Here is a 72,089-nt window from a genome sequence, read left to right as displayed (position 1 = left end):
AAGCCACATTTTCTACAAGATTTGTGGCAAATATGTAACAGTGGTTGCAACTGTTATCTATGTGGTCATATTTTAATCAGATAACATCACAAGTGCTAACACACAGGGCTTGTCTTCACTACCAGAGAGATCAATGCTGCTGCAATCGATACAGTGGATGTTGATTTAGTGGGTCGTCACTAGACTCACAGAATTGACAACAGAGCGCTCTCTGGTCAACCCCAGTACTCCAGCTCTCTGAGAAGAGTAAGAGAAGTCGACCGGAGAGTGTCTCCCATCAACTCAGTGCAGCGAAGACACTGGGGTAAGATGACCTAAGCTACATTGACTTCAGCTACGTTGTTCACATAGCTGGAGTAGCGTAACTTAGGTCTATTTACCCCCGTAGTGAAGACAAACTCTAAGACACACTGCTCTGGGGGGGGCTTCCTACAAACACCGCTCCAAGAGATGACTGTGTGTGGCAACTGGGGGAAAAGGACAGGGAGCCAGGCTTGGTCCACTCAAGGAAATACTGTGAGCTACCAGGGTGTAAGTACAGTTGGGCTCTCTGCTGACACCCCTGCCAGTCTGGGGGCTAGAAAGGAACCCTGATGGTTGGCCCTGTGGGATAGAGGGGCCTGCTGTCTTTTCTGAGAGGAGAGAAGGGAGTCCTTGGCTACTCTTCCTAGCTCTATGGCCCTGCTCTGTGTCACTACCATTCCAAGTGGGGGGAATGTCAGTGGGGGATTGCAGGGTGGAGCCATGGGAGGCCCCATGTCAGAGTGTGCCCAGGACCCTGGATTGCCTAAATCTGTCTGAGTACTGACTAACTTTTCTTTCCTTCAGAAGCAAAACGGTATTTTGGTCAGTGTCCTTTGCCTTGTGGTGTGAACATCCCATAGATGAGTGTCCCTGTCACACACCCCTCCCCTTTTCTGCTACTGACCCCACTCAGTTTGCTGTCTGAGGTCAGCAAAGTCCCAGAATTCAGGGGTGCAATCACATGTGTTCACCTCTAGCCCATGAAGGCAGAGGAGGGAGTTGAGCACTGGCTGTGCTGCTCACTGCTGCCATGGTCTCTGCCTCTAGCTGCAATGCCATGTTCTGAGGTTCCACCACTTGGCCCAGTTCTTAGAGATTTTAGCTCTTAGTGATGTCACAGGGCAGTAGGGAATCTCACTGTGGCAGCATATTTTGTGGTGTCTTTCAATGCATTGCTCTCTCCACAATAGGCCTAACATTCAGCCCCCTAAACCAGCTTATCAGTGATTTCAGCTCTAATGATCCCTGAGCAAAAACAAGGATTCTCCCTTGAAAGTCATCAGCTCTGTCTTCAAACACTAGAAGGGAAAGGTCAATAGTATCTAGAACTCTTTAAACAGATTACACACTAGCAGATATGAATAGCTGTCCCCACCACCTCTGATTTTTACTTGGTTTTGGCAACACTATCTCCTGCTAAGCGAGTGAGGTTCAAATCAGGGTGACATCACCACCCCACTCAATTAGGGCATATGTGCAGTTCTGCTGCTGCCCTTTAGTCACAATAGATAACATGTCATTACCCTTGCATCCAAAACTAAAGTGAATTTTGACCCAAATTAGCCAAAATTGATCACTTTGGCAAAACAGGTCTGTCTGTCTGCTGATCACCTACACACAGTAGGTGTGTCTATACAAATACCTTCTGCTCCTAAATTCTCCCAGTTGATCAATAGATGGCAAGGGGGAGCTTATTGAGACCCTGGCTTACACTTGAATCAGGCATCCTTTCATCCCTCTGCCAGACTACTTTGTCAGCTTCATCTTCCCTCTCCTCTGCCATCAGCTCACCAAATTCAGGTTCCTCCACATCCATAACTGTAATTGCATCTGTGGTCATCCTGGTTGTAAGAACCTGGTCCAGCTACTTGAATCAGTAAGCAGTGTGCCTCAAGTTCCCAGAGATCTGGGGCCTTAATTTTCATTGCCCTACATCAAATTTAGTCATTGAAGACCAAGTGCAAAGTGGGAATAAACAGTCAGAATGAAGGCATTTGAGACCCACTTTGCACAGATGGGGAAGACTACACAAGGTGTAGGGCAGTATGAAACCAGATCCATCATCTGGTCCTTCCATCAGTTATATTGAACCCTCATGGACTCTGTTTTCTCTGTACAGCATAGCAGTCGCCTGGCTCCCATTCTCTGCAAGGTGGCCTGAGATCCTGTGATGCTGGCAAACCAGGCTGGTGACCAGACATTCCAATTGGTGTATAAATTGTCTCGATTTTGAGGAGTTTGTCCTGCATCCCAACCAGATGCCATTTGTCCCAATATTTTGTTTCCTGGTCTTCGGCGACGATTCGGCAGAGAGTACTTCAGTCAGATGGTTTTTGGCGGTATTTCAGTGGCAGGTGCTTCTGTCTTTGCTGGCAAGGTTTATTACCCACTACTGAAGTACCACCAAAGACCGTCTGCAACTGAAGGCCTCTCCGCCGAATTGCACCCGAACTCCCAGACAGCTGAGTGTAAAAATATTGCTCAAGCATGCAGGGGTGTAATCAGGAAGGCCAAAGAACAATTGGAGTTGCAGCTAGCAAGGGATGTTAAGAGTAACAAGAAGAGTTTCTATAGGTATGTTAGCAACAAGGTCAGGGAAAGTGTGGGCCCCTTACTGAATGGGGGAGGCAACCTAGTGATAACTGATGTGGAAAAAGCTGAAGTACTCAATGATTTTTTTGCCTTGATCTTCACAGACAAGGTCAGGTCCCAGACTGCTGTACTGGGCAGTACTGTATGGGGAGGAGGTGAGCTGGCCTCAGTAGTGAAAGAACAGGTTAAGGACTATTTAGAAAAGCTGGAGATGCATGAGTCCATGGGGCTGGATGCAATGCATCAGAAGGTGTTGAGGAAGTTGGCTGATGTGATTGCAGAGCCATTGGCCATTATCTTTGAAAACTCGTGGCAATCGGAGGTCCCAGATGATTGGAAAAAGGCAAATATAGTGCCCATCTTTTAAAAAAAGGGATGGAAAAGAATCCAGGGACAGCCCTCACTGGAAGACATGGGAAGAACTACAGACCAGTCAGCCTCACCTCGGTTCCCAGAAAAATCATGGTGCATGTCCTCAAGGAAACCATTTTGAAGCACTTGGAGGAGACGAAGGTGATCAGGAAGAGTCAACATGGATTCACCAAGGGCAAATCATGCCTGACCAACTCATTGCCTTCTATAATGAACTAACTGGCTCTGTGGATATGGAGAGAGCAGTGGACATGATATACCTTGACTTTAGCAAACCTTTTGATATAGTCTCCCACAGTATTTTGCCAGCAAGTTAAAGTAGTATGGTTTGGATGAATGGACTACAAGGTGGATAGAAAGCTGTCTAGATAGTCAGGCTCAATGAGTAGTGATCAACAGCTGATGTCTGGTTGGCTGCCGGTATCAAGTGGAGTGCCCTGGAGTCGGTCCTATTAAAGATCTTCATTAATGATCTGAAAGACTGGATGGATTGCATCTACAGCAAGTTTGCAGATGACATTAAGTTGGGGGGAGTGGTAGATATGCTGGAGGGTTGGGATAGGGTCTAGGGTGACCTAGACAAATTGGAGGATTGGGCCAAAAGAAATCTGATGAGGCTGAACAAGTGGAAAGTCCTGCACTTAGGATGGAAGAATCCCATGCACTGCTACAGACTAGGCTATCCAACAGTTCTGCAGAAAAGGACCGAGGAATTTCAGTTGATGAGAAGCTAGATAGGAGTTAACAGCATTCTTAGAACACAAAGGCACACTAACGGCCGCAATAGTAGGAGCATTGCCAGCAGACTGAGGGAAGTGATTATTCCCCTCTATTTGGCACTGGTGCGGCCAGATCTGGAGTACTGCATCCAGTTTTGGGGCCCCCATTACAGAAAGGATGTGGACAAATTGGAAAAAGTCCAGCAGAGAGCAATAAAAATGATTAGGGGGCAGGGGCACATGATTAAGGAGAGGTTGAGGGAACTGGGCTTTTTTACTCTGCAGAAAAGAGTGAGAGCGGGGACTTTGATAGCAGCCTTCAACTGCCTGAAGGGGAGGGTTCCAAAGAGGATGGAGCTAGGCTGTTCTCAGTAGTGGTAGATGACAGAACAAGGAGCAATGGTCTCAAGTTGCAGTGGGGAAGGTCTAGGTTGGATATTACAAAAACTATTTTACTAGGACGTGGTGAAGAACTGAAATGGGTTACCTAGGGAGATGATAGAATCTCCATCCTTAGAGGTTTTTAAGATCTGGCTTGACAAAGCTCTGGCTGGGATGATTTAGTTGGGGTTGGTCCTGCTTTGAGCAGGGGGTTGGACTAGATGATCTCCTGAGGTCTCTTCCAACCCTAGTCTTCTATAATTCTATGATTCTGACTGAAGCCATGGGTGTGTATACAGGACAGCTAGCCTGTTTCCCACCCCTGCAGCTACACTGCTATTTTTAGCCTGCTGGCTCAGTTAACACCAGCACACTTAAGTCTATCTGAACAGGAAGTTATACCTCCAACTCAAGTATAGACATACCCATGGAGGACAGTCTTTGGTTTTTGAGAAGTTCTGTTCAGAAGTCGGGGTAATATTCTGAGAACATTAGAGCAGATAGATAGGGTAGTGTGAGAAAGAGGTTTATATACCACTGTTGTGGCCTAAAGATTCTAGACCATCTGGGGACTGGATTATTTCCTAGTAAAAAAATAGAGCAACAAAGAGTGCTCTAACTTATGCCTGGCTGCACTCCACAAGCCAGGAACAGCAGAGGCCATTATTCCTCTTTCTCCTGGGATTGCTTTTAATTCCACTGTTAAACAGGCTTTCTGGTGGTTTTGCAGAGACAGAGCAGCATAAAACAACTGGGAAGAGATGGGGTGGAGAAATCTGGCCAGGCATGTTTGCTGGAGATTTATCTTTAACTGCTAAATATTGGGACTTTTTTCCACCTCACTAATCATGAAAGAGATAGATCTTAGAAACGAGACAATTATGAAAATCAGGAAGCAATTTAATTGTCTGAAAACAGCTTAATTAGAATGAATATCATTTTCTTAAATTATAGTAATCATTCTACTGGGGGTTAAAGAATTGCAAACTTTGTCTTTAAGTAAAATGTCTTTTGCTATCAAAACCAAATGACTGAGACACTGGCTAATTATGGGAAAAAATTAGTTCTGTTTCACCAAGTTCTGTGGAACAATCACATGGAGGTTGAAAATCTAATTGCATATGTTCTCTGTGTATATTACTATTATTTGTTTGTATCACAGCAGCATCCAAAGTCCCCAGTTATGAGGTTGAGTAGTACTATCAGAATCTGACTGTGGCACCTTACCCATTTTAAGTAGTACCTTACTCATAAGAAGCCCTTTGTTTTAGGGGAACCACCCAGAGTAATATGCAACACTATACCATTTTATCTTATAAAAGATGTCTGGGTTACATTTAAAAGGATTCCACTCTATTTAAAGTGTCTTACCTTGCCATGAGCATGATATTGGATATTTTCATTTCTCTCCTTTGTTTTTTTTATCTTCCATGGGCCAGATTGTTGCCTAGGTAGCACAATGGCACAGGGATGTAACAGGCTCCCATGATAGATACCAACATCACGGGCAGCAGTGCAGGAGGCTCCTCAGAACCATCCTTTCCTACTCCCTGTACAGGTGGACAGGAAGGTGAGGAGCTCTGGCTCCATCTCCTGCTTCCTGTCTTGGGCTGCTTAGTGTATGTTATGCCTGGTATAGACCTGGCACATCTTACTCCCTCCTCAGGGGTCGGGAGAGCCATGAGGGAGACAATTTCCCTCCTGGACTGCTCCTAAGGCAAAGCAACAATGCACTGGGCCTTGCTCTGGGATCCTGGCAAAGCTGTGATTGAGCCCTATGTTTATTGATGAATCTTGTGATTATTCACATTGTCTATGGAAAATGCTGGTAAGTTTCATAATTTTTACATTCCAAAACTGTGTTTATTTTAATAAGTGTTTTGCCTGACCAAAAGCTACAGGACTGCGTCATTTTAAATTATACTACCAAAAATGCACATATCAGAAGCTCATTATAAATATGCAACATGAACCTGGGATATAAATGGAAGCTACAGAAAGTGCTTTTCAAATTTTTACCCAAAGTCATATTGGTGTTTAATATGACTCATCTCCTAAATTACTTTTGAAAATGAGGCTTAGAGCCTTAGTCACTTTTGACAATTTTACCCATCATGTATTTTGCATGTACCACAAAATATTTTAGGAATGTTTTACAGAATGGTTTATTTCTTTTTTAAATTAAAAAAGTTGATACAGAGAAAAATGAGAAGGGAATACAAAGAGGTCAGCCAGAAAAAAACAGTAAATGACACTGTCAGGTAATGAGTGATGTGACTTTCTCCTGTAGGAATGACAGTGGAAAGAAAGTCTGGAAGAGGAAAAGCAAGCACCAAAAGAGGAAAGGTCTTTGTTAGAGTGGCACAGAGGCAAGGGCAAAAAGGGTAAGGAACAGAGATAGCGATCAGAAAAATATATGTAGTAAGCACATCCCTCACTAGCCAACCTTTTGTTTTGTAAACATTCAAAAATTTTACATACAAGTTATGATTAGTCTGTAACTAAGACCTGAAGAGCTCCGTAGAGTTCAAAATCTTGTCTCTCTCTCCAGCCGAAATAAGTCCAATAAGATATTCTCACCCACCTTTTCTCCAAGAGAAATAAAGACCATTTGTCCTGACACTCTGATGCTTTAGAGAAATCAGTTATTGGGCTGATTATAGGGGAAACTAGGTGAATTTCTGTGGCCAGCGTTATACAGGAGGTCAGACTAGATAATCTAATGGTTCCTTCTGGCCTTCAAAATCTGAATTTCTCAGTTCTTGTTGCCATTCACACAAGTCTTTCAATGGCTGCTTTTTCAGATTTTATTGCCTGCTTGAATTAGCTGGGATACACGGAGATCAGAGACTGGTTATCTATCTCCTCTCCCTTGGCTTTCCCCCAGTAGTGCCCCTTGTGCTGCTTCTGTGATGGGGCTGGAGCTTGCAGAGGAGCTGAGTTACTCTTAAATTCTGGGGCTCACCTGATTCTGTGTCCCAAACAGGACTGACAAGTAGAATGGGGGTGCAGGATGCTGACTCCATTTTGTGGAGGGTTTCAATATCCTGACATTTGATTTCATTCCAGTTAGGAACAAAAGGCAACATGGACTGGTGGCTCCATTGCAGTCTGCCTGGTGGGCTACCCCAGAGCTGTGGGACCTGGAAGCCCTAACTCTGAGGCAGTCTGTATAGTGGGGCTGCCAAGGAGCCATGTAGGCTGGCAGGAAACCAGACAGGTTTTTAGTGGATTCCACTGGAACTCTGTGAAAATTGAACCATTTCCTCAGAAGGCTTCATTTTCAGTGAATCTGTAATGGCCAATAACAAAATGTTTAGTCAGCATTTATCTGGCTTTGCTGAAAAGGCAGCATCTGAGCATGCTCTGATCTCAGTGCTCTAAACTTACAGTGGAGGGAGGGACCTTCTTATATCTACACAGCCCATGGGAGATGGGTGGGCTCCAGCCTAGGCCACACATCTACACAGCTATTTTTAGCATGGCAGCACGAGTCCCCCAAGGCCAAGGCTATTGACCCAGGCTTGGAGGCTTGCTGCTGCTGGCTGAGCTGACTTATCTGGGGCTAGACTCTTTCTAGTTCTACTTGCCTCTCTCTCTCGCTCCTCACTGCACCGTATGGTGCTGGCATTTTGAGGGTGGTAGATGCTGCTAGTCCCTTTGTCTCCTGACTCTATTCTATGGCATTATTTAGACTAAGGCCTGGTCTACACTACACATTTATACCGATTTTAGCAGCGTTAAACCTATTTAACACTGCACCTGTCCACACAACGAGGCCCTTTATATCGATATAAAGGGCTCTTTAAATCAATTTCTGTACTCCTCCCGGATGAGAGGAGTAGCGCTGAAATCGGTATTACCATCTCGGATTAGAGTTAGTGTGGCTGCAAATCGACGGTATTGGCCTCCGGGCAGTATCCCACAGTGCACCACTGTGACCACTCTGGAAAGCAATCTGAACTCGGATGCACTGGCCAGATAGACGGGAAAAGCCTCACGAACGTTTGAATTGCATTTCCTGTTTACCCAGCATGGAGCTCTGATCAGCACGGGTGGCGATGGATTCCCAAATCCAAAAAGAGCTCCAGCATGGATCGTACGGGAGATAATGGATCTGATTGCTCTATCGGGAGACAAATCTGTTCTATCACAGCTCCGTTACAGAAGATGAAATGCCAGAGCATTTGAAAAAAAAATCTCCAGGCTATGATACAGAGTCCACAGCACAGTGCTGTGTGACAAGCGTAACAGAAAGCCAAAGAATCAAATGGATGCTCATGGAGGAAGGGAGGGGGGACTGAGGACTCCAGCTATCCCACAGTCCCCAAAAAAGCATTGCATTCTTGGCTGACTCCCAATGCTGTAGGGTCAAACACATTGTCGGTGTGGTTCAGGGTGTGTCGTCAATTTTACTCCTCTCACCGCCCACATGAAGAAAAGGGCAAAAACGTTCTCTGACTTTTTTCAGTGTCACGTATATGGTTCTACTGCATGCTGCTGGTAACACGTGCTGGGCAATGGAACAGAAACTATCTCTCTCCCTTCCTGCCCGGTTGCGCAGTGGTAAGGCAGTTGATAGGACTGAATAGCCGTCCTTGTTCATCAGCCGGTGATGCTCCTGGCTCCTCAGGTGAGGTTGCCAGGCGGCACCTAGGTAAAAAAGGAATGTATCGCCCTGTTATTCCTGCAGATAGTACCAGAAGAGCTGGTACTCGGTCCCTCATGAAGGCAACTTGGGCTGTGAACCCATAACGACCACGCCCGCCTTTCAGTGTAAGAAACAGATCTGTGACTGCCGTATCTACAGCAGCGGGATGCTGCGCTCCTGCTCGCCCTCCCCGTTTGAATGTGCATGCTGGACTATCATAGCACTAAGATGCCCGCCCCTACTCATTTACTCACTAAAAAGTCCGTTTCTATTCGCTGACTTCTTATTACTTCAGCACAACAATGGGGGACCCTGCAATGGATGAGCCCAGAAGGGTTGGGGAGAGGAAGCAACGGTCGGTTGGTGCGGAGCACCGCCTATAGAGCATAAGGTCATCAGTTCGTGGGCATGACATAGACGCGTTGCTCTCGCCTCGATCACTGGTTCTCTATACTACTTGCCATATTCTAGGCGGCGACGATCTATTTGAATACAACATAAAGGAGAGAATGAACCTGGGGAGTCATCCCATTTTTGTCTTTGCACCGTCCCAGGACCTACAAAGATAGCCAGAGACCATACAGCATAGATGTACAGAAACTGAATAGACCGGTACCGCATCACCATCACAGTGCACAGCGCAGACAGTACAATGCTGATATACCATGCTACTACCGGCAAGGCAAATGAATGCGCTTGTGTACACTGTGCATATCGTGCCTTCTTCAGTGGCATCTCATACACTACGTGACCGTGACTAAAAGGCAAAACGGGCTCCATGTGGTCATGCTATGCATCGCCAGCAATCCAGGTGAAAGGCGGATATGATTGCTCTGCATTGCTTTCACGGAGGAAGGAATGAGTGTACACATTTACCCAGAATCACGCGACACTGTTGCACACACGTGCTATTGGATCTGTCAACCCAGAATTCCAATGGGCGGGGGCGACTGTGGGAACTATGGGATAGCTATGGGATAGCTACCCACAGTGCAACGCTCCAGAAATAGACACTAGCCTCGGTACATGGATGCACACCACCGAATTATTGTGCTTTGTGTGGCTGCGTGCACTCGACTTTATACAATCTGTTTTACAAAACCAGTTTATGTAAAATCAGAATAATCCTGTAGTATAGACATACCCACAGATAATAGGTCTATTTCTGAAATGTGTTAGCAAAAATTTTGTAACTAACACATTTTACAATTCATAGCTAGATAGGACCAGTTATATTTTAATGTGTGATAGCTAATCATGGAGACCCCTAGGGGGCAGTAACCCTAATGTGTTAGCTAAAACTGATCTAGCGGCTACTCCCCAGCTGCACACTCTATCCCAATTTATTTGGAGCTGCTGTGGAAGCCTTCTAATGGATGTGGAGGCCACTCCACCACCCCTACATGGGGCATGCCGTAATCCCTCATCCCAAACCCACAGTAGATCCCTAAGGCACACATGGTATGAAGTGCCTTGCACAGGTCCTCTGCACTGAAGCTAATTTCCTCCAGGTAAATACTTTCAAAAAGTAGTGAGAGGTTCAAAACAAAACTTTAGTTAATTCAGGCATGTATGTCATATGCACTAGGACTGTGATGCTAAAGCACTATTAACGGAGAACTGCAATTCCAGGTAAAAATTCAAGATTGCCTAAGAGATTGAGGCTATGTCTACGCTGCCCCACAGTTTGGTTTATAGGGGTGTGAATAGCAGCATTGTAACTCCCCCTTGTGGATACTGTGGGCACAAACAAAAAGGTTCCTAGTTCGGTTCGTGCCCACAGCATCCACACAAGGGAGTTACAGTGCAGCACTTTGGCGTGCACTGATACTCACACCCTGCAGTCTGAACTGCTGGGCAATCCCTGAGAAGCCTAACAGCCATTGATTTTGCAATGGGACTTAAACACCAAAGTGCACGTCACTCATTGTTTAGTTGGTTTATTTTTATTTGGAACACAAGAAATGATTTGGAGCAGAGCGTGGTGGTAGTAGTGTCATTTTTTTCAAAGAGGTATCTAAGGGCCACATTTTTCAAAGGTATTTAGATGCATAAAGATGTAGGTAAGCGTCTAATAGGATTTTCAAAAGTGTCTAGGTGCCTAACTTTTATTGATTCCTATTGAAAATCTGGCCCTTAATTGCTTTTGAAAACAAGACTTGGGCTCCTAAGTCACTTAGGTGCCTTTGAAAATGTTAGCCTACCTCCTTAACAAAAGTTGTCTCCTATGAAAAAGCATTTCTATTTACCAGCCCATTTAGTGGTTACTAATCATTCCCCTTCCTTCTTCACTCTCTTTTCCTTTTCTTCTTCCTTTTCTTATTCTACCTTTTTATTCCATCTTTAAAAGTCCCCATGCTTGTTGATATTTTGAATAATCTGCATTTGATTCTATTTTAAACATTTTGGCATGATAAAAATATATATACTGTCGACTGGGATTCTCTGTACACCTGAAAAAGCAATAAATACACATTAAATATATTCTACCATAGTTTTATAAAACGTGATAAACACATTAGTATAGATGACTTGCGTTTGCTTCTGACTGCATGCATAGTATTTGTTATAGCCAGAAGATCCACTTTTTAAAAACTTAAACATCTAAATTCCACATATTGATGCTCAGACATTAAAGTATGTAAATGACCTTTACACCCATTGAAACCAATGGAAAAATTCCCATTTATTTCAGTAGGCTTTGGATTGGACTCTATACAAGCATTCTAATGTAGGATTGTGGACACATTTGAAATGTGGTCCCTGTATGTGTACTGTTGTGACTATGTGCTAATTATTAAGAATGTTTCTAGGGAAATAATACAAATAATACTTAAAATAACTATTTGTGAAATTCTATTAAATTAATGTTTGGTTCATATTTCTACTGCAGTACAAAGGAAGTATCTCCTTTTTTCTTGAAGAAAGAAAGTCTGAATTAGGAAAATTGTGTATGCAAAAAACACTTGATTATATGCTTAATCCCCTAGAGGGCAGCATGACCTAAAAATAAATTAAACTGAGCCCTGCAATTAGAATTTTTTCAATAGTTGTCTATGTTAAATAAGATTCTGTTTCTTACTTGCCCTTACAAATTCTCATGAAGATGCATATGATTTTAGGTACATTTTTAATCTCCAGTGATGGTAACAAAAATTGTAGTTTCATTTACAACAAGATGAACAGTATCAATCCATATAAAACTTACTTAAGCAACACCAAAGTATGCCCTATTTGCAACTAACACAGTTAAATTTACTATATGTAAGAACTTTATCAGCAAGCTTCTTAAACTAATACTGATGATTATGAATTACCATGGGATCATTTATGAACCTCCAGACTTCAACATTAATCTCTGGAATCTCCCACTGGATACACTCATAATTAATCCTTTTTCAGGTTCTTTGCCCTATCCAGAGTAGAATCAGAAGAGCAAAAAAAAATTTTGAGAACAAAAAAGAGGGATTGGTTCTAATGCTGAGAGATGGAATGGGATTTTCCAAAGTGGTATACCCATTCTTAATTTCAACTTCCTCAGCATACAATGTTTGCATGCAAGTTTTCTCTGTCTGTTAGAGAATTTGTGTGCAATGTACTGCATAATTAAACAGGAACTAGTGGCAGAGATACACTAGCTGTCAATCTCATGGAATATTATTTTCAGAAGAAAATATGTTTGAAGAATTATCTGGCAAGTGTATAAACAATTATATTGAAAGGTGTAACTGTCGGGTGTGATGTCGGGGTTTACATTAACTAGTTTAGATTTCTTTTTAAGTGAATTTCTTAACAACGTTTGTGTTACTCTCCTGCTTCATTAACGCCTGTTTAGAGTACATTGCTTAATGCAGTTTTTAACCTGGAGTAAAGCCACATACAGATAATTTTAAATGATCATATCAACTAACAAATGTAATCAAGAAGCTCTTAAAATGCATTAAAATTCAGGTCTCTCAGTGTTAGCAAAACCGCTTCATTAAGATATTAAGACAATGTTCCTTTTTATAATTAGCTTGTGTTTTCTTTGCATCCTTGCAGTTAAAATAATTCCAGTGAGGACTGATGGGAAAGTTTGTGTTTTTCTCTGCAGAGGACATGTGTGAGGGCTAGGTTCACAGCTCATCATTTATAATCAGCTTTCCTTTTCTTCCCTTGCTGTACTTGTTCTGCAATACAGCCTACTGTGCAGGCCCAGCCAAACTTTGTGGTGGAGATAGGACAGACTATGAACTTAAATGTTCAGCAAAAGAAGGACTATGGGCTGGATTCTGCTCCACTCCCCCTCGTAATGTAAAGCCCATGGAAAGCCAGTTTGGAAATGTTTTGCTCACACACTCTGTGACATCCTTGCTCGCAACCCTGAGCTCAGAATCTGGGATTATATGTGTGGCAGAGAAGGAAAACTGACTTGCCAAAAGCCATGGGGGCTGTGGAAGAGGAGGTGTCACTCAGAGCTGGGAATAGTGCCTTGTTCTCTGTCCTTTGCATAGTCAACTAGCTCATGCTGTTTCTCATATGCTGAGCTGCCTCTCCACGTGGCCATATTAGTCATGCTTGTTGCTCAGCATAAGACCTGCCTCAGCTGCATATAGCTGACTGGGAGGGAGCTTGTCCTCATACCATCATCATTAACCCCAGGACTGACCTCCACAACTGCAAGCTTGATTTTCTTCCAAAATATCAAGAGTCTGATATGCTGTTTTTTCTGGGCTCCAGATCCTGGCCCACTGTGTAGGTGAAGGGACTGAATAACCTGTGATCTTAAGAATAAAATCAGTGACAAGTTCTCAACTCTGGTAATGAGTTTGCCCCAGTTATATAGTCAAAGTTATCTTTGCAAGGAAAAGACAAGGAAGCTATTTAAAAAAAATGAAAACTGAGCTTCTCCTGTACTCCTCAGAAGGGGTGGCTTGTGGTTCTAGATGTTGCAGAACCTCAGAGGTCAGTTGTGTTCACTGAGGCATCACAGACCCATACATCTGTACTGTCCAACAAGCGGCACACATGTTTGCTGCCATGGCAGCCATAACAATGAGAATAGTTTATTTTTAGTGCAGCTATCTTGGGAGCTATAGGGATCAAACCTTCATAGACTCATAGACTCATAGGTCAGAAGGGACCAATATGATCATCTAGTCTGACCTCCTGCACAAGGCAGGCCACAAAACCCTACCCATACACATTTATAACAACCCCTAACCATGACTGAGTTATTGAAATCCTCAAAATTGTGTTTTGAAGACCTCAAGCTGCAGAGAATCCACCAGCAAGTGACCCATGCCCCACGCTGCAGAGGAAGGCGAAAAACCTCCAGGGCCTCTGCCAATCCGCCCTGGAGGAAAATTCCTTCCCGACCCCAAATAGGGCGATCAGCTAAACCCTGAGCATGTGGGCAAGACTCACCAGCCAGCACCCAAGAAAGAATTCTCTGCAGTAACTCATATTTGAAGCCTGACATTATATATGCAAATTAGGCCAACCCACTTAGATTACCTTATTATGACTTAATTTGCATATTTTAAAAGTTGAAGTTAAGTAGTAAGCAACTACAAGTTCCACTTGTTGAAACAACATATGCTGAAGGCTCCACATATAAATGCTGAAAGGTGCCGGATGGAATGCCAATGTTCCAAAGGTTCCTTAGAACTTTCACAAGTGCCAGGCACTTTCAGTAGGAAACTCAAAGGCTCTACAAGGTAAAGAAAAAATAAAGCGATGCTGATTCACCGTTTGGCTTCAGTGGGAGAGAATAAGTTAGCATGTTTGACTCATGATGTTCCCTAACAGCCTTACTCTTTTGCAACTGCATAAAAGGAGGGGATGACAGGACTGAGCCCTCTTGGATGTCACAAGCCCACTGGGAGGTATAGTTGCTTATTGCCACCCTCCGAGACCCATAAGGAAAGAGGATGTCAATGAAGTATAGCCAGCATGTGTAGAAAACAGCTCCCTGCAATAGAGTAAACATTCAATTATAGATGTTCTTACTGAGTTCAAGAGCCATTTTGTGTTGACTCCCTCTGTGTACGGTGTAACGATGATCATACTAGGTCTTTTAATATGAATAATTGGCTACTAATAGAGGTGATTTAAAAATATTTTATAACTTTAATGTTTTAAAGTAACAAATAGAATTGTATGAAACACATGTTCTATATGTCATTCCATTCATTAACAGTGACACACGCTTACTGTAATAGTAAGCAATACACTGTATTTTTACATATGTATACCAGATTCTAAGTCAGGTGTAAGAAAGAAACAGAAGTGTTAAATAGTCAATTCATAGTCCATGTATTTTGTGTCAGTGGTGTACTAATTCTTTGTTTAGATATCAGTATTATAACAGCTGTTGGCATGAATAGCCATTGCACTTATATATTTTGTTTAGAGACTTAATTATACTGCTGACAAAATGACAATGACCAAGAAAAAGACACAGAAGAGGATGAAAGAAAAAAGAATAAAAAAGAATAAGGAACATCACTACCCAAGATTACAGAAATAGAGGTTCCAAGAAGCTCGCTTACATTGGGTTTACATGACTTGAGTAGGCATGCTATTACATTGGAATGTAGCAATATCTTTCTGCTCATTCTTTGGATAAGTCTCAGAGGGTGACAGTAGGCAACTATACATCCTTGTAGGGTGTCTCCTGTGAAGTTCAAGGGGTCCAAACGTCCCTGTCTGTTATGACACTGCAAGAGAATAAGACTGTTAGAGGAGGTCATGCATCATCATGGATTACAGTGTCATCAATATGCTGATGACATCCAGCTCTACATCTTTTTCAGATCTAACGGAGACAATGGTATAGTCCAACTGCCTCAGTGTCTGAAGGAGACTGTGTCATAAACAGATAGCTAAGGGTTAATGTTTCTTTTACCTTTAAAGGGTTAACAAAGGGAACCACACACCTGACCAGAGGACCAATCAGGAAACCGGATTTTTCAAAGCTCAGGGATGGAATATTTGGGAGTGTGTCCTTTGTGTTCTGTCTGTTGCTCTCGGCTATGAGAGTGATGTCTATCTCCAGGCTTTTCTAATCTTCTGTTTCCAAGTGTAAGTACAAAAGGTAGCAGACAATAGGTTTTTATATTGTTTTTGTATTTACATGTGTGTAGTTCTGGAATGTTTTAAATTGTATATCTTTTTGAATAAGGCTGTTTATTCATTTTTTTTAAGCAATTGACCCTGTATATTGTCAACCTTGATACAGAGAACATTTTTATGTCTTTTTTTTCTTTTTATATAAAGCTTCTTTTTAAAACCTGTTTGAGTTTTTCTCTGGTTAAGGCTAAGGAACGAAGGGAGGGGGAAATCTCTTTGTGTTAGATTGACTAGTTTGAATCTGCATAGCCTCTGGGTGAGGGGGAGAGACACCTTAATCTCTTCTGGGTGTTGTGTTCAAGGATTGAAACAGGGAAATCTCCTAGTGTACCCAAAATCTGGGGGGAGGTAAAGAGGGGAAGGGAAGTGGGTTATTTCCCTTATTGTGAGACTCAGGGCATCTGAGTCTTGGGGTCCCCCAGGGAAGGTTTGGGGAGACCAGAGTGAGACAGGCACTGTAATTCCTGTCTGGTGGCAGCGCTATCAGATCTGAGCTGGTAATTAAGCTTAGAGGATTTTATGTTAGGCACCCACATTTTGGACGCTAAGGTTCAGAATTGGGATTTATGCTTATGACAGACTGGGACCTGGATGAAGCTGGCTCAAGCTAACCCCATGCAGTTGGAGGTAAAGTTATTAGGAAGAGGAAAGCACTTTGAGGAAATGACAAAAGCAATGATCACAATGTGTATTGAGGGCATCTGCCTTCCAATGGTCAAAACAGTACGCTGTTGCGGGCTTTTATGGAATACAGTGCTGCTCCAGCTCACCCAAATATTTATGGTTGGCTAGGAATTCCTTTTCTCATCTTTGGTTAGGCCCTAGAAAAAATTAAATTAGTTTCCAGTAGTATTCAGATAGCCACAGTATTTTATTACTATTTCAAGTTTTTGGAGTGACTTTTGACAATTTCAGCTGACATTCAGAATTCAATAGGAGAACAAACAGATCTTCCCATACCTAAAATGTAAAATACTTGACCTTGGTTTTAACACAGCTTCACCAGATGCAGTGCTACATTTAACCTTCACTTTCAGAGTTTAAAAGACATAAATCTGGAGGTGTTAAAAACTATTTCTTTATCTTTTAATGAAAAGTGAACACTAATAGACAGATCAGCCATAGATGAAGCACTGTCGAAAGCTGCAGCTGCATCAGTGCAAGGGAAAGGAACAAAAATGTTTTTAAAACAGAAACTGCTGATATGGCTTTTGGTGAAGCCTTGGCGACAGCTGTGATGCTTTTTAACTTTTATTTTTCATTTGGAAAAAATGTTATTTCTTGCACTATCATTTTTATTAATAACACTGAAAAGTTAGAAGTTGTTAGGCCAGGCTGAGGAGCAGGGATAGACAAAGTTAGATGTGATGTGGCTTAACAAAAATATCAGAGCCCAAAACAGTTATGCTGGGGAGACAATCCTCCAGCCAATGGCTGTGCTTAATAAATACAAGCCAAGTGTTGGACAGAAGAGATGGCTACCAGGAAGCCACCTTGATGGAGAGGAAATACATGGATACCTTCCTGAGGGACACAAAGAGAAGTCAAATGAAGGCTTTAAGAACTAAATTGAGGACCATGAGTGTGTCTAATGAATCTTAGGAAGATGAAGTAAAGGTGTGGCTGTGAGGAAATGCTTGATATGCCAGTAAAAGAGATCCAGTTCCTGCCTGTGGAGGAAAGTATGTTGATAATGCCACTAGACATTTTAGTTTGTGAAGCCCTTGATCAGACACTCTGGTAAGAATTCAAAAATCTGCAATATAGCAAGTGAAGGAAAGAAGCTACATTTCTTACACCACTGTTTGAATTTCCATCATGGTCTAGAATAGGAAAGATTTTTGGAAACTTATATACATGCCAATAGCAGAGATTATTCCTTCTGAATATTTTCTCTTCTTCATGCAAAATCGTTCAAAGACCAGGCAGTTCATCTTAGATACTCTGGCTTCTGGTTACAAATTGCTCCCTGAGAGAGCAGATCCTGTCTTAAAGGGAAGACACTGGGCTCAACTGAGCCATGCTGGGGAGCTAGAGAAACGGGACCTCCTTGGGCTATACAGAGCCACTAATATTACCACAGCCATCTTCCTACTAATCTTCTGGATAGTTCTGGGTAGCAGGAGGTAAGGAGGCAAGGTGTACATAAGGCCTATTGGCCATCTCCGGAAGGCAGCATCTGTGCCCAATGCCCTTGGATACATCTTTCAGGAGAAAAAGGAGAGTATCTTTCAGTTCTGGTGTGATCCATCAGTAGGACCATGAATTTCCTCACTAGAAACTGAAACACTTCAGGGTGAAGACCCTTTTCCACCGAATCTATATTTAGCTGTTCCTGGCATAGCCTGTTAGTTGTCATATTTTTCTTTCCTTGACTATGTAGAGCTTGATTTAATGGAATAGGGTCTCCACCCTTTTCTACTGAAAGATGGAACCAAGGGCATTAGACACAGATGCATCTTGTCTCCCAGAGGTGGCCACTAGGAAAGTAAATTGACAGCAATGGTTTGCAAAATTAACCTGTGAAATTAGACACTGATATTTTAGGATGATATTCACTCAAATCTTTTTCTTTGCAAAATATTCAGGCAGTAAAACTCTCACCATCGGTCCCTCTCTGCAAAGGTGCTAGTGTAACCATTTTTCAAACAATCCAGACTTTTAATGCTCAGAAGATTGAACTGGACTTCCTTGGGAGTTTTGGGGACTACTTTACAAGAGCTGAAGAAGGTTATGAGTTCATCAGGTTCATTGCTTTTGAATTCTGTCCTCCTCCACACCAAATTGTTGATGTTTGGACAAGGATTTGCACATCCATTTTCATATATTTTGTGTTATAAACAGGATGTTCCTCCTTGGTTTTACTCTTCATTCCACATCTTTAAGGCCTCATGTTGTGGTGAACTTCCTTGAGCAAGTAAAACTGGATAAAATTCTTGTCAGAGCCCATCAAACAACTCCGAGTTTGGTCACTATATTGTGAGACATTTGCCATGCACAAAGAGCAACTATATACATTCAATATTGCCAATCCCATGTGTTCAAAACTCGTGCGCCAGGCCCCTCAAGATCATGAGATTGGCTTAAAAGTCATGAGATTTTAAATAATATGTTTTGGGTTCTTTGGTTGACATCTAGTTTTTGAGCCTTAAGGAATTCACATTTCCAAGCTTTTCTTCAAAACCATAAGAGTGATAAATTTACTTTTAAAAAAAATTGAAAAAGGAAAGGAAAGGAAAAAAATATGAGATTGTCACCGAATCACATGATTCCAGCAGCTGGTGCCTTAAGAAAACCATGAGTTGACAATACTGTATTTTCAATCTCAATTATTTATTTTAGATTAAAAGGAACAACAAAAATAAGAAAGAATGAAAATAAAGTCTCCGTGAATGAGCACTGTGTTTTTCTCCTTTGTGATTCTCTGTATCTCAACTCAACAGAAAAGAGTAGCTGCCTCCAATAGGCTCTCGGAAATTTAAGGGGCAGCACATGGAAGACAAGAATCAAAGCAGGTTTGGGGTTTTTTTTGTGAGAGTAAGTGTGTTGTGTATCCCAATGTGTGTATGAAAAACATTATTGAAGGGAAGCTAAGTGGAAGAACTGAGATTTGCATTTAGTTCTGAAAATGATGCGGTCTGTGGTCATTTTTATCTCTAGTGACAGCAAGTTCCATAGCCTTGGTCCAGCTCTGGTGAAAGTGAAAGTTTTGTCTCCTACACTCATAAGCCTCCCCAAATCAGTCAATAGCTTGAGTTGTTTTGGTGGAATATAGCTGTGGTGACAGGTCAGGATCATGGAGGAAGAGGTGATAACTCTGGTAGCTGGGCCCCAAACCTCATAGAAGAATTTCAATATTAGGACAGAGACTTTGAACTGGCCCCTGTCTTCAATAAGGAGTGGGTGCAGAGAACAGATCCCTGGGATGCTGGGTTGTGGTAACCTGTGTTGCCAACAGGGGCAGCTCCAGGCACCAGCACAGCAAGTGCGTGTCTGGGGCGGCAAGCTGCAGGGTGTGGGCTGCTGGTGGTCATGCGAGCGGCAGTGAAGGAGCCTTCGGCAGCATTCATGTGGGAGGTCCGCCAGTCCCGCTGCTTCAGTGGCAATTTGGCGGCAGGTACACCGAAGGTGCGGGACCAGTAAATCACCCGCAGAACCGCCGCCGAATCCGCGTGACCAGCGGACCTCCCACAGAAACGCTGCCGAAGGCTCCCTGACTGCTGTGCTTGGGGCAGCAAAAAACATAGAGCCACCCCTCGTTGCCAAGCAGACAGGCTGAAGCATTTTGTATCAGGGTGTGTGGCTTCAATCCTAATTTCTCTTTTCCTTTTCATTTCCTTGATTCACCTCTTCTTTTCACTGTTTCTGTGCCCCCTTTCTCCCCTCCAAATTCACTCTGATACATACTCTTCCTCCTGTACCCTCTACACCTAGTCTCTCTCACACACATACTGAGGCTATTCAGTGAGCCAATTCAATGAGGTGGAGACGATGTACTGCTTGCTTGGGGCATCCCTGTGACAAGGGAAGATGAGGTACCACACTGTGAGGTTCACTTTGCTGATCCTCAGAAGGAGGAGTAAAGTCTTCACTCACATTCTGGAATAGAATTAACAAATGGGCACAGGATGTCACATATTCTGCCAATGCTCCCATCTCTCCTACATCCATGTCATCATCATGCTAGCAGATGCAACATCTATGTTTCCCGTTGGTTCAGTGTCCCTGGTCTAGGATGAGTCGATCTAAAGACCAAGGAAAAAATAAAATAAAATAACCTTAAAGACTGTAAACATAAAGAACTTAGGAGCTCTCAACATCAAAAATGTTCCATTCTTGCTGAGTAATAAAGGTTGGTGTGAATACTTTAATAAAGGCATGTTCTTCCTCCTCCAGCTACCCTTCCAGTTCTCTCTCTCTCACACACACACACCCACGCTCCCACCCACCCTTTCCTTTCTTTCTCTTTCAGTATGAGATTTTCAGGGAAAGAAGATACCATGAAAAAAATTATTTTAAAGGGCGGAAATCAGAAAACAGAGGGCAGAGACTCTATGAAGTCCAACAAGAGGCAAAGGATTTGCATGTAAAGAGATATAGATGGAAACAAGTTGGTATATTTTAGGGGCATATCTTCCCATCTATGAGTTATTTCCTTATAAGGAACTGAAAACTTCACAGGTTTTGCATCTGCAGTTTTCACTAGCTGGTTGTCTTGGGAAGGTGGATGAAGAAAAAGGGAGGGCAAGGAAATTGTTCCCATTTCCATTCCCTCCCTCCACCATAGAATGAGATAGGGATTCAATCCCCCTTAAACAGCTCCCCTGATGTGTGCAAGAGGAACTGTGCCACAACACCGCCTCTAGAAGCCTCCCACACCCGAGAGGAGTGCTGGAGGGGAAAAACATCAATTTGTTTGTACAGGAACTTGTAGCAAGTTACATGGCTAAGTGTGCGTCTCCCAGCAAGCCCAGGGGCATCCTACCTTAAGCTAGCAGAATGGCTCCTTCAACCACTTTGTGGGCACTATAACTGCTCATAACTGCCCTGGCCCATCTCTTTCACCTGAGGCTCACTGGCTCCCAGGGCCATAATTTAGCCCTCAATGAGAAAAATTAATTTAGTGTGTTTTAAAAAATAACTTTCCTTTTGTCATGATCTCACATGAACTTGCTGACTGCATGTGACAGCAGGAGTACAGAAGACGCATCACAAGGATAGATCAGTATCAGCCCAGTCCAATACATAGCATCTTGCCTTGTTTATGAATGCGCAAATATCCTGAAAGTAAAGGCACCAAGCAAAGCAGCAAACCAAAAAAACGGAAGAGAATAAAAGGGCATGCGAGGAGTGCTGTTTGTTTCGAAAATCCAACTCCAAGTGACCACAACTACACAAAGAACAAGCAAGAGGGCAGGTGGTTACCCCCAACACCTGTATTTACAAAACAAATCTAGCTTCCAACTGAGCTCAAAATAATTAAGTGATACTTTTTAAGTGTCTCAGTAATACACGACAAACAAAAATGCTCCAGATTTCAGTCAGAGGTAAATGTAAATGATTTCTGGGTACCGCTGTCTTTCAAGAAGTAATATTTAATTCAACATTTTCTTTCATAGGAGAGTTAATTGGTTGAGCAAAGTGAGGGCCTACCTTCAGCTTGATGGCTCTTCTCTGTTTGGGTGTTATGCAATATCTTTTGACTGATTAATTCCAAAATTTCAGGGAATATTCTAGGCATCAATGGGCAGAACCCTGTTGACTCTGGGGGAAATCAGAATGCTTTCAAGGGGAAATGGGGGGGCACTACTTCCCCTTGAATCAAGTTAGCAGACCCCTCAGCTTTATTCAAGGCTACAATTATCTATAGATTGGAGACCAACTTGATGGCAGCCATTCCTGTATAGCAACACTCTTCTCTGCCTGTCCTTTCAGCTGAGTTTAAAATGTTGGCCTCCTGAATGATTTATCTTCCAAACAGAAACAAAATAAATAATAATGTGCGAGGAAAGGGTGAAGTGGGTAGGCATGAGGTGAAAGAGGGAATGCGAATGCACAGAGCCATTGGCAGTGGGGGAAGAGGTAGGAGGACTCTGGTATGTGGGTTGGGGGAATAAGGAGTACATTGAGTTCCTGGCATGAGGATAGAATGGGACACAGTGGTATGGGGGAGGGGGAAAGGGGAAACATAAGTCCTTACGTGGGGTAGAGGGAGGTATGCAGGTCACAACACAGCATTTCGCATGGGGGGAAGGGAGAAATGGGGGGCACATAAAGCCCCTGGCATGGAGGAAGAGAATGGCAGACTCTGGTATGGGGAGTAATAATGGAGTACACGTAGAAATTTTGGCAGGGAGGTAGAATGGGATACATTAGTATGGGGGGAGTGGAGAACAGGGATCACACAGAATCCCTGGCATGAGTGGGAGAATGGGGGACCCTGATATGGGGGAAGGAGGGGTGGGGCCCACACAGAACCCTTGGCATGATGGGGGGAATTGCAGGGAGTCTCTGAAATAGAGGGGAGTGGGCACAAAGAGAGCTTGTGGGGGAAAGGGAGGGATGCAAGCAGCCCCTTGCGTGTATGATGAGTTTGGCTGACAGAAGCAATGAAATGTGCAACCTTCTGGTTACATATTTTTGGTTTCAGAGCTGCCTGCATGATGGTGAAATGCCAATAAAACACACTAAGCTGAAGAAAAAACATAAAATTTATAACTATTTATGTTTTCACCAAGGGACTCAGAAATAAATTGCTCTGGCCTTAAGCATCAGCCTTAAATTGCCTTTTGAGATTGTTTATAATAGTCCTACTGCTTGACTACCTAACCATATCAAATTATTTGTGCCTCTCTGTTCTCTCAGGAAATCTTGACCTTGAAATAGAATAACTACATATCATGCTCATTACTAACAGCACTAGTGCTAGTGGTGACCAGATGAGAGACATGAGATATCGGGAGGCTGGGGTAGGGAGTGCGGGCGGAGCAACAACAAAAAAAAACCCAAGAGGCAGCGGAGGAAAAGACAAATAACAAAAACAAAAAAAACCAAGAGCCGCCAGAGCATAGGAAAAATTGGTGGGGGCTGAGCACCCACCGGCAGCTCCACGCCCCGCCCCCCTGCACCAGCTTGCCTTCGCTCTGCCTCTACCTCCCCGGAGCTGGCTGCCCCCTCCCTCCAGCGATTGCTCCGCCATACAGCTGATTACCACAGGCCTGGGAGGGAGGAGTGAGGAGGAGGAATGCAGTGTGCTTAGGGAAGAGGTGGGGCCAGGGCGGGGATTTGGGGAGGGATCCAATAGGGCAGTGAGGGGGCGGGGATTTGGGGAGGGATCCAATGGGGGGAGGTAAAAGCAGCAGAGAATCCTGTGGCACCTTATAGACTAACGGATGTTCTGGAGCATGAGCTTTCGTGGGTGAATACCCACTTCGTCAATGGGGGGAGAGGTGGAGTTGGGGCGGGGCTGGGGTGGAGCTAGGGGGACGTGAGCCCCCTCAGCCATGCCAGAGGACAAAATGTCAGGACAGTTCCAGCCTGATTGAACATTGGTAGGGATGAGGGACAAACAAGTAAATATCGGGACAGTCTGGATAAAATTGGGAGGTCTGGTCACCCTAGGTGACCAGCTGTCCCAATTTTATATGGACAGTTTCAATATTTGGCGCTTTGTGTTATATAGATGCCTATTCCTCCCCTTGCCTGCCCCCTCCCCCCCTGCACCTCCTGTCCCGATTTTTTACACTTGCTAGCTGGTCACCCTGGTGCTAGGTTTCATGAATAACAAACAAAAACTTGCAAGAATAGGCTTATTCCATCCTATTTGAGTCATTATTACAAAAATGAGATATCAGAGCGTAAATACTTAGTACAGTCCACGAATGACGACACATTTGTAACTGACTCAACAGATGGTGATTTTACAATGGATGAGATATGTAAATTTTTATGGTCTGGTCTTGCTCTAGGGTCTTGCTTTTGTCACTCTACAGGGAACCAAGTGAACAGAGCTTGGGGATGGCTGGTTATTAAGGCTGAGATTTTCGAAGTTGCCTAGGGGAATCTGTTCTTATTTAACACAGTTAGTATGCTAATAACACATAAAATGAAATCTGTAATGATCTCATTAAAATTAATGGAAATTGGATATCTAAATTTTCTAGGCAGCTTTGAAAATCCCACCTAAATGTTTTTATTTATACACACGCACATATATATACACATACAGGGCAACTTCAATCACTGTGGTACCTATGTGCCAAGGAAAGGTGCTGAGGGTCTCAGCCAGTGGCACCATGACTTCAGCTGCACAGAGAGGCCAGTACAGCTGCATAGATGGCTATCTAGGCAGCCTCATGGCTCCTGCCCTCCTGAATCTCAGAGCCCGTCCCTGTAAACTCCAGGATCCACAAGATTGGGAAACCTCACCCACCCTCTGCTCTGCACCTTCCTACAAAAGAACTCCTCCCACTGGAAAGAATGATTTCCTGAAAGCTCAGTGAGAAGTTTTCAGTCCCCTGGGGGATGCAGGGGGATGGAGGCGGAGGAGCGATCTAGCCCTTGACTGATCTGAACAGTCACAGGGAACTGGTGACATATTAGATGACTGGGAAAAAACAACTGTGGAAACAATCTTCAAAACAGGAAAACTGAGGGTTTGATAAGTTAAACCTCAATCCCGAGTAATATCAAATATATAGAAAAATGATTTAGCATTATATGGGGCCAAATTGATCACTGATGCAAGTGGGTGAAACTCTATAGACTTAATAGAATTGCACCTACTTAAACACTGTTGGTTTTGGCCCATGGAGGATAACAGACCCTGAGTGAAAAATAGCATGGATTTGTAAAGAGCAATCATTCCATAATAAATTAATAGCTGAAAGGAATGCCATAGATTTAATATAGTTGGATTCCACTTAGAGCTTTGCCTACGCATGGAGTTATTCCTGACCGGATATTCCTGAATAACTTCATGTGTGGACATGCTTATGCTGTAATAAAAATGCCTTATTCCTGTTTAGTTTAATCCATTTAACAAGGCATTTTTATTCCAGAATAATAAATGGTATTATTCAGGAATAGCTATTGCACTTTAAATTCATACTCTTTGTTTATCCAAATTAACTTTCAAGTGTAGACAAGCCCAGAAACATTATATGCAGTATTACATGATGAAGCTTACTTGCAATACTAATTCAAATTAGCTTGGGTATGAGCGCTATAATATGGATTGTAAATTGGCTGATGGACTGCAAAGGCTAATGATAATCAGTCATGTAATAAATTGGATCAGTTTTGGCTCTGGTTTTATTTAATAGGAAAAAAGAGGTTAACAAGACATGAATGAAATTTGCAGAGGATACCAAACTGGGAGATCTTGCAAACCTCATTGAGGCCGCAGTTATAATGCAAAGAGAGCTGGGGGCAATAATACAAATTGTCTGAAACTATAGGTAGAAAATAACAAAATGAGATTCATCTGGAGAAAATGCAAGCTGGGAAATCTCATGTGGGGGAATTCAACCCTGAAATAATAAATTGGAAGGAAAACCCCATTAAGCAGTAATGCTAAAAGAGACTTAGGGGTAACAGTGAACAGCAAAATAGAGTTACATCTTCAGTGTGACACTGCAGCAAATGAGGCCAATCTTACTGAACATATATTGATGTCATGGCACAGGGCAGGGAAGTGACACATCCTCTCTAGAGAGCTAACCCTGCAACCATTAAAGCCAATAGGAGTCTGCTAATAATGTTAACTGGAACAGGATGCAGGTCTTTCTAAGCTTGGTGAGACCACACCCATAGGTGCTGGAACTATGGATGCAGGGGGGCTGCAGTACCCCCTGACTTGAAGTGGGTTCCATTATATACAAAGTTTACATTATGGGTCAGTGGCTCTCAGCTTCCTCACTATACAAATTGTTCCAGCACCCCTGACCACACCTGGAATAATGTGTTTACTTCTGGGCACCTCAATACCTGAAAGATGTAGACAGATTAAAGAGAGTTCAGAGAAGAGAAACACAAATTATCAGTGAGCTGGATGGATGGATTTATGATGAAAGATTAAAAGAAATAAATATGCATATCCTGGTTAAGCAAAAATGTTGCCATTTTTGAAGATCAGGATAAACTCTGATGTCATGCCACAGTGTTACAATGGGACAATGGAATGAAGTAGGCATCAAAATTATTTCTCAAAGGACTTTGCATTGAAAAAGATTATTGGGTCATCTATTTAATCACCCTGCCAGCACAGGATTATTCCCTATGATGTATTTTCTAATGCCTTGTCCAATCTTATTGGGCCTTTCATCTCTTCCCTTGGGAGATTATTCCACAACACTTCTGAACATTAAGACTGTTTTCTTTTTTGAAATTTCATCCTGTTATTCTTAATCTGACATTTTGTCATCTTGTTACTTTTAGTTACAGATGCTTTCTTTCCATCCTGTTTTTCAACCCTTCAGTATCTGTAGATGTTTATCACATCCCTTCAATATCCAAGCTGCACATGGTAGTGAGTGAAGAGTGGACTTCCAGCCAGGGCCGGCTCTAGGTTTTTTGCTGCCCCAAGCAAAAAAAAAAAAACTCTCTGAGAACACAAGTGCCGACCCTAGAATTGTGCCACCCCAAGCACGTGCTTGGTTTGCTGATGCCTAGAGCCAGTCCTGCTTCCAGCTTTAATTCTGAGTCTTCTTGTGGCTCCCTGTTTCATTCAGAATCCCTAGCTCACAACAGTAACTTGACTATTTGGACACTACAGAGTTTACATTTGGTTTCTCTTGGTCATGGACAGATCCATGTATTGATCTATAAGAACATAAACAAATTAGGCAGGGCCAGCAGAACCAGCAGAGCTACCAAATCCAGGGATTTGAAAGAATTGGACCCTGTTAAATGCAATGGAATCACAGAGAAACTTCTTAGCCAGAAATAATGGGGGAGACAGAAATTGCAAGGACCAGATGACTAGCTGAGGAAAAGGAGAAATCCAGAAAGTTAGTAGATCACCAACCTGGTAGTAGGCTGCAGTGAAAAGGAAAGAATCTAGTTAAAATTATTAATTTTCTATGCATTTTCCAACACGTGCCAAAAAGCTTTTAAACAATAGCAAAATTAAATTGTACTGTAATTAGAAATATTCTGGCCCTTGCTCTGCTCTCAGGCACACTAGTGAAAATCAGGAATAACTATTGAAGCCAGTGGAGTTACAGACCAGTAAAGTACTTGTGGGAGCTCAGAATCAAGCCCTCCAACCCTAATTTATGTTACTATTTCATCTAAGGAAAACATGCAGCTCAATGAAGAAAAATGTGAAGGGTGATAGTAAAAATAAAAGTGAGGAATCTTATATAACTAGAGGAAAAATAACTTTAAGAACACGTAACCATCAAAATGATTCTTGAATGAGACAAGCAATTGTAAATACATTTAAAGTATATCCAAATGTGTGTTCTATAAAGCCTCTATGTGCCTCTCTCACATAAAAATGAGTGGAAGAAAACAAATTAATCAATTCACATGGATTTTGGAGGACAGCTGTTGGGGCACAGTTTCCTTTTTGTTCCTTGGGATGCAGGCAAATCAGAAAGCAGGGTCAGGAAAAGCACTAAAGACATGAGGAGACATCCTAGCTCCATTAAAGTCAATGGCAAAACTCCCATTGCCTTTAATGGTTCCAGGATTTCACCCCATAGCTCTATTACAAAACCCTCTGGTAACAAATTCCTGGATCCCTGGCCAAGCATGAAGAGGGATATTACTTCCCCGTGTCTTCTAGACCTCTCCCATCTCCAGGTATAGCTGGTTCCTAGATCTGTCTATCAAGCTATGGGCTGTACTCCTTTCATGGGAATTGCAGAGTATAGAGAAGTAGATAATGTTGCTAGAATCTGCACTAACTGATCATTTTAACCTGCGTAGGATGGAGAACATCACATTTTGGGCTCAATTCTCCATTCTGTCCTAGCAGAGCTCAAATGGAGTGGAGATGTGAGGCCACAGATTGTAGCTCCCTCATCTGGATTCAACTGCCTCCAGGTCAAGATAGAGCTGTAAAGGAGCAGCTCAAATTTACGATACAGGGACCTTATACCAGCAGAGGATTAGAAGTGGAGTCTTGCTCTGCCATACCCATTCTCTTCTCCATCCTGCTTCCATCCTGCTCCTGCCTGTGGAATGCCCTCAAACCTCTCCTTACTCTGGGGGTGAAGAGTGGCTTGAGCGAGAGGCAACACTGCTTTCTCCAGCAGAGTTCTACTGAATGGGAGAAAGTCCCTTCTGGACACCTCCCATTGTTTTAAGGCCACTTTGCACTGCTTATGCAAAGCGACCTTAGCAGACTGGAGAATCTGACCTATTAAATAGTCTGTTCCCATCTTTGTCCTCTGCTCCCTGACTGTCTTTCCTATATGGGTGATCAGCTATGTGGCATGAGGAGCGGTAGATGGGTAGCACGGGAGGGAACAGGACATCTAGCTGTGTTTCCTCTCCTCACAGCCATCCTACTGCTTTTTATGGAATTCCTGGTATTTTGCTCCCCCCCCTGCAATATGACTTGGGGGCATATAGGCTTAGCCAACAATTAAATTGCTGCAGAAAATAATGAATACAACTAAAGGAGGAAATAGTGGATATTAAAATCCTAACATTTATGAGTCACATTCAAATTTAAAGAAAGAAGAAAGAAATTTTGTTGTGTGTTGCCAATTGCTAAGGTGACAATCACTAGGGCTCTAGTCTCCTCTTCTTATGTGTATGCAACTCTCAATGATATCAGTAGAAGTTATGCATGCACACAAAGAGAGTGGAATTTGCAAGTGAAGAGGTTTACCTTCTATTCAGTTGGAAGATTGTTCTAAAAAGAGGTTTAAAGCAGTTTTGGTGGACTAAGAAAGACTTTTATAGTAGACTAAAGGAATAAAATGCCTATTGTGAAACAGTAAAAAACATTTACTATGTTGGAAAACAAAGCTAAAACCCCCTCACCTATGCTCCACAGGACCTTTTGACCTGAAAACAAGAAACAAAGGAGCTTTATAATGTCATTGTAAAACTTACATTAATGTATGTTTTGTGGCAGTAAATTGTGAGTATATGGGGCTGTATCATGCAAGATACCAATGGAGTGTTCTGATTAAAAAGTAATGGTACAATGGGGCCCACAGTTTGTAAAATAAAAAGATACTGAATATGTCTCTTATGGATTTGCAGGATGTTGGTTTCCTATGAGAATCCATAACAATCAAAGCATCCACTTTCCCTACTGAAGGGCTGAGTGTGTTGAACAGCATATTTTAAAATGTAAATAAAATAAAACATGCAGAAAAAGTAAAAAAAAAAAAAATTAAAAGGATGGAAGAGAGGAATAACAACATGGAGCTGGCAGTGGTTAAAAAACCACTTTGAAGGGGAAACAAGTTTTATGGATTTGCTTATTTTTAAGCTGGAATGAGACATATGTCAAAGGAAAGCAAGTTCCATGCCACACATGCAACACTGCAAAGTCATGAGAACCTTCCAGCCTGGACCTGAAATGCCATGATCTAATCTCTAAATATCGTGCAGTGTGTGGCCACAGACTTCTACCAATGTAGAAGAAGCAGAATTTGTCCTTTTGACATAGCTTGTCAATAACGACACAACAGACACATTATTTGCTTTATGTAACCAAGATGGTGAGGGGACATGACCACAAGTAGTGGATCTCGGGGAACCCAGAAGACAGTGGACACCCTCCTCAGAAACCAAGACAACCCCATAAATGGGAACACCATTCCCCAGAAGCCCAGGTCTCTGAAAAACAGAAGGCATAGTGAGACCAACTCCGACCAGTTCTGCTATATCTATAAAGAGCATAACAAACTCACCGTAATGATCAGCTGAATGAACTGCTAATACGATGAAACAATTTGGATTAATCAGAATCTGCTACCCCCAAAAGTGTTCATCTGGTAGGGTGACCAGATGGCAAGTGTAAAAAATCAGGACGGGGTGTGGGGGGCAGATAATAGGTGCCTATATAAGAAAAAGCCCCCAAAATCAGGACTGTCCTGATAAAATCAGGACATCTGGTCACCCTATCATCTGGACAGCTGCTCATGGTGTCTATGTCAAAAGACTGGTAGCATCTCTTGGTCTCACTCATAGCTATTCTGTACATCCACATAAAATCTGTGTACAGATAATAATCTGATTCCAGGTGGCTCGTTTCCAAACTGTACACCGTCTGCCTCATCTCGTGGAAATGGGGAGTGAAACCACACTGGTCTCCGGGCACAAGAAGTTGCTAAGGTACAGTAAAGAGCCTCACAACTGAGGACCTCTCCTTAACCAACAGGCAATATTAGGTGTCGGTAGGGTGACCAGACAGCAAGTGTGAAATATCGGGATGGGGATGGGGAGTAATAGGAGCCTATATAAGACAAAGCCCCAAATATCAGGACCGTCCCTATAAAATCAGGACATCTGCTAGGTATTGGGGAGCTAATTGATTCCATAGTTGCAAAGGGATTTCAGATGTGTCAGGAGAACACAGAAATTCATGATGCAGGAGGAAACTGAGTTACACATTCAACATAGGCAATATGAATATTTTTCAGTGGTCACTCCACTGATCAAAAATAGAAAGCAAAATTTGTACAAATAGAAAATGTTTGTCCTGAGGCTAAGTGATTTGTGTCTGGGTGCTGGGTCATGCTAGAAGGTTCACATCCAAGACCAACTGTTTTTCTCAACTCTATGTGTTTTGGAAGAAAAATCCTAAGTACTCTAACCAACTGGGTTGTTAATTACAACTAGAGATGTTTGAAAATTCCAATATTTTGAAATTTGTTTAAGTCTCAAATCAGGACAAAAAGTATCATTTTTTTCATGGGATGGAAAGTTCAGAGGAATTTCCATTTGAAACATTTAATTTAATCTAGTCCACTTGAAACAAAATGTTTTTATATTCCCAAACTGAAATATTGTATTTCATTTTGTTGAACTATATTGAAACATTTCAATTTAGATTGGTTTGAAATTAATCTGTGTCCCCCTGAGCTGCTGTGATGCCTCATGGAAGTTGTAGCTCAAATACCTCATGCCCCAATTATCCTCTATGAACTGAGGTCCCTGCCTGGACTATGTCTTCAGTTATGTGGTATGGTCATTTGACTTCCATGACGTACTAAGTCAGTTCAGCTAGAGATGAGATCACAGTACATCATGAGTAGGGTTGCCAAGCGTCTGGTTTTTTTGCCCGGAATGCCTGGTTGTAAAGGGACCCTGGCAGCTCTGGTCAGCACCACTGACCAGGCTGTTAAAAGTCTGGTCGGCAGTGCAGCAATGCTAAGGCAGGCTTCCCGCTTGCCTTGGCTCTGCACGACTCCCAGAAGTGGCTGGCATATTCCTGCAGCCTCTAGGCACATGCACGGCTGGCTCCAGCGTTTTTGCCGCCTCAAGTGGTGAAAAAAAGAAAAGCCGTGATTAGCGGCAGTTCGGCAGCAGTTCTACCACCGCTGCTTCATTCGTCAGCAGCAATTCGGCGGCAGGTCCTTCACACTTGCTGCGCTGGTGCCTGGAGCTGGCCCTGCGCACAGGGGCAATCAAGGAAGTTCTGCGCTCTGCCCCTGCCCCAAGCAGTGGCTCCAAAGTTCCCCTTGTCTGGGAACCATGTCCAAATGGTAGCTGCGGGGGTGGTGCCTGCGGGTTCAGAGCTGCCTGACCACCCTTGCACCTAGGAGCTGGGCCAGACATGTTGGCCACTTCTGCACCCCAACCCTCAGCCCCAAGTCAGAACTCCCTCCCGCACCCTAACTCCCCCACAGATGCTGCACCCCAACCTTCTGCCTCAGCCCTGAGCCCCCTTCTGCATCCCAACCCCCCATCCCAGCCCACAGTTCCCTCCCACATCCTGAATCCCTCATTTCTGGCTCCACCCCAGAGCCTGCAGCCCGAGCTGTAACCCTCACCCCCACACACACTCCTCAACCCCCCTGCCCCAACCCATTGAAAGTGAGTGAGGGTGGGGGAGAGCGAACGACGGTGGGAGGGGAGATGGAGTGAGTGAGGGTGGGGCCTCGGAGATGGAGTGGGGCAGGGTCTAGGCCTTGGGGAAGGGATGGAGATGGGGGCAGGGCAAGGGTGTTCAGTTTTATGCAGTTAGAAATTTGGCAACCCTAATCATGGGAGATGTAGTCTGGCCAGGGAGCCTAGCTCAAAGAAAAGAACTGACATCCGAATTACAACTCCCATGATGTGCTGCTGCAGCTCAAGCAGACATAAATTAATATCAAATTAACATGAGTCAATACATTTCAATTCAGTTCTACAAACCAAAATGTTTTGATTCAAGTCAACCCAACTCAAAACAAAATATTTACTTTTGATTCTCCTGACAGAAAATTTTTAAAAAACAGCAAAACTATTTTTTTTTCTGTCAAAAAGATTTGTGGAGAATTCTCACCTAGCTCTAATGTCCACAAACAATGCTTTAGTCAAGAGGGCTAGGCTCTGTTTTCCTACAGTGAACCGATGGAAAGGCTAACTCACAGCAGCAGAACAAAGAGCATGAAAGAAATATACTTGGTGAGTGAAAGTTCACCTCAGCCCTGTGGCCTGTTCATAGGTTAGTGGGGGTCTGAGTTTTAGGCCCTCTGCAGCCACTTTTCCATAGACAGCAGTCACTGTCTCTCCACAATCCCTCTGTGGAGTTTCTGGGCCACTGGATCCTAAAGACCCTGGCTCCGGTCACACTACCCCTGGCTTGTCACTAGCCCACTTATACAATAGCCTGTTCAGGATCTATGGCTGCAGGGTACAAGGCATTTGTCTGCAGTTTGCACTGCACAGCCTCACCATGGGCTTTTCAAGCGCTGTGAAGAGCCAGCCTAAAGAGTCAGAGGTGCATTAACTCTAACCACTATTGTAGGTTAAGGTGCAATAAGATTATGAAGTGCACGGTATGTCAGAATTGAAAGTCTATCTCAAATGGAATTGGAACACAATGCAATCAGCTGAGTGAGCATAAGAAAACATTGTAGTCAGTGTTAGTATCCATTTGGAACTGTTTTACATAACCAGTGTTTAGTCCAATATGAAAAGCCTGCAAAAGGAGAGATGCATTAGCCTGAAGTGTTAGAAGCACAAATACGGGAATATTTACTTGATGAATAAGCCTAAGTGATCATTTAAAATAAATAGCTCCATAACCAGGAAAAGAGCAGTCTAAGCAAAACATTTACATGACATTTCTCCAGAGGAGAAAAATTAACTAGATGAACCTGCAGCACCTGGTTGTCTGCCCCCATCGACCATTGCTGAAACTGAAATGGCACTGGAAAAATATAATTACATCCATTCTTGATTTTAAGATATGCTTCATTCAGCAAAAATAATTTATTCTAAGCCTATTGGGCTCTAGTGAAGTGGAGTTGATAATATTTACCTACCTTTAGAAAGTGCTTTGAGCTCTATGGATGAAAAATGCTAATTAGTTTTATTAGTGTATTATTATATGTGTGAACAGTACATCACCTGATCAGAATGGTGATGGTGATTGTGAAATGCTCTGGGGGGATTAGAGAGGCTACAAAAACAGAAAACCCAATAATAACAGGGAATTTCCACTATTTCCGTATTGATGGGGCACATGTCACCTCAGGGTGCAATGCAGAGATAAAATTTCTAGACACCATTAATTACTGCTTCTTGGAACAGCTAGTTCTGGAATCCATGGGGGGTAATTCTTGATTTAGTTCTAAGTGGTGCATGTGGTCTTGTCCAAGAGGTGAATATAGCTGAACCACTCTGTAATCGTGACCATAATCTAATTAAATTTAACATCCTTATAGGGCAGGAAATATCAAAGAAACCCACTACAGTAACATTTAACTTCAAAAAGAGGAACTAAATAAAAATGAGGAGGATAGTTAAACAGAAATTAAAAGGAACAGTCACAAGAGTGAAATGCCTACAAGCTGCACGGAAACATTTTAAACACATGATAATGGGTTATCCCAAATAAAAAAACAGTGGGTGGACCAAAAAAAAAATGCCTTCATGGCTAAACAACAGAGTAAAAAAGGTGATCAGAGACAAAAAGACATCTTTTAAAAATTGGAAGTCAAATTTTGGTGAGGAAACTAGAAAGGAGTATAAACTCTAGCAAGTCAAGTATAAATGTGTAATTAGGCAGGCCAAAAATGACTTTGTATCAGTCTTCACTGCAAAGGATGCGAGGGAGATTCCCACACCTGAGCCAATCTTTCAAGTGACAAATATGAGCAACTGTCACAGATCGAAGTATCAATAGAGGAAATTTTGGAACAAACGGATGAATTAAATAGTAATAACTTACCAGGACCAGATGGTATTCACCCAAGAGTTCTGAATGAACTCAAATATGAAATTGCAGAACTACTACCTGTGTTATGTAACCTAACACTTAAATCAGCCTCTGTACCATGTGACTGGTGGACAGCTAATGTAACACTGATTTTTAAAAAAGGCTCCAGAGGCGATCCTGGCAATTACAGGCTGGTAACCCTAACTTTAGTACTACGCAAAATGGTTGAAACTATAATAAAGAACAGAATTATCAGACACATAGATGAACATAATATGCCTGGGAAGAGTCAACACAGCTTTCATGCCTCACCAATCTGTTAGAATTCTTTGAGGAGATCAATAAACATGTGGACCAGAGTGATCCAGTAGATACAGTATACTTGGACTTTCAGAATGTCTTTGAAATGGTTCCGCACCAAATGCTCTTAAATAAAGTAGGCAGTCATGGGATAAAAGGGAAGGTTCTCTCATAGATCAGTAACTGGTTAAAGGATAGAAAACAAAAGGTAGAAATAAACAGTCAGTTTTCACTGTGGAGAAAGGTGAATAGTGAGTCCCCCAAGTATCTGTACTTGGACCAGTGCTGTTCAACATATTCACAAATGATCTACGGAAACAGATAAACAGTGATATGGCAGTGTTTGCAGCTGATACAAACTATCATGAGTAATTTAAGTCCAACGCTGACTGTGAAGAGTTACAGAGACAACTCACAAAACTGAGTGAGTGGGCAACAAAATGGCAAATTAAATTCAATAAATGCAAAGTAATGTACATTGGAAAACATAATCCCAATTGTACATACAAAATAATGGGGCCTAAATTAGCTGTTATTACTAAGAAAGATCTTGGAGTCATTGCAGTTAGTTCTCAGAAAACATCTGCTCAATGCGCAGTGATAGTCAAGAAAGCTAACAGAATGTTAGGAACTATTGGGAAAGGGATAGATAATAAGATATAAAATCTCATAATGCCACTATACACATCCATGATACGTCCACACCTTGAATACTGTGTGCTGTTCTGGGAGCCCCATCTCAAAAAGATATAATAGGATTGGAAAAAGTACAGAGAAGGGCAATAAAAATTATTAGGAGTATGGAACAGCTTCCATATGAGGAGAAATTAAAATGACTGGAACTGTTCATCTTAGAAAAAAGATGACTAAGGGGGGTTATTACAGAGATCTATAAAACCATGAATGGTGGAGAAAGTGAATAGGGAAGTGTAATTTACCCCTTCACATAACACAAGAACCAGAAGTCACACAATGAAATTAATAGGCAGCAGGTTTAAAACAAACGCAAAGAAGTATTTCTTCACACAACGCACAGTCAACCTGTCGAACTTGTCGTCAGGGGATGTTGAAAAGGACAGACATATTTCTGGGTTCAGAAAAGAATTAGATAAGTTCATGGAGGATAGGGGCCATCAATGGCTATTAGCCTAGATGGTCAGGTATGCAACCCCATGCTCTAGGTATCCCTAAACCTCTGACTGTCAGAAGCTGGGGCTGGACAATGGGATGGATCACTAGATAAATTGCCCTGCTCTGTGCATTACTTCTGAAGCATCTGGCACTGGCCACTGTTGGAAGACAGGCTGCTGAGCTAGATGGGTCATTGGTCTGACTCAGTAAGGCCATTCTTATTTTCTTATGATTTTTTTCTTGTTTTCTTAATAAGATGTATAAATACATATAAATGCATTGTGTTCTGGAGGATAAATAGTATTGAATGCTAATTAGAAAAATCATCCACCAGACCACAGTGCTTTTTTTAAACAGGCGTAACAGCAGCCTCTTTAAAAGGGAAGGAAGCAATTCCTGCAAATAGTGAGTTCACCATCTGCACAGAAGAGGGCTGAAAACTGAACATTGTTTCCTAGGTAGCCAAGAAAACAAATCATATATAAGAATTCAGACCTCTGACCACCTCTGAAGGGGAAAGCTAATGGAAACAACACCTCATTGGGGACATTACTGCATATCATAACCCATCAGTGACCCTGCGGGAAATGAAACTGAACAGAAACAGAGCTGCATGCAAGACAGGCACTGCCATTTTCATCTCTGAGCCATCATGAAAACAGTCTAATTGGACATAAAGAAAAGCAAAATAAATAAACATCATAGGGAAATATTTTCAACCTGCATAAAAAAATCATGAGTAAAGAGAGACAAAGGGAAAGTCATTTGTTTATGGCCATTTGCAATAAATCCAGGGTGTTCTATGAATAATTCAGCCAAGGAAAAATGAGAGAAATCAACTCCAAGGGTTGCATATTCAGCTAGATGTTGTCCTTTGGAAGGAACAAGTCACAGAAAGCATTGTATCAAAAGTTCATTAAACAATTCCTCCAGAAGTCAGAGTTCTCAAGCAACTAACTGGTAAAGACTTCCAATCTTCTTTATTGCCCATTTTGTCTTATCAGGAGTGTATTTGTCTCAAATGGCTGGTCATTCTAATTCATGGTTATGTATGATCCTCTACGCCATGTTTCTTTTGTAGTGAGATGGGGTGGGGATGTATGTAATATTTGTCTGCTACCTCAAAGTGATGTTTCTGAGTGGTACTTTTGGTGGTCCCTAATAGGATGGAGTATTCGTATTCCACAAATACACTTTTTATTGTAACAGAACCGAAATGCATCTTTTAAAAAAACATATGCATACATTATGGGTTTTTTTCAGGGCAAGCATCAGAGGCTGGGTGCAAAATCTTGCTTTCTTTGAAGTCACATGCCCTGCCCATTGCCCATTCTAGTTGAGCTCTGGACAGATTGCAGGGGAAGGCAACCCTTTGCAGGCCAAGACATGGCTTCATAGTAATTCTGTGACGACTATGCTAATACTGGAATAGGTTCCCCAGCCCTATAAGCAGCCTCCATGGGAAGGAGGATGGAAAGATTCATGCAGATGTGGATCCCTTGGCTCACCCTGCCCCTTCTCACCTATGTCCCTTTTCCATCAGCCCCCTGTGCACTACAGGCAGGAGTCTCTCAGAGACTGATCTGTATGTAACATGGAGTTGTGCTCTCTATCCACCTTACACCCTGCGAAATCCTGCTTCCACAGGCAGCAAAATTACCCTGGTTCTACTATTAAGGGAGTACATCAGGGGAAAGACTTGCCCCTGAAGGGCATAAGCCTGTTCATCCTTTTAACAAAATATCTGTTTTCAGAGGGGAGCCCTAGAAAAATAAGGCCTGACCCACATAGGTCTTAATACAAACAGTTGAAGGGGGTCCACCAAACTGAACTTTGGGGGAGGGAAGATCTCATGACAAGAGATAGCAGCAATGCTTCAGATACCAGGATTTAATTTATTCCTCTCCCATATATTTCTCATATGACCTTGGGCAAGTCACTTATTTCGCTACCTTCATTCATATTTGTAAAGTGCTCTCAGATCATGGAATAGAAGGTGATGTGTAAGTTCAAAGTACCCTTCCAAAATAATGACAGAGGTTGAACCAGCTTCAGGATCAGGGGAGTGGAAAAAGGGCTTAGAGAAACCTTTCCCTTTCCTTAGGCCCTGTGCCAAGTGCAGCTTGACTTGACACAGGGATCTGGTACAATGATCAAATCTGGCTCAACAGACATAAGCACTGTTAGCTCGGGTTTCTACGCTATCTGTTCATCCAGTGATAATAGGTAAACAAGTTCACCTAAGGTACTTGCTTGCTTCTGAAGACAATGTTATTCCAAAGCAATGTTGTAAATGATTTATTCCGGATCCAGTTGTGGAAAACAATGCATATATAATTACTGATGTAGGTGGCAGTCAATCTTATCCTTCCATACGTCAATGCAGGACATTATCTAATTGTATTACCTCAGCAGCCTTCTTTGCCTGGAACCTGAAATAAGCAAGACATATAAAATAATGGGGAAAGAAGTAATTACAGGATAAAGAAACTTAAAAACTATACAATAGTCAAAAAATACCTTAATGGGCTATTACAATGGGTAAACTGGCTCTATAAAGATAGCTAACCTTCTTCAGGATAAAAATTTCTACAGTGAACTTGTAACCTGAATGAACCCAATGATACAATTAGCTTTATTTTAAATACATAATATAAGGTTTCATTTATTACAGGGCATAGCTGAGTAAAATTTTTCATTTCATTATCTCCAACATCCAAAGTAATTAAAAAGGTAGTCCTGCAACATGGAGACTTTTTGGACTGGAATGCTAATCATGACTACTATCTGAGTGTAAAAAATATATACCTGTCAATGAAGACATGTTGTAATCCTAATGGATTTTCCCCCAAAATTCTAAAGTGCTATTCTCCTTGGAAGAGTGATATTTATTTGCCTCAATGACTTCTAGTTTGCATTTGTTCAGTTTTCTATAAAAAATATGCTTTTTTTCTAACTGCCAATTCTTCAAACTCAGTTTGAGGTTGGAAAGCCAAGCTGCATCTTTCTTTCCAGCTCATCAACACCAGTGAAAAAGATTCTGCAAGCCATAATCTGTCTTCCATTACATCTATGAAATACCTTTGTTAACACTCAGTTGGAAGGGATTGGTGCTACAATTAGAACTTAATTAACAATTGATGCACAAGCTGGAAAAGAATCCTGCTCACTCTCTCAGACGGTATCTGTGTTCTGTACTGATAGCAGGAGTAAAAACCTGTTTTTGCCACTAAAATAAGCAGATGGGTCTCTGAACGGGGAGCAAATTTATGGAGTAAGATGATGATGCTAGTTTACAAAATTGTTTTTCAGAGTAGAACTGTTCTTTGACTAAGAAAAAAAAATCCCTTGTCTTGGGGCCCCAGAAGGAAATAGGCTTTACAACTGAGTTCTGCAGTACTAGGTGATTTCTCTTCCCAGGGATTTATCTGAACATTTGCTCCAGCTTCCATTTATGTGGGGTTCACACCTGGAATTTCATTTCATAGTACTCTAGTTTGGCATGTTTTCTTTGTCTTCTCAGTGTCTGAGTTCATTTAGTCCATCTTTTCAGTTGAATACTTTTTTAAATGTTACTTCATTTTTTTCTCTGTCCGTTCTTCTTACATCTCACTCAGACACCACACTCACCCACCCTAGTAATAAGCTTTGCACAAATGCCTACAAAGATAGACAGACAAACATCTCTCCTTTCTCTTCAAACCACTTTTCTGATTCTACCTTGGTCTTTAGTGTCTCTCTTTTCCCTTCAGTATTCTATCTCTTCAGCACAGCTGTTGCTCGCATCTCTGAAAGGCTGACAACATTCATTCAGGTGCCTAAAGGCAGATTTAGATGTCTAACTTTAGGCATACACATTTGAAAATGCTGGCCTTTAATTTTTAGTTAATTGAAAGCCTGTAATCTCTAGGTATGAATAGTTGGTTGGGTCTTCCAAATCTATCTACTGAAACTGAATACAACCGGCATGATCAGTGCTGATTTCTAACCAGGAAGGTGACTGATGTATCCCAAACAGATATCCTGAGCACAAGCTTCCTCTTTTAGAAAAGCAGCAAAGAGTCCTGTGGCACTTTATAGACTAACAGATGCATTGAAGCATGAGCTTTCGTGGGTGAATACCCACTTCGTCGAACATGCATCTGATGAAGTGGGTGTTCGCCCACGAAAGCTCATGCTCCAATATGTCTGTTAGTCTATAAGGGTACGTCTACACTGCGGGATTATTCCAATTTTACATAAACCGGTTTTATAAAACAGATTGTATAAAGTTGAGTGCACACGGCCACACTAAGCACATTAATTCAGCGGTGTGCGTCCATGGTCCAAGGCTAGCGTCGATTTCCGGAGCGTTGCACTGTGGGTAACTATTCAGTAGCTATCTCATAGTTCCCGCTGTCTCCCCCGCCCCTTAGAATTCTGGGTTGAGAGCCCAGTGGCTGATGGGGCAAAAATCATTTTCACGGGTGGCTCTGGGTAAATATCGTCACTCATTCCTTCCTCCAGGAAAGCAACGGCAGCCAATCATTTCGCACCCTTTTTCCCTGGATTGCCCTGGCAGATGCCATAGCACGGCAACCATGAACCTGTTCAGCTTTTTTTTTTTTTACAGTATCTTATTGTACTAGGTGCCGCGGACAGGCGATACTCCAGCACTACCAGCGATCTTTGCTTTTGCATGATAGCACAGACGGTTATACGTCCTTCTGTACTGTCTGTGCCTGTGTAATTGGCAATGAGATGGACGCGTTATCTGTCTTCTGTACTGTTGTGCTATGGATTGGTGCCCTGGCCTGAGATTGGCCGGGGCGAAAAGCAACTGGGGATGATTCCCCAAGTCATCCTCCTTTATGGTTTGCTAAAATAGAGTCAGTCCTGCCTATATAAGGACAATGTACTACAGAACCAGTTGTATCAGAGAGCAGCAGCTTGCTCGTGTCAGATCCTGCAGAATGATGAGCTACTGCCATTCACGGGGGGTGTCCCTGCACAACCCGCACCAATTGCTTTCCTCCTCCCCAACCTCTTGGCTACCGTGGCAGTGGTCCCCACATTTGTGTCATGAAAGTAATAAAGAATGCGGAATAAGAAACAGAGACGAGGGGAGGCAGTCCTCCAGTTGCTATGGCGTCCAGGCGGGACATTAGCGGTGCGGGGGAGAGAAGCCCAGCATGCACTCCTTGACAGTCAGGCGGACAGAATCCTTTTCTTTACACAAAGGGAGGGGTGATGGACTGAGCCCGTTGCTGATGAAAGACAGTTACCAGCCGTTCTGTACCATCTAACTGGGAATGACCGGGAGTCTTCTATTTTTACCCCAGGTGCCCCGCCCGACCTCACCTGAGGCCAGCAGGGCACTCACAGGTTGATACAGGACGAGTTACCAGTCTACTGCACCTCTGCCCACCAGGCTGGGAGAGAGCGGATACCGTGCTTCACTGCTGCAGCATCGCGTCCTACCCAGCAGCATGCAGTAGACAATAGGGTGACTCCTGAAAGAATCAGAGAAACAATTTTTTCCCTTTCTTTCACGTGGGGGTGGGAGTAATTGACCGAGCTATTCCTGAACCACGACGGGCACATGTGTTTTGAACCACAGGCATTGGGCGCTCAGCCAAGAATCACAAATACTTTTGAGAGACGGTGGACTGTGGGATAGCTGGAGTCCTCGAGTATCCCTCCTCCGCTCCATGAGAATCCATTTGAGTCTCTGGCTCCGTCACACTTGTCACGCAGCACTGTGTAGCCTGGAGATTTTTTTTTCAAATGCTTTGGCATTTCGTCTTCTTTCGTCTGTAATGGAGCTGTGATAGAACAGATTTGTTTCCCCATACAGCGATCAGATCCAGTATCTCCCGCACGGTCCATGCTGGAGCTCTTTTTGGATTTGGGACTGCATTGCCACCCGTGCTGATCAGAGCTCCACGCTGGGCAAACAGGAAATGAAAATCTAAATTTCGTGGGCCTTTTTCTGTTTACCTGGCCACTGCATCCAAGTGCAGATTGCTATCCAGAGCGGTCACAGTGGTGCACTGTGGGATGCCGCCCGGAGGCCAATACCGTCGATTTGCGGCCACACTAACCCTAATCCGATATGGTAATACTGATTTTAGCACTACTCATCTCGTCGGGGAGGAGTACAGAAACCAATTTAAAGAGCCCTTTATATTGATATAAAGGGCCTCGTAGTGTGGATGGGTACAGCATTAAATCGGTTTAACGCTGCTCAAATCGGTTTAAACGCGTAGTGTAAACCAGGTCTAAGCTGCCACAGGACTCTTTGCTGCTTTTACAGATCCAGACTAACACGGCTACCCCTCTGATACTCTTGTACAAAGTGATAGATGGCAGCAAGTAGTGTTTAGCAAATGGAGCTTTCCATAGCTCCTCTAATTCCATTTCCTTCTTTGGTCGAAACAGATTAATTTGTTTCTCTGTCAATTACCTAAATCAACACTAAGAGAGCAGAAATAGCCAAGAAATAAAAACAAACATCATATATGCAGAAAATGATTTGATACGCAAAATAACCACAACTGGCTCATGAATTATGGATTATGTACTATTGTAGGATGGGCCCCCAGGTGGATGAATATAATGTGCATAACGATATTACAAGACACTTGTAAAAAACTGAAGGCCACAGCTAGTTAAATGGGATGTGTATTTTTGCTTATGGCTAGTACCTACCTACCTATATGACTGGAATGTAGCTAAACCTACCAGCACAGTATCAGGAGATCAGAACTAGTTAGTTCAGTTCACTGGAGTTGCAACCCCTGAATTTCTAATTTATTCAAACCTAAAGGCTCCAAGTACAATGTCACACAAACACTGTAATGTAATATACGCCAATTTCATAATGCTGCATGTGCCAGATTCTTACGCTGTTGGCCTGCAACCAGCTAATTGAGAGAGTGATGGAAGGAGAATGGGGAGAAGATTCAACAGGGGCAGGGGAGAAGGCAGTACCAACCATGAAGAGGCAGAAAAGCTGTGAAAGAGAAAAACAGCTGAAAATGGAGCAGGTGGGACTAACACAAACGACAGAGAGGGACAAAGAGGAAGGGAAAGAGGTGAGAAGACAATAGAAAAGAGGGATAAAGGAAAAACAGAACATGGAGATGTAAAGGATGAAGAAAAAAGAGACAGAGAGAAGAACAAAGTGGGCAGAGACAGTGGAATAAACAAAAGAACCAGGGTAGATACTAGTGTGGCAATAAAGACTAAGAGGAATGGAGAAGCTAGTTCATTTTATGTATAGAAACGGGGGGAAAGAAAACAGGGTTCATTTCAGAGATATGTTGAAGCAGGACAGCATCCCATTTTTGCCCCTTACCTTAGGTCAAATCAGTTTATTTTCTCCCACCACTCTTGTCATTCTCCAATGCCTTCATTCCTGGAGGCAGTGTTTTTTGTCAGAGGCCACTAAGAAACACTGTGTCTCATGGAATACATTTTCTTTGTCATTCTGTTCTTGTGTCTCAGCTGCCTGGATTTTCTGTTTTTGCTTCCTTCTATACAGTCTTTGATCTCTTCTCTCCCTATTTTCATGGTAAATTTTGAATAATGTAGAGGAACTAGGGTAACAGTGTCACAAGTCATTGTAAGTGTGGCAAAAATTATGAATATTCATTGTAGGGTGACCAGATGTGCTGATGTTATAGGGACAGTCCCGATATTTGGGGCTTTTTCTTATATAGGCTCCTATTACCCCCCATCCTCTGTCCCAGTTTTTCACACTTGGTCTTTGGTCACCCTAATTCATTGTCATTTCTTCTTTTATTTCAGCTAATTGCCAAGTACTACCTTGGAGGTCTATTGTGTAGGGCTCCAGTCTGAGTTCACCTGTCCAAATCTTTGAGTCTGACCACATTCCCCACTCTTCCTCTCCAGACCCCTCATCTGTGAGAAGTGATGTCCCTGTGGTATGGGATAGAGAAGACAATAGAAAATAAGTTAAGACATAATGCAGCAGATTCACCAAAACACTCTAAACTACTTTGCACCACTTTAACAATGCAAAGCAGCAGTAAATCCATGTTTTATCAGCCAGTTAAGCCAGATTTATGGCTGTTTTCTATCTTTGGATATGCGCAAACAAGCCAAAGTGTACCAGTGATTTTAGCCCTAAATCTTTATTTGTCTGAAAGCCCACAGAAGGACATGCTTTCTTTGTAGACAATGTCTGCTCTGCACCCTAAAACTCTACCCAGCATTTCTAATCAAAGTTCATCCGGCTGGCATCCATTCCATTATGCCACCTGTTCCCTCACTCACTACTAGCACAATAAAACTCTGAAAATGTCAAAAGTCATGGAAAGTCATATTTTTTAAATAAAAGTCATATTTTTTAAATAAAATATGATAATTCTGTAATCCATGACTTCATCCTTATTCATCATGCTCTCCTCAAACACTCAAACAATCCCACCAGCCCCCTAACTCAATATTTAACATTTACTTTTACTCAACATGAATCATGCTAATATTGTTTTTGCAATTAATTTCCTGTTTTAAAATGATAAAACAAAGATGGTATTTGGAGAGAGAGGTGAGATCTTTCTAAAATTCTACAGTATAGAATATAACCTATAACAATCTCAATGTATTAAACTTCTGAGACATACAAGCAGGAGAAAGCTATATATAGCGACTTAGCAGAAAATCAACCTTCAGGACAGTCTTCCACAGAGAATCCAAAACTAGTAATAAAATGCCTCTATACTAGGGTGCTGGGAAGTTGTCCACAGGGAGAAGAACTCATGGAAATGAGCTCATATGAAGATTACACAAATGTTAAGAGGTTACTGCTTAACATTATTTAATTTACTAAGAAGGGAGAGTAACAGGTGACAAGACTGACAAATAACCAGCTTTGGGAGCACACCTGTCCTTCACTCAACTGCTAGAGTAAAATAGTGGTTGGAGGAGACTTTTCCTCTCTAGGTCCATCCCCTTCCAAATTATTGTTTCTTGGGAAGGGGAGTGAGATAAAAGGAAAAATTTCAGTTCAGTTGGCCATATTCTTCTTCCTATCCACCAGATCCAGTATATTTGGGTCATACAACCATTTTACAAATTTGCTCTGATTAACTGAATGTCAGCCAGCTGGAAAATATCAATGCTTGTGCTAGGATGTTGGAGGATATGCAGAGTAACAGAGAAACATGGCCACCATATTACCCAAAGAGTAGATCCCTATGACAGGGTACTCCTAAGAGCATCTGAGAGGGTTATGTTTTACAATTCACCCACCTCTATTTATAGCATAGACTACAGAGGTTCTGCTCTCATATAAGCTTGCAATGACTTGACCACATGTACATCCTATTAGCATTATGTCACTTAGCTCTATGATCTTGTCACATATCAATAGAAGAATAACCTTGAAAATTTATTGTATGATGTAAATCCCTCGGAAAACTAGGACTTAAAACTAGGGCCATTAGTGTACAAGAAGCAGAACTACTGGCAAGAGGAATTTGTTTCTTACCAGAGTGTTGTGTCTCTCTCTATATATCAATAGTCAGTTAACAGAAAACTTGCCAGGAGATGGTTTTCAAGAATATTTAGCATTGTTTAGGGGCCAGGTAGTAGGACCAAAAAAAGTTCATTCTTGTTGGACACTGCAAAGAGCTTCCTTTTGTGGAAGCAATATATGTTAGCTTTGAACAGTAGTTACCAGTTCTTCTATAAGGCCTGACCCTTAGGGAGGGGGAGATGCATTATGTCATGTCATGGGGTGGGAATAGCAGCACGTATGCTTGGCCATATGTGTAGGGAGCAAAGGGGAAAGCAAGGAAATCCACTGTTAGGCAGAAGACATTTTTTGCCACATGGATTTACCAAGAGCACATTTTGAGAATATTTTACTGGCTTGCAGAAATGAACATTGGAAACAAAGTATAAATGGTCATAGGTTAACAACCTCCTCCTTCTCTTGATCCCTGAGCTGATCTGTACCAGATATTTGAGGAGGAAAAGACTTATCTCTGGTTTGGAGATTGAGCTTTTTGAATGAAAGAGAGTTGAAAATAGAAAATTAAGGCCAAGCAAAATCAAAGGATCTAACCCTTTCCTACAGATCAGGAGAAATATCCAGAAGGCGCAATGCAGAGTGTAGGCCATTATCACAATTATACATGACAACTGCTTCTCAGTTTTTATCTTGAGCCACAATTTGTTTAAGGAGAATTTAAATAAAAAATCATCCCTAGTGAAACAGGGGTGCTGAAACAATTTTTCTAGTGGGGGTGCTGAGAGCCATTGAACCAAACTGTAAATCCTGTATATAATGGAGAAACCACTTCAAGCCGCAGTGTACTGCAGCACCCCCTAGTTCCAGCACCTATGCAATGAAATGTATTTGAGAATGGTCAAGCAAGGCCTCTGCCTTCATGTCTCCGGAGTGCTGCGGTTCTCGCCGTGGCCAGTAGCGGCTGTCATAGATCGCATCAATTGGAAGCACCCGCAGGAAGCAGATAGTCCTACTACATCTTTCCCTGGGCACAGAGGCGTAGCGAGCACCCTCTGTACCCTCCGACCGGAGGGGGTCCCGCAAGGAAGGGGGCCCCTAAAATTGGCAAAAAAAATGAATGCAACGGTGAAGATGGTGTCAATATTCGTGAAGCGTTTGTTGGTTTTCTTAATGTTCATGATACAACTGGCGAGGGCTTATTGGAAGCGTTTCTTGAAAAGGCAAACAACTTAGGAATAGACATTGCTGACATGAGAGGCCAAGCTTATGATAACGGCGCAAATATGAGAGGAAAGAATAAAGGAGTTCAAGCCCGCATGCTAGAAATAAATGACCGTGCCTTGTATGTACCATGTGGCGCTCACACTTGGAATCTTGTGATCTCAGCATTCTTTGTTGCTACGGCCCTGCCTGGGCAGGTCGGAAAATCCCAGCATCCTCCAAATTGCACTGAATCCTCTTGAGCACAAATGTAGCATCCGTCTTTAACACGTCTGTACTTACCACAAAAACTACTTTCAGATACAAAGGCACAGTGGGAGAACTCTGAGCTTTCCCTCTGAATTAAAGCTCCCTGAGGATCATCGCCCAAGCAACTCTTTGGTGGGGATGGAAGGGAAGAACTCGGGGACATTGCTAGAGAGCTATTGCTTGATTGTTCAGAAGGAAATTATAACAGGTCAACAGTGAACGAGTCCTGTGGTCGGCTTCAGCTTCTTTTCTACTGCGATGACAAGTTTCGCAGGGATCCATGTAAGATTGTTTGGGAGTCTCAGATCTGATCAGTGTAATTAATGCTTTAGCTAGAATCGTTCTTTGAAACAAAGAAAATAGTTCAGTGTGATGGCAAATCAGCAGGTAACAGCTCTGAAGGTGGATCATAATATATAAACGACAAGTGTTTGAAGGAACACTGGCAGATCTAATTTGGCCTCCATTTTAGTTTATATAAAAAAAAATCAAGTTCTGCAACCACAAGATCAATAGAAATATTCCTATTACCTGATTACAAAATGTCAATGGAAAGAGATTTTTTTTAAAACGATCAAACATTCCCGTTTCTGAGAGCACTTGCCATCCAACCCTTGCAGCAGCCAGCTCCTGCACTGCAGCTGGGGAGCGAAATGACCTCAACACCTAAATAATACTGAAAAGTGACAACTGACTGAAAATAAAAAGTAGTTTGCGTTGTCCCAGCTGAGTAAAGTGCGAAGGGGAAACTGTGCAGTGCTCAGTGACAACAGACATCGGATTGTTTTCATTCTTTCCGTTTTAAATAGGCTAAGATGTTGTTGGTAATACAAGGAAGGCACTTTCTGTTAATGCAGACTTTTAAACCTCAGCATCCGTGCAAGAAATGCAGAACTTATTGTCTAGTTTTTAAACTTAATCATATTTGAAGTTAAATACTTTCGGTAACTGAAGAGAAGAAAATATCTTTTTAAATTATAAAATCAAAACTTGCTCACATTATAACCAATGGGACTATTTGCCGAAGCAAGGTGAATAAGTTTAGCCACTAAGTCTTGAAAAAAAAAACAGTCAAACAGACAAGGTCTCTTTTTCCCCTCCCCCACTTCCCTCCATATTCACAAGCTTAATTAAAATCAACGGAGATCTGTGACCAAAAAATAGACACTTAAATAAATTATTTTGGTCCTGCGCCTGCTCTCTTTCATTCACCCACTTCTTAAAGCAAATATATACCTATTGGCAACTTTCTCCCTTGGTTTTCATCCTAAACTTAACTGCTGAAACATAATCCATTTGGGAGCTTTATCCCAGCGGGCCTGGGAGGTTTTGCACACCAGAGTTTTAATCCACAGCGGCTCTAAAATGTTTAGTGGTCTGGCAAATCTAATTAACAGTGCTGCGGGGGGGGGAGTTTCCTCCATTCTCTGCTCAAGCTATATACCACTCCAGACTAGGGGTTGCAGGATGGCTCCCCAGAACTGCCAGCATTTGAAATGATTAACGAGGAAATAGCTTAGGATGGCAGTTGTAGGATTTTTTTTTCTGAGATGAGTTCCTAAATATAGGGTCTTTTTTTAAATAAAATCCTTCACAAATGCGGGCAACAGCCCTCTCCCCTAGAGTAATAACCCCCCTCGGATCCTAATGTGCCAAAGCTGTCCATAAAGAACTGATCTGTGCAGACTGCAAGGGGCTTCCACTCAGCCCTTGATTCTCGGCTGGCGTTTCTCCCTTCCCTCTCGTCGCGTGAAGTTCTTCCCCCTTCTGCAAAGTGCATTTTAGGTAAAGGGCATGTCAGTGTCTCCTGGGGACAATCCGTAACGGCACAGCAATGCGGCACCAGCACCCCGGCCAAATCTGTCCTAAAACAGAGGAGACTCTCGCCTATAAACACTTCCATCTGCATAAAATAATGGTCCCTTCCAGCGGTCTCTGGGCAAATGACATAGCAGGAGAGGAGTCAGAGCCCTGGGCTTTGGGGCAGAGGATGGGCACTGAATTGTAGGATAAGCGTGCTGAGGCCGAGGTGGGGAGCCCACGGAATCCTGTAACAAACACTGAGAGCGCGGTGCAAGATGAGCATGAGCCTGCAGGGTGGGGCCAAAGGGGACTCTGCATTTGGCCAGAGCAGCTCTTGGAAAGCCACAGGTTATCTCCGGAGCCCGCACCCAAGAGGCACTGTAGAGTCCAGGCTCAAAAAGGCTCGTTTTCCTACGGAGCCTCATCTCTTGAGACGATGAAGTGAAGGTTCCCCTTTCGTTTCCTCGGAACTCAAAACCCGGGCAAATTTGGACTCATTCACTTCAACCCGCTAGACTTTCTCAGGGCTCATTGAAGTAACCAGTGGAGTGAGACTTTACGACAGAGGGAAAGATGTAGATTTTCCCGCTGGTTCCTAACGACAGTTCCTCCCATCGGGGCAATAGATTTCAAGGGAGTATTGACAAGGTGTGTTTGTGGAAAACAACCTTTACTTGCACGAACACCCATTTTCATCTTACCTCTCAGGAGCAGCTGACTGTAAAGTGCTCTAGCAGTGTTCAGTTACACTGTTTAAAGCGCTCTCTCACCGTTCCTTTTTTTCCTGCTGTCCATATTTAATTTGCTCAGATATCTGGGCTGTGGGAGGGTTATTCAATGAGCAGGCAATATAGTAACAGGAAGTCGCCTCTAAAGACTGGATCTGAATTTTACCTTTATTATTAACTCTTTTAAACTAAGCAAAGCTCGTTTAATGGCACTAAATTATTATTACACTGCACAGTAATAATGATCCTTATACAGATAACAGAACATCCCATTACACTCCGCAGCGCGCTATGTTGGCGGTGATTTCCTATTTCCACCACTCTGTATGTTCTAAGAGTAATTATTTTGATTCTTCTTATCCAATGTTACCTATGAGGGCAAAACGAGCTAATTCACTGTTCTACTCGCTCATGCATTGATTGACTCGGGGCTGTCCCACCAAAGTTAATCACGTCTAAGCAATGAATCTCGTTCGAACTGAAAAACGTCAAGCGCCTTTCCTCCCAAAGGCAAAGGAAACTTCCCAGAAGATGCGCACTTCCCGGAAGACACTGACATCTATCATTCACGGACAGGTCGGGAATTGGCTAAGGTGTGTCTGTTGCTTTGTAAATCAAAGGGTAAATTGTACCGACCTTACACAGCCAGCAATGTTGTGGAGCCTACACAACAGGGACTTAAGGAGGTGGCTTTGGCTTTTTCAAGTTATGATTTCAAAACCCGTTGTGGAGACACAAGCACCCTGTCAGGAAATTCTCCGACACCCTTTTGTTGTAAGTGTGGTACTCGTTTGAGCAGGATTCACCAAAGCATTTGAGCACGTGCTTAATGTTAAGCACGCGAGAAGTCCCATTGAAACTTGAGTGCTTTGCTGAATCGGCTCCTTAGTTTTCGCTGCGTCTACGTTGGTTCCGCTTCCACATGAAAAACACCTGCAGAGCGATACATTTTCGTTCTAAATGTTAAAAAAGTGAGAGATACTCTTCTTGATTTGACATCAAACAACGTTAAATCAGTTAAACCAGACGCCGAAACGCTCAGAAATCTTTCCCCTTCCCACACAGAGAAATGTATGGACATTCTGCTTTTTTCCAGCCCCTGGATTGACTGCCTAGACTAGTTCACCTGGTTCCCATCTGGGAGGCATGCTAGCAAGTGTTTAAAAAGACACTGTTAAATTTGGAGAGCCCTGAGTTGCTCCTTGAGTTCCTAGCCCCTGCAATCCAGCTGATGAGGAAAGGCGCTGTGGTTTTGGTGGCACCGTTTGCATTGGGATTGGCACCATTTGATTGACAAAGCCTCCCATTCTTCCACATCTTGAGTGTTATCAAACGGATTGTGTGGGGTCACAAGCTATTGAAGAACCGTCCGCGTAGCCGCAGAGAAGAGAATAAAGCATTCTGCAAACACAGGGTGCAGACGGTGGCATTCTCATGAATATGCTTCCAACAGGCGAAATGCATTTCATCTATCTTCTTCCTCCTCCTCCTCAGCATTTCCTTTTAACTCAAGCGCTTTAGTAGACCGCATCACCAGGTAAAAGAACATACCGCTGCCAGGCAGTGAGGTAGGATCAAACACGGAGTTCGGCAAGGCTGGATTTCAACTGCCCTGAAGGCAGCTCTCTCAAAACTAAGGTCGGAAAGGCCCTTTGAAAACAAAAAACAAACTTTCCTGATAGTTGCACAGGAAACTGAAAACTACCCTGCTGTAATTAACTTGGGTGGCTCAGTGATAGCATTCCACTAGGATAACTCATTTTGCTAAAAAGTGTATGAAAGTCATATGATTTGCAATAAACAATCCGTGTGTGTGTGTGTGTGTGTGTGTGTGTGTGTAAGCTAAATGACAATGACAAAAAGCGAGTTTTATCTTCATACATATCAGAGACGCAGGACACATACAACATTCACATCAACTTTCCTTTCCATGATACAGCGCAAAGCCACCTCCGCACTGATCCGGTTAATCTAACTGAGGAATATTTGGAGGCCATTCGTTCGAATAGGAGGACAAACAAGAATGATGAACCAGAAATTTTTTGAAAAAGGAATAATTTCAGTACATTAAAACGGCACACCTGCACCAAGACCCACTACTGTAGTGTATGCGCAAAATTACCGTCAGAGAGGAAGCCCGCGCTATATTAAACGGGCTATTAGACATTACTCGGAAAGATACAGGTTCCAGTGATATGTCGTAGGAAAGGCAAAATACGAGGATTTTTAGACGCGTCATATGCATAGCTAATATCCTGAATAGGAAATATCCTTTTTCCTTACCACTAACAATAACTTTTTGCAATAATTAATTTGGGATTAATAATTGAGTGGTTTTGGAATTAGGTAAAATGTAATGTAAACTCCTTTCAAAAATATATTATTCTTGCCTGCATATGCTGCAGAATTAGTATTTTTCCATATACTTTTATGTCCTGTTCCTTTGCTAATGTAATAAAATACGGAGATTTGTGTGGAAAATCCGGGATAAAAGCTTCGCATTTTTAACTGAATATTCTCATCAACGATAGCATTGAAATAAATATGTAAAAAAAATGACAGATTACTGCAATTATCCCTTGGCAAAGCCAACGAAGGAAATGCTCCAAGTAATTAGAAAGACGAACTAAAGACGTGAAAAAGAAAACAGGACGTCTCCAGAGCAGACGCATTTCTAACCAAAAATTATTCTTCCCAGATTAAGATGTGCTATAGGCGACACAACAGACTCACAACGAACCCTCTTTTCGATACTAAGGCTGGAGATAACCTGGTGCCTAAAGAAGCAGTTGAACTGATGCAGAGGAACTGATGGCCTGACTGAAAAAGAGTTCCACCGATTATATTTGGGTGGAAAAGCTCACCTCTTGCAGAGCTCTAAAGTATAATCAAGGCGCAGGCTTACACTTGAAGGATGTTAATTCTCATATGGAAACCTACTTTCTCCTAAACCGTTTCTTGCCTACTGAATGAGAGCCTCCCAATTGAAGTAAAATGATCCTTATGTCTAATATCAAGCACAGTCACAAAGCGACTGGCCATTTATGCTGCCACTTTAGACAAAGATATTTAGTTATTCCCGGGTAGCAAGTGCACTTTTGCATATTTAAGCAGGAACAAGTAGAGTACAAACATATTTACAAGTACAATTATTAAATAGTCATTTGATGCTTTAAAGTCACTAGGTTAATTGCATCTTTGCTGCAATTTTCTTAATATTCAGATAATCCATTTATTAAATTAGTTCCCAATCCTTTGGGCCAGTGTGTTAAAATTCATGGAAGGTTTTTCGTTGTGTTCAGAAAAGACACTGAAATGTGTGATTTGTAGTTACTGTAAAAGTTGGAAGATTCCTTCAAAGTATTGGCAATAATCTGAGTCACATTAACTATTCGAGACATATATATGTATTAATATGAATGGACTCTACATTTACTTAAAACTAGATTGGGCAAAATACAATATCACACATTTCAAGGAACCAAACCTTCATTGGCAGGATGATGGACCAGATGACCAAACAGGTCTTTTCCATCTCTAACTTCCTTGATTCATAAATAACCTTAGAAATCATCTTTAGCGGTGCCATAGGAAGCCTCTAACACTGCTCCTACTAGAAAATGGCAAATGACATTTTGTTTGAAGATATTTTTCAACAATCTGTCACCTATCATTACTTTACATATTTGCAAGCAAGCTTCCATCTCTCTTCAAAGTAAAAAGTAGGCAAAAAGATCTGATGATTTAATAGACAGGAACCAGGCGCTGATTGTGGCGTTGCATTTGAAGACTTATTAATAACATATGCTATAGAGAAACCTGCTCTGCAAAGGTTGTTAAAATGCAGGTGCTGTTCACTAGTCAGGCTTTATACCTGACAATCTTTTGGACATCTCTAGGACCCTTGGTATTGTGCGATGCCCAGTGTTGGAAATGGTGCCTGAGATATGAACGTTAGATTCTCAAAACTATTCTAGAGAGATTTCTCCTTTCAATGTTTCTTTAAAGTCTAACTTGGTGGGGAAGGAGGGAGTGAGGGGGGAAGCGAGGGGAAATAAATCCCTTTGTTCCATAATGTTAAACTCTATCTAGCCTTCCCGCACAAAGGCTGAGGCTATAATGTTAGGAGTCGGAATAGAATTGTAAGTAATTTCTCTTTAACTCAGCAAATTTGTCTTTACAAATGCCATAAAATTCCCCACTCATAATGCTGCCACCCCAGAAGAATAAAATAAAATTACTTGTGCTCGCGAGGTCTTTAAAAAAAAAGACATTAAAAATCCTGACAAGTAAAACTTAAAGGTGTTTACCTTGTCATCAGCATGTAAGCTAATTATCTTGGGCAAGATGTAGGATTCTATTGTCTTGTTGCTTTAGTGCCTATGCCCCGCCTCTGGTGGCAGCCTAAAACCTGGCGTCTGGCTAAAACAAACGAAAGGCAGCCCTGAGCCTCCACTCAATCCAATTAAGGCGGACTTCGTCCACTCGGTTACGTGTACATCCAACAAGATCGGCGTTAAGGCAACACCAGAATATTTGGCAAAAAAGATTTGCCTCCCCTTCCCCCTTTTTTTTTTCAGCCGCCGAATCATGTCGATGAGCCCAAAGCATACGACTCCTTTCTCAGTGTCTGACATCTTGAGTCCCTTGGAGGAAAGCTACAAGAAAGTGGGCATGGAGGGTAGCAACCTGGGGGCTCCCTTGGCAGCCTACAGGCAGTCTCAGGTTTCTCAGCCAGCAATGCAGCAGCACCCCATGGGCCACAACGGGACAGTGACTGCTGCCTACCATATGACAGCGGCAGGCGTCCCCCAACTCTCCCATACCGCTATGGGGGGCTACTGCAACGGCAACCTAGCCAACATGGGCGAGCTTCCACCTTACCAGGAGACCATGAGGAACAGTGCTTCAGCCACAGGATGGTACGGGGCCAACCCGGACCCCCGCTTCTCTACAAGTAAGTGAGCCCCGTAACCAGCGGGGGAAACTTTACGCACAGCTCCAATATAGCGACTTGGAGAACCCATGTACAGAGCGGGTTTTGGAACGAGGGGAGAGGGGGAGTAAGGGGGGAAAGTGGCTTGAAGTCGAAGCCAGGTCAGCCCAAAGAGCTGGATCGCGGCAGGGCTGTCTAGGATAGATACGATCGGTATTTTATTTTTTCGGCTTCCCAGGCTCCTGTCCTGTTTTAGCTCTTTCTCGATAGCCCCTATCTCTCGCTTTCCATTTCACCCCCAGCTCGGGGGTTGCTTCACTGAGAGGGAAGGTGGTGTCTGGCCCCAGTGAGCCAGCACTCCCTTGCCGAAGAAGAACCGACGGGGGAATGCCCCACAATAGGAGCGATTTCACTGTAGGCGAGGAAATATTTGGGTGGCTGTGTCCTTAGGGGGGGGTCTCTTCCCAAGCCTCCTGCAATAAAACCGTGCAGATAAGGGCGACAGAGAACGGAGACGCGGAAAACATTTTCATTAGGGCAAGGAACTCGTTTAAATACATTCAAACACCTCCCAACCTAAATTCCGAATAATTCGCAACTAAATCGACCCCTCAAGCTACTTATTGACCTATCGTGTCTCAGCCCCCCACATGCCTGCTTAATACAGAAGGTGGTGGAAGGGGGAACTCGCGTGTATTCGTTTAATAAGGCTCTACGGAGCGAGATGTTTTCTTCTTACGGAAAGTGGTTCGAAAGGGTTGTGAGACCCGTTTGAAGGTGGAAACTTGTTGTATGTTCCTAGCACTGCTATTGTTTCTTCTCTTTCGCTATGTCCAGCTCTCGGATAGCCCATGTTTGTACATACTCAGTTACTGGTGAAGGTTTTGCTCCGTATGACCCCCTAAGTGTTTGGAATAGTACAGAGACGGGGGGGGGGGGGGGGAGAAGCATAAATCGTTATCAAACTGTTTCCCTGCTAGTAACACAGCGTGCAGCGGTACACGGCCCTGCCTGGCTCGGTGGTGGGCCAGTACCAACGCAACCGGCTTAGGTGGGGTTCGAATAGATTTTGACAGGGAAGGTGATTAATCGGGGAGAGGATCTTGGCTTTGGAGTCAATATTCCAAAAGCGTTTCTCGCCCAGGCAGTCCTGTGCCGCTAACCTTGTTGCTTAAAATGTGTGATCTTCTTGATTTTAGTATCCCGCTTTATGGGGCCGTCTTCTGGAATGAACATGGGCGGCATGGGGAGCTTGAGCTCGCTGGGAGACGTTAGCAAGAGCATGGCACCTCTCCAGAGCACTCCGCGGAGGAAACGCAGGGTCCTTTTCTCCCAGGCCCAGGTTTACGAGCTGGAGAGACGTTTCAAGCAGCAGAAATACCTCTCGGCTCCGGAGAGAGAGCATTTAGCCAGCATGATACATCTCACTCCGACTCAGGTCAAAATCTGGTTTCAGAACCACCGCTACAAGATGAAACGCCAGGCCAAAGACAAAGCTGCGCAGCAGCAGATGCAGCAGGACAACAGCTCTTGCCAACAGCAGCAGTCTCCCAGAAGAGTGGCGGTGCCTGTGCTTGTAAAGGATGGCAAGCCCTGTCAAGCCGGCTCCAACACACCGACGGCAGCTCTCCAGACCCATCAGCAGCAGGCAGCTGCAGCAATCACAGTGGCTACCAATGGCAACAGCCTGGGACAGCATCAGAGCCACCAGCCGAACAGTGCGGGGCAGTCTCCAGACCTGGGACAGCACTCAGCCAGCCCTTCGTCTCTCCAGAGCCAGGTCTCCAGTTTGTCTCACTTAAACTCTTCTAGTTCTGACTATGGCACTGCCATGTCCTGCTCTACCTTGCTCTACGGTAGGACCTGGTGAAAGGATTTTTTTTTTTTTTTTGTAAAGAAAGCTCAGAGGCGCCCAGTCACACAACTCTCTGCCCTGTTCAAACTATTTTATTTTTATTTTTTAACGAGCGGTTCTTTGAGGAACCCCTAACACAGAAGGACAGAGAGTGACTTTTAGGTTGTTAAATGGGTATTTAATAAAAACAAAATAAATCATGGAGCAGTTGCAGAACGGAGCCCATGAGTGGTCATGATCTGAAGGCTTGGATTTCAAATGTACACTTTGCCAGCGAATAGACCTTGCATGTAAATATAGAGATTCTCGGAGGGGAGTGGGTGGGCGTTTCCCCCCCAAAAAAACCATTCGTGTCACCCAGACAAAAGGAAAGGCCCCCTTTCTACTCCCCTAGCCCAGCCGCCAGGGCCCGCGGATGGAGAGATTGATTCGTCACAGCTTGGCATTTTTTTTCTTCCCTTACTTTCGGTGTGAACCTGTAGCTGTATAATGCTGTCAAAAGTTGGGCTAACCCCATAGTTTTTAGTAACCTGTATATTTTGTTGTAACGAAAAAAAATACAATCAACCAAATCAAACCAAAACACACACTCGATCTTTTTTATGGACATTGGACGATCCGTGTAAATCCTTTGGCAGTTTGTTATTTCCGCACGTCTCCTCTTTCTGTTGTAAACTTATGTAGATATTTGGCTTAAATATAGTTCCTAAGAAGCTTCTAATAAATTATACACATTCCAAATATTCTTTTTATTATTATGATTATTTCCCTTGGCTTTCCCCCATAGATCTCTCTCCCCACCCCCGAAAACATGTGAGGATGCTCATAAGTACTGACACTAACAGCAAAAAGGCCCAAATTTTGCGCCCGTTGAAGTCAATGGGGAAGTTCGGCCCATTGGTGTCAATGGGAAGCGGGATCAGGCCCATGGTCTGGAGAAGTGATAAGCGAATATACGTGATAACTATATTCATGTTTTATATAATGAAGGAATCGAGTCAGAATTGATTAGCCAGATATCAGACTAGGGAGCCCACAGCACATGGCTGGTTATTCATAGAGAAAGGAAAATATTCCAGAAGCAGTCACTGCAATTCCAAAAGGCATTTAAGAGAAGTTAAATGTCTAAGGTTGTTAGAAATAAACTAACGACTGGCCCACTGACAGGTTAGCAAATGCAACCGTTTTAAAGCGTGTCCAGTTTTAATAACTTGCACAAAGATCATTTCTACCAAGTTTTATGTACTTGTATTTTAAGGAAAGTACAGTCACCTTATTTATAATCAAAATAAAATGGTAGTTTATTGTGTCCGGAGTGTAGTTTGAATTAACTTTTTTTTTATAAATCTGTATTTCATTTTACACACACACAGGCGCAAACGCATCACTTCAGCTTTTTCCTGCAGCTTTCATCCTTACAGAACAGGCAGGGGAACTACTTTGCTGGGGGCGCGTTTCGTTTTAACGCAGATTGTTTTTGCTTCGGTGGCTGGACTAGGCTGTAAAGACACAGGTGAAGGGGGGGAGAGTGTATGTTTGTAGCTGAGAAACAGACGTGCATGTGTTAGTGATGTAAACACTATAGGGATTCAAGAAAGGTATGTGTTAACTTCGGTGTAAATAGACAAAGTAGATATTGTGAAATAGCTTTTAACAAATATATTAAATCCACAAGCCTTTTGGCCCATTATCCCTTTTCTGAGTGTAACTGAAAATCCAAAGTGCCCAGTGTTAACCTATCCCATCAAGGACCTCAGACCCTAATTTCCTCCAAATCGCCATCTTAGTTGTAATTTTCCCTCCGATTTTTAAATTAAAACGCAGAACTAAATCTCATAATTCAAAGATTTCTGAAACGCTGAAGAATCAGGAACCAGTGCCTGTTATTTGAAACGGAGCGAGAAAGGAGTTAGCCAGGAGTGGAAACAAGCGAACAAATCAACAGTTTTTGTAGCAGCGCCGGAGGTCTCTCAACATCTTCGATACCCTTGTGTTACTGAGAGCTTGAATAAGAAAAAGGAAATCGAGTAAAAAGATTATCGGATCCTTCTGTTAAACTGGAGGACATCACGTGTGTCAACGGGAATTTCAAGCCCCTCGATTTTCATAGTATTCTGTAGGTTGATAGAGGAAGATTATCAACTGGGCTAGAACATATTTTAATGTTACTTTTTTCTGTATTACCCGAATATTAATTTCAGATGTATAAGTACACGTCAAAACTAGCATTCAGAGAACCTAAACTAAGTGCTCGGTGCTGTCATTTAAAATAGAAATACACGGGAAAATTGGTTGGAATTTCTTTGAGGTGTTAAACTTCTGTTCTTAGGTCCTGGCCCAAGGGGAGATCTGTGCATATTTAATACTATACATTTTTAGTAGGTCTAGCTCCTCTCTCCCGATGTTAAAGAAATGCTATGCTTAAATCGACATTTGCCCTTTCTTGGGATTTCTTTTAGAGTCCTTCCAAAAACGAGTACTTTTCAAATGCGAGGGGAACTAGCAATAATTGGAAAATCCTAGAACTATTTTTATGGAAGGGAGAACTAAAGTTGACATGTTTAGTGTGGAACCAGCTAGCGACTTAACAGAACGGACTTTGGGCAATAAATGAATTTTATTGTATCTAGACAACCTCATAAACACACACTTGGTGGTGGGTGTAATTACTGTAATGGATTATTATGTACACTGGCTTATCTTTCTTAAACTAAATTTAGTTTCGATTAAATAAACTCGTTTCCACTTTGTCTGATGTCGGCTTAGTTTAAAGTCTGTTTACTTGTTCCACAGAAAGGTGAATTCATCTCTTTATAAAGCACTAGAGACCAAGCAAACACAATTCAAACTGTATTTACATATCAATCAGGAGAAATGCAAACAAACTGCCTGTTTAAGAAATTTATAGTTTTTTTATGACACCGTATTATTAGCCTTTTATCATAAACTTCTTTGTACAGCCAGTCACGTCTGCCATTACGATCAAGATATTCCAATGACTTTTAAAACATTTTAATCTAAAATATCCCTTGAGTAGACTCGCGGGAATTGACCCACTGTATAGCTTTCCTAAATTAAAATATATGCTACTATGTAAACCCTTGCCTCTTCCCATGCCACTGATTTTCAGTCGCTTGTTAATCAATGCAGAACTCGAATAATGGGAAGTTAAAAAGGCGGGGGGCGGGGGGAGCTAGAACAGTGATTAAAATCTTTGAAATGATGGAAGAGAAATACGTTTCCAAAACGTCTCCGATCACATATACAAATCAGACCACAGGCACCAAATCTATATTTTGTAGTTAAAGAGATCTAATAAAGAATGGCTGTTTCCTCCTTCCGCTCCCCCTGGCACTGCCTATAGATGTACGAGATTTGCTGAGGGCATTTTTTTCCCTGATGTAAATAGGAGTTCATGCTTGAGTGCCATGAAGTGTGTGGATGTAGTGGCACAGCAGGCTGGAGAAAAAAAATCAGGGCTTCGCCATATTTGCTGTTCGGTATGAACGCATTTTTGTTTCAAACCAACGTCCTTTTACCACCAGTAGCTGATGAGTCTCGGAAAGAAACACAATCAGAAGGATCGCCAATCTTGGGGTCTGAGCCAAGATGATATTTCTATTCCCTGCAGTCAGAATAAGAAGCAGTGCAGGGATGATTATTATACACACGAGAAAACCAATCGGGATGCTAATCTAGATGCGTATTGCCTGCATTTTGGTTCAAAAGGCAGTTCAATATCCTAATACAGTTAGTTGTTTAAAGTTCAGATCCCAAACAATGTAATTTGAGACAGCTCTAAAAATGACACCACAGAAAAAAAGTATATTAGCAGTTTTATTGCAGACAGCAGGTAAAAGGGCCTCGCTGGGGAGTGAGCTCTATTCTAACTACTCATGGCGACTGCTTTTACAAAGGGAACTTGGAGGTAAACACTGAATGGCTCCTGAAGAATTTCAATCCTTTCATGGCAATGTTTGGCGCAAAGTTGACACTATCTTTCTATCTGACCAGCTTGTTCCTCTTATGATTCCCATCGAAACTGCCCCCTCCCCCAACAAGTATATGGTAATATTGCATATATGTATCAAATGGGTACAAAGATAGAAATATTGTCTTCTATGGCAAATTGATGATTAACACGAAATGAGATCTGGTTGTCTCTGGCTGCAAGCACATTAGGGATCAGGTAAGGTCAAAGCTTTATATATTATGTCTTTTTCTCTAAGGCTTCTGGTCAGTTTCGGATAAAGAAAGTGAGTAAGATGCGTTGTCATAAAATTAAATTAAAATACTATTTAATGCTTAAAGTAACTGAGCATGCCGAAAATCTAAAATGGAAAACTTTAGTTCTGAGATTAAAGCTTAGATTTAAAGGTTCGGTTCTTTTAAAAAAAATTTGATCATTTTTATAATAATAGTGAAGATATGAAAACTAGTTTTATGAGTATGGATTCATTGACCTAAGCTGCCATATACAAACTTCTCTAAAGTAGTATGTTTAATTTTTAAAAATATTTACAATGTAATTAGCAATATTTAAGCCGTTTTAATAATTACGTCCGTATCTCACATTAACAACAATATGCGAAATTGACTAATATACTTTTAAAAAATATTTTTCTATTTGATAAATACACTGGGGCTATTTATGTGATTTTTAATCAACGTGGGGGTTGCATCTCCATAGCAAATGAATTTACGTAATGATCTTGCTACACTTAAAAAGTTTTCTTGTTTTCTATTGATCAGAACTGCGAATATCTTTCCATACCCTTGCTTTATCATTGCAATGGTTCTTTAACGTGTTTCTCGGGGAAGCACTTAATTGATTAGATATTCAGAAAATGTGTATATAAGAGATTAAGACAACATAGTTTCAATACAGAAAACTAAGGAAAGAGTAAGATCTAGTGGCCTTTTTCTTTGAGAAAGTGAATTTTCCCAAGTAATACTGTGCTAAAAGCATCCAAACATGCGCACACCTGGGAACTTTGAAGGAACAAACTTTCTGTTTCATATTAAAGGTGCAGCTGAAGTGGCTGAGTTCATTTCAGATTGTTAGTGACTTAATAATGTAACTCCAGGACGCCGCTCTTTTGGAGTTTCTCTCAGTGCTTTTGTTTGGCAAACTTTTTTTGTTTCTCAGAAGCACTTATAAATAACATACTTCTGTGTCCATTTTTATTTTGATCATTTATTCCCAACATGCCGATTTCTTAAGATATGTATTATTATTAAAACAGAGAATACAATCAATCATGGTAGTAATAAAATAGAGCCACCTTAGCGTTCTCCTCTTTCTGCATCAGTTTATTTTATTGAAAGAAGGGAAAAAAAGAGTATTTAACATGGACAGTTAAAAAAATATAAATACTAGGCACAACCTGCATAGATGCTGCTCTGACAAGCTGATTTATCTCTGGAGCATTTAGAACCCAATAGGCTCAGTTGAAGAAAATGTTACATTGAAACAAAACTGAATAGTTAAGTGAAGGTGGGTTGTTGGTTTTTTTATTATCATTATTTGTGATTTTTTTTTCATTTTTTCTCCTCTTCCCCCTAACATCCATTGTTAATTATTTAAACTGTTAAAATTATTTCATCATTTCTAGCTCCTAAGAACATTTTTATAAATTTTTAAAAGGTTTGTCCTTAAAACACCTCGAGCCTCGGTGTGTGCTTGGAAAAATTTGACTCGATTTCTCCTAACAGGTAATCGTTTTCTGAGGTTTATCTCCCAGATAAAAACAGAATGGAGCATAAAATGAAAGGCCTTCAAGATCAGGTAAAACATAGTATGCCGACGTTTTCTCTATGTTTTAAAAACATATCCCTCAGTATGGAATAGAGGGCCTGATTTTGCTCCCATTTAAACCCAGGGGAGTTTTGTTATTGACTTCAATGGAAGTAGGAGCCGGTTTAAAATGATCACCATTTATAATTTCACTAAAGTGAGAAATAACTCTTCTGAAAGGGTCTTTGCTCATTTAATGTAGTGATCAGGCAAATTTCAGGAGTAGTGGGTGGTAACAATTTTCACTGAAGCTCAGTTTATTGTGATCTACACGCAGACTTAAAATAAATAACAAAGGAGTTTTGTATGTAAAGTGCTTAGGTCGTTAATTTAATTTGTTTGTTTGTTTATTTGTTTATTTATGGAATACGAAAAAACCCCAATAATTCTAGACTGGACTGTTGCAGGTACTACAATGGAAAATTCCAAAGTATAAATTGAAAGCTTCTTTTACTCCTTGTCATAAAAGGAAGGGGCCAGAGGGGGAAGAGAGAATTAAAAACATCAAGCTGATTATTTGTTTTACTCAAATGCAAATGCCAACCCTAAGTCCATTTAATAATTTCTTCTAATTGTGATGCTTTATATTATTTATGGCTAATAACATGGTATCCTATTTAAGTATGCTTATGACTAATATAATCAAAAGTATGTGGACCAGCATATACAACAATTGCTTAACACTGAAGTTATAGAGAGAAAGGTTTATGAAGAACACTGCCCATTAACTAAACAGACTTTCCCTTTCCTAGCCAGTGTGCTAAAAAAAGAAGGAAGTGATACACCCGAATAAACACACCAGCTGTGCCTCCTAACAAAAAAAAGTGTGTGAATTCTCCTGTTGAAGCAATGTGGGCAGGTTACAACTACCCCAGCACTGTCATCTGTTAAACGTTAATAGCTGACAAATGTTTCGATTTGAATACTTTTTCATGGGACTAAAATGTGCTCAGGTACATTGATAACAGTACAGTCCTGCCTAAATCCCGCTGGTTTGACTCACGGAAGTAATCCAGTTTAACTCAGTGGGATTAGGTGTGTGAGTAAAACCTGCGTCTGACGAAGTGGGTATTCACCCACGAAAGCTCATGCTCCAAAACGTCTGTTAGTCTATAAGGTGCCACAGGATTCTCTGCTGCTTTGTGAGTAAAACCATCACAACCTGGCCCATTTCTAGCTATTTTAATTCTATCAGCACAGCTAATAAAACGCAAAGGCGCTACTAGCATTTTGCTACATAGCCTTAATCTTGTAACTGCTTATTTACTCCCTGGCGTGTATTTCTTCCTTCAAAAGAAAACCACACTTTCCAAAAAGAATATACTTGAGATTTTTGTTAAAAATTAGGACCTAGGCATGGCCTCTACCGCTTCGTAACAGAACGTGAACCATTTTATATTTATAGTATAGTTACCTATGTGTGTGATACAAAGTATTTTGTTTCTGAATTTGTGTGGGATGGTGGGGGGGGCATTAAAATATCTATCACATGCACAAGGTATTTAGTTTACTGGGAATTGAATGCTCTCTGCCAGTTCCAGCTATTTTCAATCTTTTAATCATTCTGTATTTTAATTGGTTACTCTCTGGAAAATATAACTTGTCTGAAAGCTGCCATCGCGTATCACTGGAAGGATCCTTCGAATGGAAACCATCGTCAATATTCAGTGTGTGAGCAATGGATCACTCTCTCTCTCACACACACACACGCGTGTGTGTTGTCCTGGAATAATGTAGCGTAACGCAGGTCGTGAAGCAGAATCCAGGCTGGAAAACTGGGCACCGCATTCTGTGTGTGTGGCGTTTAGGGGAAGGGGTGATGGAATAGTGTGTGCTTTGCGAGTTTGTCTGGGGGACGAAGTGGTGGGGTGCTAGAGCTATTGTGGCGGAGTCCGCATTTTTGTGGCCGTTGTGAGGTCGAGGTGCAGCCTGTGTGTTTGTGATGGCGTTGGGGAGGTTAGGGGTAGAAGTGGAACGGGTGTGCTGTGGCAGATGGGGGGTGACAGCGGAAGATGTGATGAGTGTGTGTCGGTGTTGGGGAGGTGGTGGTGGTGCTGGATGGGTGGGGGGGTGTTGTGGGGGTTAGGATTGAGGAGGGTAGTTGAAGGGGTGTATGAGTTGGTAGTGAGGGAGGAGGGTTGAGGGTATTTGTGTGACAGCGTACCGCCCTTATACAATAATAACGCAATTATCTAGCTGAAACATTCTCAAATGGCAAGAAGTTGCAAAATAGATTGACCTCCCTGAGATGAGAAGGAGCTGGTTACAGAGGTCTGCAGCCATCATCCTTTTTTCAATACATTTTAAACAAGAGGATCTAGTGAGTGATTCCGATTCAATACACATAATCAGTTTGGAAGTCCTATTTCCATTTGAAAACAGGCCTATTTGCAATCATGAGAGCCGGACATGCTGAAAGATACAGAATGCATTCAGAGTAGATGGTAGGTGACAGAAGCTGTAGACAAGCACTAAATATTTTCTTCCAGTTTCAGACCTTTTACATTATACTTTAATCATGATGCATTTTTAATCTAATATTCCTTTTGAAAATACGACTTAATTGCTTTAGAAAGCAAAGCTCTAACCCACAGCTAGACTCCTCGGTGAAAAAAAAAAAGAGGGGGGGGGGGAACCAAGAAAGAATGGTGATTGAAAAAGCATGTTGATTGTCCTACTAGTCTCTTAGGGTTAACAGTCATTTAATCAAGAGTACACTGGGTAAATGATTTTGTGGAAAATGCTAACTTGTTTTTAAAGTAAGGACTGGATGAAGAACATTTGCACAGGGCTATAAATAGAAGCTACTATACACAAATGTAAAAGTATAAAGGACACATCGTGCTGAAACTAGACTGATACAGACAGGAAGTTCTCTTCAGAAACAAAATCTTCTGAAACACTCAGCGCCAGTGGCTAAGTGTTCTCGCAGTGAATCTCAGGGCCTGAATAAGTGCACAGGGTCCAACTGTTGGAAATAGCTGAGATGCAGTTGCCAGAGACAGGTCATTTTTATTATTGTGTTTGTGCCAAGCCTCTGAAAACAAACTCGTTCACCTTACAGCTATTCCCTACGAGGTGAAAAGTTTAGCAATTTAAAGCAATATATTTTATTTCTTAACAAACAAAAATTTTTCCACCTGAAAGTAAAAACCAGACAGACATAACACCCTAATATGGCATCACTGATTCAATGGCATATTACAATCCAGGTTTACCCATCCCATCACCAACACTTAAGAGAGTTATCTTACAAACCTGATAATATTTTCTGTTCTGCATAGCTTTTCCCCCCCTCATTATTCAAGTGCCATAAGATGAGAGGCCTACAGGACCTCAGTAATCATCACCATTTATGACGGGAGTGGTGATGGGAGCTGAGGATTGTCTGCATATAACCAATAGAAAATTAAACGCTTTCATAATTGAAAAGATATAACACATCTTATTTTTTCTGGGTTATTTTTTGGCAGCGGGAACTGAATAATGTCTACTGTAGTCAGGTATCTTGACTCTGAATTGAGCTGATCATAGCCCTTAACTATTTCTGCGATAAGTTTTATGGGAGACACTTTGCTAATTGCAGCTAAAATACCGTACTAAGTTCTGGACTCAGCACCCCTGCTTTCTTCAAACTCACACCCCCTTTGATATACACACAATTTGATTCTCCACCACTAGGAAGTGAAAAATCAGCCCTGAAAATGTAACCTTTTAAGAAGCTGATTTACTGTGGAAAAGATTATTACCTACTTTCAAAATATTACACACAAATTTCACTCGATGATGGATGGGTTTCCATAGTTGCTTAACACAGAACCCAGCCATCTTCAACAATTATTGATTTTATCTTTTATTATCACCTCTGTTTCCTGTCAAAGCCGGAGCAGTGATAAATACATGGACCGACGTAGTAAAAGCAAGAGCGCTGTATTCAGATGTTTTTGTATTTCCCTCTGATACTAAGTTTAAACCATCTACTAAGAATAAGTAGCGAAAAGGGATTCAAGTGTGGACAGGAAGGACAACTTCACAAATTGCTATTGGAGTTAATCTGGTTGCCTTTTCACTTCTCACCCTCTACACACCAAAACCTGCCACATTATCTTTAGAAACGTTTCTCCTCTGTTTTGACTCCGACCTACAGAACCACATTTCTGACATTAACTGTATTTTAAGTGCATTATTTTAAAGTTTCATTGTAGCTGATGCTGTAAATGTGAGCAGATGTTTTCATTTTAGTCACCGAAGAGACGTTAGCTTCCCTCAAATATTATTTCATACCTATCAATTCCAATCTGCTGAGAGTGAGCTTCCTTATTAGGATCAGATCCTGCATTTTTCACTCAGGCCAAACGCCCTCTGAAATGAATGGGTGGAGGCCCCATGACACTGAATTTGTTGTTCTTGACACCCTGCAGGCTATGAATCGTTTTTTTGAAATACCCTGTACGAAGTATTACCGTGACGAACCTCTTCTTTATTCCAGGAGTCTAGACTTCTAGGCATTGATTCAAAATGATTCCTAACATTCTCTTCTAAATTCAGACAAATGTGCGATGTAACTGGAGGGAGGTCACCTCGGGGCAGGGTCAGCTTTGCAGCTTATAGATAAACTTACTCTCCTTGTTATTGTGGATGCAGGGGCCAAACGGTGCTCCCCAATGTATCTAGGTCAGCTCGTTCTTAATTACGTAGAGTTTAATTCGGAAGAACTGTCCAAAGTCACAATTAAGAACATTTCCAGGATTTCCAAATACAAATTAAAAGGAATTTGAGCCGAGAACTTCCTACAGCGATTGGCAGGAGCGTTCAAAACTAAAAGCCTTTCAGACTTCAGTAGCTCCCGGTGTTATCTGGATAGAGTTAATACAGTAAGAAAAGTAGGGGGCCGGGGAGGTGTGTGAGCAAATGAGAATGTGCAGTAGCAGCAAAACGCAGTAAAAGTAAAGTTGCCTGTGCAAGACAGGAGCCATTTACCAGCTTTGCGCAGACAGTTGAGACGACACCATTTAATTTTATTATTAATTTCTGAGTTATTACATTTTTTTTCACAAGATCCAGATGAAAGTTTCATGGTATAAATTGGTAAGAGCAATTTCTATAACTCAAAATATGGGCTGGTACCTCATCCATTCGCTCCAATTGCAATAGAGGGGAAAAAAGCCACCATTCTGCTCAGGAAAAGTCAGTTTATGGTCCAGACCCAGCTCCTTTTTATTCTCGGGAGTTGTCCCATGGAAATGCAAAGGGTTACTCAAGTGAGTACAGGGAGAAGGATTGGGCTCTAGTTATTTCTTGTAGATTTCATACTATTTTTCTGTTTTGTTGCTTTGCCTTTAGGGGTCATTGTACATTTTTATGGCACATTTTAAACCTTTCCCATCCCCAAATCGAAGAATAGGTAGGAAAAGGAAATTTGACAGTGATCCGAGTTGCCTAGACGGTTGTTCATTTATTATTACGGTTATGGAGCTATCTTAGCTTAATATTGTTCAAAGCCAAATTTTAAATTAGGTACTGAAAATTGGGTTCTGATCAAAACAGTCTGACTTAGCTTTCAAAGACAGCACCTATTGTGTGTAACATGCACTATGCCACACTTTTTCTTTAACACATATAGCACATCAACTCCCTTTATGAATATTATACCTTGTTTTATATATCCACGTGCAATCCATCAACAAGTGAATATTACTGACTAATTTATAAAAATGACACTGATCTTTTTTTCAAGGAGTAATATAAGACCCCATCCTGTAGTTCTTGCACAGGCAACAATCCACGTTAATCCAAAAGGAGTGTTGCCTATGCACTGCAGGACTGACATCCTGTTTACTTACATACTAGATTTGATCATGATTTATTGAGAGTCATAGTTAGCCGGAGGAATACAGAAAGGTCTTACAAAAGAAAAAACACTGAACTTTTAAAATACTGGCTAGAAAGCTGAACAAGCAAAACAACACAAAACAAAAAACCCAAACAAAATAAAAATCCTTCCATGATGATACAGATTTTCTGGAAACAAGATGAAAACATATATAATGTGGATATATGATTATATCTGTGTGTGAGCTTATTTGCATGGTTTAAAACATGCCACAGTAAGTCATATACAATCAATATAAGATTTGTCAGGCGATAATAAGTAATTCTATAAAGAGAGAGAAAGTGAGAGCGCGAAGGATCTATTTAATCAGAAACAAAACTTTTCAAGTGAAAGGGGACTGAAAACGATGTTGTTGATACACGTCTTTCAGTCACACACAGCCGATTCACTTTATTCAGCTCGACTTTGGACTTGTTTTAAAAATCCACTCCTATGACGCTTTTCATATAGTATTCCGGGTATTAATCAAAATACCAATTTAGCGATGATTTTCTCCAGGTATTTTGACTGCAATGAATTCCTATTGTAGTGGTAATGTACATGAACTCTGGAGCTGGATGTCTTTTTAAAATAAAATGTTCTTTTTAAACCCCTTCCGTATTTCTCTATCATATGAAATTTATTTTCTACCTTTGTATTGAATGTATTTAAGATCGATGAAAAATAATAATTCCTTTATTCAGTGAATACAAACTAAAATATCAAAGCATGTTTAGGAATAAAATGAGTAGATAATTGATAGGTTTTGTTAAATATTTCACACGAACATTTTTATACCTTTTATATGTACTTGTCCTTAACCTTTAAGCAACTGCTGTAAATACAAGATCTGTACTTTCTCTAATAGATTTTACTAGGCGCTGGTGACAGAGAACTGATTTCTTTTCTATTAGGCTTTAGCACATCTTTGTTGAAGGCCTGTAGAATGACCAAGGATTAGATTTGCATCTCTTAGACTCCCTGTGTGGTCTTTGTAAGAAGCTTGTAACTGTTAAAAATGACTTGTTAGGAAGCGTGTGGCCTCTCATCTCTTTGCTTTTGACAGAATGATTGTGAAATTCAGATTGGTCCTATAGGCTTTAGCCTGCAGATTCCACCTGAACCTTAAGCAATTAAAGCCTAATCTCAATGCAATCATATTTGAGTTAGGATTTGTTGCACTTTGTTTACTTCAATTAAAAAGCTACAGAATATTTTGGGGGCATTTTAAAAGTGATATCCTTAAGGAGTTACAGATTTTTTTTTAAACTTTGAATTTGATAATAATTGCTCCTTTATTCGACTCTTCACACTGCAAACCACTTGTCGACTTCTGTGTGCAGAATTTAATACGAAAACGCAGGAAAACCCCCCCCAAAACAAAACAAGGCGAAGTAACAGTCCGGTCCATCGGGCGAATGTATTTTGTGTTTTCACCATTTCTAAACCAAGCATTCAAACTTCAGTTCAATTCTGCACGTTATATCACTATAACCAAAGAGATCTGGTACAAGCCTAAGAAGGAAAATCTCAGAGCAAATATACGTGTCCGATACTTCTATCCTTAGAGAGGCAAAACAGCATACGGATTGCAGGACTGGGTCCACGATCTGTTTTTGTTGAAATTATTAATTGCTGGAGTTTGTGATCGGTTTGTAAAAGACGCAGAAAATACTGTTAAGCTATCACATTTGTGTCCCTGGTTGCTTACTGCTATAGCCTGAGACATGATGGGACAGTTTACCTTTCTAAAGTTAGATATTAGGTTAAATACTATAGTTCTTGTGACTTATCTAAAAAACAGACCCACAAACCGAGCCACTGGTTTGTGATTGTCCAATTCTTTTATATTTAGGGCTCGAAAAAGCGTGTGGGTGGGGCGGAAGGGGAGGGCTGCTGCAAAATGACACTTGTGAGTATTCTTTTACCCGGGTGACAATTTCTTTGTGTTTGGGTTCTGTTTTTGCACCGCTAGACTGTGAATGGTTCTTCTTAATAATAATCATGATTATAATTACAGTTTTTAAATAGCCTCTGTTCCTAACATTAACATAACCCTTAAACTGAAGCGGTTCCTATTCTCTTGATCAAGTCTAGATCGTTTCAGAAACCGTTTACCAGTTAATACCCTGAATACGAAAGGGATCCCCCAAAGATGTGTTACTCCTCTTAAATACCGCGATCCTTCCCTTGACCTACTGGGATTGTTTTCCGTTGGTGTCTTTTGGGCCCGATCCTGCTCCCACTCAAGTCAGTGGTAAAACTCCTATTGATTTGAAGCGCCCTTTGTCGTTAATGCAAGTTTCCTGCATCACAATTGGCCCAACGCCCATTACCAGCACAGAACAGCCGGCCCCCAACTCCCTCCCTCGCTTTGATCGACTTCCCTCACTCTCTTCCCTCCACTCTGGCCCTTGATGGTGGCAGGAACCTGTCACACCTGGAGCTTCTCAGAATAATTGCCTGGCAGCGATTTCAGTGCTCCAGTTCTGCACACCATCGCGTCCGTTCCTCAGTGTAGTCTACATTAAATGACAATAACCCATGCGCAGTATTGAGACCCATTCAGCTGTGCTGAGCGGGACATTTCAGCCTGGGCTTCAGCGCTGGGGACAAGCTGATAGGATTTAAAAGCTGCTAACTATTGATTTGCAATCACTCTCCTGACCCAGGCGTGCGGGACCGAGCCCTACGGTGGGAAAGCAAAAGACCCCACATCTTGCTCCTCAACTTTGCCTCCAAGGCCTCCCACTGTTGGTCCGATAAAGTCCTTTCCGGTGTGTGCTGAGAACTCCAGCTCTGCCGCTTTGAAGCCTGCGAGGGTGATATTCCCTTGGCGATTGTTCATTCTTCGCAGAAATCACAATCTGGAGCCAGGCTCGCCGGATTATTTGTAATAGATTTATTCTTTCATTTATTTCCTGCACCTGGAGTGACTCCCCGTTTGTATTTTTCCTCTTTGGTTCATAAACACAGACACAATTTCCCTTTAATGAGGGAGCTTCACCCTGACTCACCCTGATATCTCTGCAGGATAAACTCCTCTTCAGTCTTCTCAGATAATGATGTGTGTGTGGATCATTTACCCCACAATGTCTATCAGACAGGCAAATAAAACGGTGCGACCCAAGCGCATTCTCTGCTGAAAATGGGGTGCCCCGAATCTACTCATTTTGATGCCAAGGAAACTGTTCCTATTAAAATAGTGGAAAATGCAGGGAAATGCCTTCTCTTTGTGCCATCTCGAAAGAACGGACAATTTCTCTTGCCTCTAAATGATATTTCTTAGCTGAAAGCAGCTCAGTCCACAGCTTAATGAGTTTCATGCCAGGCTTTAATAGGCATGAATGAGCAATGGAATGGAGGGATCTCTTGGGGTGTGAATCCAAGCATCTTCCAATGGCGGTAGCCCGCTTCCCTTCCCAGCCTCACCAGCAGCTGCCATAGTACTTTAGATGGAATATTCACAGATTGCAAAATAAAGGAACAGCTGATAAGAAGACAAAGATAGCAAAGCAAAAGCTCCACAGTGACATAGAGAAATTGAAACTTATGGCATTGCAAGTCAATAATAGCAAGATTAAATCCAGGGGAAGGGCAAGTGTTAACCAAGAGACTACAGCCAGCTAGATAATGGCAATGACAATATTGTCCAACAAAGTTTGCATTATTTTTTAAATAACATATTAGATTTCTCCCCTATTATTTGCCCAGGTTTACAAGAGATATAATACTAATAAGGATACTTTGCATAGCTGGGACAGTTGAAACAAGAAGGGCATCAAACACAAATCAATAGCACAACAAGGTGTGTATGTGGTGGGAGGGGAGTTTAAAGTGGACAAAACTTATGTCATCAGAGAAATAACATTACAGATTAAAAAAAAAAGTCTGGTAGCCAGGGATCTTGTTCAAGGTCCATTAGAGTTAAAGGACAATGCATCAGGCCTCACATGAGCAAGCTGGGTCCACAGTTTACTTTGATCTTTATAACAGTCGCTCATCATAGAGAGGCTTTATTTT

At 41.9% G+C, this 72,089-nt stretch overlaps 1 protein-coding gene and 1 long non-coding RNA gene across 3 annotated transcripts; one reads left to right on the top strand and one right to left on the bottom strand.

The window, feature by feature from the left end:
* Window positions 1-14,931: 14,931 nt before the first annotated feature.
* On the bottom strand, window positions 14,932-53,988 carry LOC116830472 (uncharacterized). Of its 2 annotated transcripts, XR_004375009.2 has the most exons (5): window positions 53,917-53,988; window positions 43,934-44,047; window positions 38,365-38,556; window positions 16,623-16,673; window positions 14,932-15,440 (listed from the first exon to the last, which is right to left on the bottom strand). It is a non-coding gene; the product is annotated as an uncharacterized LOC116830472 (long non-coding RNA). The 2 variants fall into 2 exon arrangements; XR_012655810.1 differs by lacking the exons at window positions 14,932-15,440; window positions 16,623-16,673 and adding an exon at window positions 20,514-20,597.
* A 52-nt stretch (window positions 53,989-54,040) lies between these two features.
* On the top strand, window positions 54,041-57,941 carry NKX2-1 (NK2 homeobox 1). The gene is made up of 2 exons (XM_032789985.2): window positions 54,041-54,563; window positions 55,742-57,941. The coding sequence occupies exons 1-2, from the start codon at window positions 54,197-54,199 to the stop codon at window positions 56,410-56,412; spliced, it is 1,038 nt and encodes a 345-aa protein (XP_032645876.1). The 5' UTR covers window positions 54,041-54,196; the 3' UTR covers window positions 56,413-57,941.
* Window positions 57,942-72,089: the final 14,148 nt, after the last annotated feature.

Source organism: Chelonoidis abingdonii, chromosome 4 (assembly GCF_003597395.2).
Source record: "Chelonoidis abingdonii isolate Lonesome George chromosome 4, CheloAbing_2.0, whole genome shotgun sequence".
Lineage (NCBI taxonomy): Eukaryota > Metazoa > Chordata > Testudines > Testudinidae > Chelonoidis > Chelonoidis abingdonii.
This window is presented reverse-complemented; position numbering and strand designations above follow the sequence as displayed.

What these genes read in the sequence shown, in the direction of transcription:
- NKX2-1 (XM_032789985.2), top strand. Translation starts at nt 54,197, where the DNA reads ATGTCGATGAGCCCAAAGCATACGACTCCTTTCTCAGTGTCTGACATC. An exon ending in GGACCCCCGCTTCTCTACAA is followed by an intron (nt 54,564 to 55,741) that starts GTAAGTGAGCCC and finishes TCTTGATTTTAG; the next exon opens with TATCCCGCTTTATGGGGCCG.